Genomic DNA, 70,143 nt, shown 5'->3' with positions numbered 1-70,143 from the left:
ATCAGAGATCACTAAAAAAAAAAAAAAAAAAAAAAAAATTAATACATAAACTTTTTCAAAAAAGAAAGAAAATTTAGTATTTGAATTGAGATGAATCATACATACGAGATTTTGAAGACTTAGTATGGAAAGAAGAAAATAAAACATTTCAATAATAATTTTTATACTGAATATATATCGAAAGAATATTTTGGATCTATTGGGCTAGACTATAGCATTAAAATTATCCTCACCTATTTCTTTTTAGTCTTACTGTGGTTACTAAAAACGTAAAGTTCTGCATGTGGCTCCGGTTGTATTTCTAGCCCCCTTTCCCTCATGCCAGGGCCCTGTGGGAGAGGGGTTCAGTGGCCCTGCTGTCCTATTAAGTGTTCCACCTGCTAGACATGCCTGATTACTTCCTCAGCGTTTCATTGGATTACTTCTTTTAATCCTTTCACTTCCTGTGCACAGGCTAGATTGGATTCAGGTTCAAGGTGTGGGCGGCCTGGCTGTTTCCTCCATGAGGCATCACACCAGGAGGTACTAGAGTTCTGTCCTTCTGATGGTAATGTTAAGTAGGAGCTCCTAGATCCCTCCTCGTAAATTTGCATTTCCCCTTTCAGACAGCAAATAATCCCTGTAAAGATCCAGCTCCCATTTATCTACAGAATAGTTTTTAGCATTCCTTGCTGATTTTCGTCTGAAGCCGTCATTTCCCTAGGGATTGCAAACTGGTGTTCTTTTAATTCTACCTTTCTTCCAAATTTATTAGCTGAACTTACTCTGAGAAGAAGAGCTTTCCTTCTTCACTAGGACTATCTGAAATAGTTCATACAGGTAAATGCTTCTTTCCCTTTAATTACCAAAAGAGTTGGTGTACTAATTATGACAACGGAGTTTCAGGTTTTTATGTTGTTTGCTTTTTTTATTTCCTGTGCATTTTTTAAAGTTGTGGGGTTTTTTGTTTGTTTGTTTGTTTTTTACTGTTAAGTTTTTAAAAATAACTCTACTGGGATACTATTCACGCATCATGCAATTTCCCCCTTTAAAGTGTACAATTTGATGGTTTTTAGCACATTCTCAGAGCTGTACCAACCATCACCACAACCCATGTTGAAGCGTTTTCATCACCTGGCGGGAGACTGTGTACCCATGCCCCGTTCCTCACAGACACCCATGTATTTACTGTCTCACTGGATGTGCCCACTCTGGACATTTCGTATGAGTGGGATCATACTGCATGTGGTCCCGTGTGCCTGGCGTGTCCATAGCGTGGTGCTTGCAGGATGCATCCATGTGGTAGCATGTGCCAAGACTTCGTTTCTTTTTATTGCTGAATAATATTCCACTGTATGGTTATTCCACATTCTACTTATCTATTCGTCAGTTGATCCAACATTTGGGTTGTTTTCACTTTTTGGCTGTTATTTACAATGCTGCTATGAGCATTTGGATATAAGGGCTGTGTGAACATATGTTTTCAGTTCTCTTGGGTGTGGATCCGGGAGTGGGACTGCTGAGTCATGTGGCAGCTCTGTGTTTAGTCATTGGAAGAACTGCCAGGCTGTCTCCAGGGCTGTTGCTCCACTCAGTGAGGGGGCTTGTTCCTCTAGATCCTTACGGACACCTGGTGCTCCATTTGCTGCCCTTCTGTGGAGTGGGAAGCAGTGTGGCCTTGGCATTTCCCTCATGGCGGATAATGTTGAGCACCTTTTCATGAGCTTGTGGGCCGTTTGTGTATCTTCTTTGGAGAAATCTCTCTTCAGTCCTTTGCGTATTCTTTAAATGGGTTGTCTTTGTATTACCGGGTTGTAAGCATTCTTTTAATATCTTAGGTGCAAGTCCCATATCAGATATATGATTTGCAGAAATGTTCTCCCATTCTGTGGTCTTTCTTTACATCTTTTTGTTCTCCCTTGAGGATCATGGGTAAGAGGCATCTTCATTGCTTGTAGTCGCTGTTTTCTGCTACTGAAATTGTCCTGGGCTTAGTCAGGGGGAGCCCCTCCCCAAGGATTCTTTTTCCATCAACACGACCCCCCTCATTCTCACCAAGGCAGAATTTCAGCCAGTGTCAGGGCAGATCAGAGGGCTTTCCAGGCTTCTGCAGTCACAGCCCAAGGGCTCATCCCAGCTCCGTCCCGCTGCAGCGGAGAAAGCAGGCTGGCTCCCACCACGGGCTAAGTCTGTAGTCAGAGATGTGAGCTTCCATTTCTGTTGATGCCCTTGTAGCAGGGGCACAGGTAATGAATGAACAGAAGGCAAGCTGAGGACAAAGCAGAAGTTGACACCCTGCAACCCCACCACCCCATGGGATATATAAGACATTCCTCAGGCACTCCTGGCTGTCCTAAAGGAAAAACAAATAGTTAACCTATAGAGATCACAATCCTGCAAGACCTGTGTCTTCTTCCTCAGTTTACTTACAAAAGCCTTAGCAATAGCTTCCAGAAGGGAATGTAGATACAATTAAATGCCCTTATAACCTGCAGCCTGTCGACAGATAATTTAAGCAGGCCGAGAGTAATGTTCCTCCAGGAAGTTCCCAACTATCTTAATGTTAATGCCTTACTAGAGGGGTAAACAACCTTAAGTTGACAATGGCAAGACCTCTGGTATCCTGTGAGTCTTCTTTAGCATATGAAAGTTCTTTCTCAAAAACTCCCGTTTTCCTTACTTCCCCCAACCCACAGTACCTAATCAGCCACCCCTCACAACCCCGGTGCAGCAGCTCTTTTTGCCTTGCGGGTCTTGTCCCTGTGCTTTAATAAACCACCATTTTGCACCAAAGACATCTCAAGAATTCTTTCTTGGTCTTCGGCTCTGGACTCCACCCCACTAAAACTCACCTATATTCCAAAACCACATCACAGGGATGCACGAGCACTTGGCTCCAGGAGTCCCAAACACACTGGGTCTGCTGTTACTGCTGACAAAACCCAAAGCAGAGACACGAGTGGCTGTGAAAGAAGAAAGGGATTTATTTCAGTGAGGCCAACACTGGAAAGACAGCGAACTAGTGTCTCAAAGGCTATCTCCGAAGTGCCAAAAATATTTCCAGGTATATATAGGTAAACGTGGGGCAAAGATGGGTGGTTATGTGCAGGTGGGCAGTGAAGGTCTAACTGATCATTGTCTCAGAGTCAATCGCCGGTGGTGTCTTGCTGGCTCAGGGCAATCCTTGTTGCTGGAGGGGTAGTTTTGTTCCCTTGAGGAGATGCTTTGCCCATAGGGTCTTCCCCCTGAGCCAAGAGGCCAGATGGAAAGAAGAACCCAACCGGAGAGTTTGAGGTCAAAATGGAGGCAGCCCAAGTCCCCAGTCATATGCTCCCCCAGAGTGGTTTTCACCACACCCAGAACCAAACAATCATGTAGGAGAAGTTGAGATAAGGCCCTAGAGAGAGCTGGGGTACCTCTGACCTTTCTCCAAGGGCAGAGATGAACAGGATAACATCTCAGCCCTTCGTCCTCAGACAAGAGTAAATAATGCTTGGAAGATTAGAGGTGGAGCAATATTTACCCACTCTCCCTGATTAAAAAACAAACCATCTGAGCCTTAGCAAAGGGAAGAGGCTGGTGGGTAGGCCCGTGGGGGCATTCAAGCTGTGCTAACGTGGAATACAGGAAGAGGTCAACATTCACTGGGTCTGTGGTGGACACTGTGGACCTTGTCCACATGTTACTCCTGGCAATTCCCACAGAAACTCAACAACATGTATGGTGTGACATTTATTGTTTCCATTTTATAGATGAAAAAACTGAAGCCGAGGGGGTTTTAGAGACTTGCCAAATGCAGGCAGCTAGATAAAAGGGGGCAGCATGTATTCACCTGATTTGAAGGTCCAGTTTCTCCTGCGGGCACACCTTGGCTGGGAGGGCACACAGACACTGGAACCCCCGGACCACCAATCCTACACGATGCTCCTTCCGAAAAGGCCCATGGTTCAGGAGAGCTGGGAAATGCTACATGGGATAAGCTTCTTTTATGCTGTCACAGTTCAGGTGACTTAAGTAAAGGCTCTCAGAAGTGCAGCAGAAAAAAAATGAACCTTGTCAGATTCAAAGTTTCCTAAATACCTTGAACCAAGAAACACCCCCCCCCCCGAGGGTCCCAAGAACACAGCACTGGAGAAAGCTGTCTATACTCGTAATAAAGCGTGTTGGCCTGTTTTCCCCATAAACCAGCAGCGAGCAATCTGGGAGCGACAGTTTGCCTCCTGTGGTTTACCCAGTTCCCTCTCCCCTTTCAGTGGTTGGGTTTAGTGTCCTCTGAAGCTTGCGGCCTAAATCACTCATTTCAGTAGGGAATGCAAAATAGTGATGTCTCTGTTTCCTTTATCCTTCACCATTTATTCACTAGGAAATTCCTGAATTGCCAAGTGAAGATTCTTTGCCTGTGAAACCGTTTCTTCGTGACTTCTGTAGGAACACTATGGGAACAGTGAGTCTGCAAAAAAGTGGATGGGGACGGGCTGCTAATCCGGAAGCATTCACCAAGCTTTGGGGGCAGCACAATGGATTCATGACAGGTAGGACCCAAGAGATAAGGTGGCAAGACAGTACACATTCATATTCCAGATGGTGCCCAGGCCTCTGAGTGCAAGTGTCCCCAGTTCTCACTGAACTCCCGAGTTTCTCAGCTCACTTATTTACTACATTCTTTAAATTACTAAAGCCATCTTGGGGCGCCTGGGTGGCTCAGTCGTTAAGCGTCTGCCTTCGCTCAGGTCATGATCCCAGGGTCCTGGGATCGAGTCCCACATCGGGCTCCCTGCTCCACGGGAGGCCTGCTTCTCCCTCTCCCACTCCCCCTGCTTATGTTCTCTCTCTCGCCGTGTCTGTCAAATAAATAAATAAAATCTTTAAAAAAAAAAATTACTAAAGCCATCAAACTAATGTGTGCCTCCCTAACTGCCAAAGAAAGGCAGGTGTTGGGCTGGAATAAAAGTGGGCCGCTAGACAAAGCAACACGTCTATGTTTATAAAACACTTTCTCATCCACTAAGTATGCCTCAAAAGTTGCCTCTTGTCATCACAATAGCCCTCCCAGACAGACAAAATGATCATTATAACCCCTATTTCCAGAAGAAAACGTGTGAAATGAAGTGTGTTAGTTCATAAGCACATCTACTGTTTCCTCTTTTCCTTATTTTTTTGCTATTTTGAGAATTAGGTGAAAGAATGTAGCTAGTTTATTACCATGTGAGGCATCACAGAACTGCCTGCCATGAACCCCTGCATGGGACACCCAACTGGGGACCAGCAACCCTCCTACAAACACGAGCACTGCCCTGGACACACAGCGTGTGCAAGCTGCCTACACAACTCTGGCCCATACAGGTGCTCCGTAACAGGGCCAGCTTTCCCCCACTGCGACCAGCAATCTGTCTGAGCTCACAGATCCTCTTCCTAAGTCAACAGGGAAGCGCTGAGGACAGCCCTGTGTGTGATTGTCATTTCCAAACTTGGAGGGGCATGTGAGATTCTTCCACAAACCTGGGACTCAAAGTATTCAGCGATGTCTGCATTTTTACCTTCTATACTCTGTCCGTGTAGGGACCATGTAGGGTGGTTAGGCCTTTCTTAAGTTTTATGAAATAATGTAGCTGGATCTCTTGCCTACTGTTATGTTCTCTTATACATTAGACCATATAGCCTGCTCCATATTTAAAGGTTTTATCCATTTATTTGAGAGAAAGAGAGAGCACAAGCAGGGGCAGGGGCAGAGGCAGAGGGACAAGCAGACTCCCCGATGAGTGCGAAGCCCCATCGGGGCTTGATCCCAGGACCCCGAGATCATGACCTGAGCCGAAGTCAGGTGCTTAATGGAAAGAGCCACCCGGGCGCCCCTGCTCCATATTTATTTATTTATTTATTTATTTTTTAAGATTTTAGTTGTCAGAGAGAGAGTGAGAGCACAAGCAGTGGGGAGTGGTAGGCAGAGGGAGAAGCAGGCTCCCCCTCAAGCAGGGAGCCTGACATGGCGCTCAATCCCAGGACCCTGGGATCATGACCTGAGCGGAAGGCAGATGCTTAACGGACTGAGCCACCCAGGTGTCCCAATCCCTGCTCCATATTTAAAGTAGCAAAGACACATATGAACTTGGAAGAAAGTCCCTCTCATTGTGGCAACATGAAATCATGGGGAAAGCATGGCTCTCAGAGTAAAAACGAACCGGATTCAGATCCCAGGTTAGCTGCTCAGCAAGGCATTTTTCCCTTTATATATTCCTTTATTGAAATTCTCTAGCTCGTAGTCCTCCATGCAGTGGGAAACTAACAGAAGGCTCTAAAGAGCATATTTAAAAACAATGCTGTGCATCTGGAATTGCACAGGCTTTTGCTGGTCTGTCCTTTGTCAAGGTCAATCAGCCGCCCAGCGCCCCAGGCGGTTACATCCAACCTACGGTCCTGCCAGTGGTGCCCGACAGCCCGGTACGCTACACCTTCACCAAGGGCCTTTCACGGGACCCGACCGTCTTCACCTGGGGCCCGCAGAAGGCCGTGGAGACCCGAACCGAAGCCTCCCCCTCCCCTTCCCGATCCGACGCCGCGGGCTCCTGCGCCGCGGCCGCGCGTCCCCACCCCGGCCTGCTGCGGGCGGTGCACGCCGGCACTCCCGGCCAAGGTGCCCTTGCGAGGACGCGGGCATACCCCGTCTTGCGGACGCAGGACCCCGGCCCGTCGGCGTCGGGACGGTCACCATCGCGCCAGAAGCGACCGCCAGCCAATCCTCGGCGGGGCCCGGCCGTTTTACGGCAGCAGGCCCCGCCCCCGAGGGGCGGTGAGAAGGTGTGCGGCGCGCGCGAACCAATCCGCGTCGCCACGTCCAGCCCTGCGTCCTCCCATAGGCCGAGAGCCGGTTGGCGCGGCGCGGCCGTAAGGCGGAGCCGGCTGTCGTGAGGCGAGCCCGCGGGCGGGTGCGGTGTCAGCGCTGTCCGCTAGGCTGGGTGTCGTTGGGCTCCGAGGAGCGGAGGCGAGGGCAGTGTGGGCGGTCTGGTGTCGGGCACGGCCATGGCGGGCGCGCTGGTGCGGAAAGCGGCGGACTATGTCCGGAGCAAGGACTTTCGGGACTACCTCATGAGGTGACGAGACCCCCGGGCCGGACCCCCGGAACCACCAAGGTCTCCCGGAGGTCGGGTCCGCGCCGCCCGGGTCGCGGAGCCACAGGGGCGCGGTAGCCGGGCAGCGGGGCAGCGGGGCGGTGGTCGAGCGGCGGGGCGGCGACGCGGCAGGGGCCGGCCGGGCGGGGGACCGACGCGGCAGCGGGGCGGCGGCGGCCGGCCGGGCGGGGGACGGCGGGGCTGGTGGACCAGCGGGCAGCGAGAGAACCCTCGCCCCCGGCGCGGTTTCCTGGCTGGAAGTCGCCGAGTCCCCTTAGTGGGGCGGGGCCTGGTGCACCTGTCCGGCAGCTGCGCGCCCAGGTGTGCGGTGTCGGTGCCGGGATGCGGGGCTGGAAGGCGCCAGGGGGAGGCGCTGTGAGAGCGCAGGTGCGCGGCAGGTGCGCGAGGACTCCTCTCCTGCCCCCACGGAAATACAGATGCTGAATCCAGCTCGCCTTTCGGTTTTTTCGTTTGAAAGACTTTCAAAGCCGGGAGGGGAGTCAGATCTCACATGTTTGTGTGGGTTTTGTTTTTTTTTTTTTTTAAGCATTTTTTTATTTGACAGAGAGACAGCGGGAGAGGGAACACACGCAGGGGGAGCGGGAGAGGGAGAAGCAGGCTTCCCGCGGAGCAGGGAGCCCGGTGCGGGGCTCGATCCCAGGACCCTGGGACCATGACCTGAGCCGAAGGCAGACGCTTAACCACGGAGCCACGCAGGCGCCCCTCGCATGTTTTTATATACGAATATTCTGCCAACCAAAGTGGAGTGTCTCCAAGGACATACTTTCTCTTACTCGATTTCCTTTCCAGTTAGAATCAAAGGGCATTTGCGAGTAAAGGCCTGAAGACACACTTTCTGTATTTTATTTTCTCCTCGAATCTTGAGACGCCGGCTTTTATTTCAGAATATTTAGTATAACTTTGAAACAGTTTTAAATAGTGTTTTTTTTTTAGGGGTATACTCTTTCGTTTTCCTGGGTTGTGATTTTAAAACTTAGGTAGGTGTAGGGTCGCGTTTTGGGTTTGTTCTTTTTTTTTTTTTTTCTTTCAATAGTTAATAGTGTGGTAAAGAAGCAAAGTGATGACAGCTGAGGAGAAATAAGTCCTATAACTATCCAAAGGATGCAGTGTGAAGGCAACTGAATTTTTGCCAATATAAAAAGGATTAATTAAGCTTCTTACCCACAGCCCTGCTATGCTTTTGTAAAGAAGAACAAAACATAAGGAAGAAAACTTCATTGTGTCCCTCTTTCAGATCAGAAATGAGGTTCTTCTCACCTCCTCGAGAACTTGTTCTATCTACTTTGTACTCCCTACCATCTGAAGATCTGGATTCTTTTTACAGCCTACTGAAGGGATATAGAGATTTTTCTAAATTAAAGCTGTTCCAGAATTTTAAAAACTATTTTAATAACATAGTTGAGCGTTTCAGAAAAAAATTTAAAATCATATCTCATACAGATTTAAAGTTCTGTCAATCACATTTTATGAGTAAGATTGAAATGTCTTTCTTACTAAAGTGGATTTCCAAGTGTATTTTTTCTTTTTAAGATTTTATTTTTAAGTACTCTCTACACCCAACATGGGGCTCCAACTCATAATCCCGGGATCAAGTGTAGCATGCTGTATCGACTGAGACAGCCAGGCACCCCTCCGAGTTTATTTTGAGATGTTGATTTTTTTCACTGAGAAAGAGGAGTTAAGGAAACAGGCTCTAACCATAGGTAGTGTGTGGACTTTGATTGGATCCAGCATAGAAGAAAACAGCTGTAAAAGGCATTACCAGGACAACCAGGGACAATTCAGTAAGGTCTTAATATTAAATAATTCCTGACAATTTTTACTAGAAGTGATTTACAGTATTATTAAACCCAAATGACTGAGTTAGAACCCTAGCCCTGGTAATTTTTAGCTGTGTGGTCCTGGGCAATTACTTACCTTTTGTGCTTTGGTAGCTGTTTAACAATATAGCGTGGTGCTTGACGAGAGTAATATTCCATGTTTAGTTCCCTGGGTTCTGATACTCTCTTTTTGGTGCCTTCCATCTCTCATGATTTCTTACCTTAATGAGGATCTTGAATCAAGAACTTCCTGGACCTCTGTCATTATTACTTTTTAAGTAATCTCCACGCCCAGTGTGGGACTTGCACTCATGATCCTGAGATAAGAGTCATGTGCTCTACGGACTGAGCCAGCAGGCACCCCATCTTTTTTTTTTTTTTTTTAATTCTTCATATACCTTCTTGATGGGGTAAAAAAAAGATAGCTCTTTTTGCTTTTGCTGTTCCTGTCCTCATTCCTTGCTGTCTTTGCATTCCTTCCCTGTCCTGAATTTTGGTTAGGAAAAATAAATGAGATTGAACAAGTAAGTTGTGAGGTGTAGGACATAGGCTTTAATGATGGAGTCAGTCACAGTCTACAGATTTACCCCCCTTCCTGAGAGGTGAACGGGTATGTGTATATGCATGTATGTATTTGGATATATACGTGTAAAGGATGTTTTCTTAAGCAGAACCTAGGTCATGGAGTGTTTTTAAATTCGTTAGCCTGTTAGCACACTTACAAATCTGAAATTAATGGGGTGTTTGCCATGAATATTCTTTAGTTAATAAGGTATGCTATTCTAATTTTAACTCCTTGTTTTCTGGAAAGCTTTAAAGATTTCTCCTTACTACCCAGGTGAGAAGTTGCAGTAGAACAACAGGGACCCCTTCCCAAATGATAGAATAGCACAGCTGGAACAGACCTTAGGAGTCTGATAGTCCAACACCTCACTTGCCACATGGGAAACTGATATTTAGACCAAACTTGAGACCCTCTGGACACCAAGTTTGTGGAGCCACAGCGGGAATGTGGGGTTAGGAATTAGAGGAAAATAGTAATGCACAAAAATGGGTCAAAAAGAAGTAGGGTTGGGGCGCCTGGGTGGCTCAGTCAGTTAAGCGTCCAACTCTTGATTTCGGCTCAGGTTGTGATCTCAGAGTCCTGAGATCGAGTCCTCTGTGTCAGGCTGTGTGCTCAACGCAGAGTCTGCTTGTCTGTCTCCCTCTGCTCCCCACCCCTCGCTCGTTCTTTCTCTCTACCGTAAGTTAGTTAATTAAATCTTAAAAAAAAAGAAAAGGTGTAAGGTACTTTGTGCCTCTTCTCTCTGCCATGCTGCTTCTGGCACCCTGCCCCTGGTTTTCCTTCCCCGCCATATAACTGACCTTCAGACATTTCGTGAAGCGGATAGTGTTGAAGCAGGACTGGCCACAAGAGAGCCTTGTTGTCTGTACAGTCCGGTTTCCAGAGGTCTTTTCTATCATCCAGTTAGTTTGGACCAGCCAAATGGTCCAGTGGAACATCAACCCATTCTAGTTGTGAAAACGTCCTCATTTTAACTTGAATTAGAAAATCTGGTAAAACTTGGTGACAATAAATAAGATGTAGGTGAGCATTTTCAGGCTGCAGGAGAACTGCAGCTTAGAGCATCTCAGACTTTTACCTCACTTCACTGTAAGCAGTGGCTTAGAGACCCTGTGAGGCTGTTGCTTGGACCCCTTAGTACTATCTAAGCAAGTGACCAGTTCTGCGGACTAACAGTGCTTTCAGAGAAAGCTAACAGGTACTGTCTGCAGTGTTCAGGAGACATTATGAAAATAAAAATGAGCTTAGAGGAAATCTCAAACCTACCAATCACTTCCAAATTAAAGAGAAAAACAAGATAAGGTTTTTGGCATTTTGTTTTGTTTTTAAAAACCACATGGTGGTTGTCCTTCATCACCTCCACCATCATCCTCAGCCAGGAAGGTTGAGTTTCCCCCTGAGAGTTCAAGGTTGTAAGTCAACACAAGAAGAAAGACCCTTATACTTTTTTTTTTTTTTAAACTTCATGGAAATAAAGGCAGCATACCAAATAAAGAGAAAAATCAAGGGTATTTTTTTTTTTAAGATTTATTTATTTGAGAGCATGCGTGCACACTGGTGAAGGAGTTGGGGGTGTGGGATAAGGGAGAGAATCTCAAGCAGACTCTGCACTGAGCGTGTAACCCAACTCGGGGCTCCATCTCACGTCCCCAAGATCATGACCTGAGCCAAAATCAAGAATGGGACACTTAACTGACTGAGCCACCCAGGTGCCCCAAAACCAGGGGTATTTTTTTTTTTACATTTTTACATTACTCTCCCCAAATTGAAGTTTGTGTGTTGCTTATAAATTTATCATTCTTTGGAACAGATATTCATACACACTAAGAAGCTTTTCCTTTTTTCATTAGCATGGCTCTGCAAAAATAGGCATTCCAGGTTTTCTGACTTAGTAGTTGATTCATGCTTTGGACAACTGACATAGAATTAAGGGATGTTGAGTTGTGGATTTTTGTATTTACCAGTGTTGTTTAGAATTATTTTATTCTCTGATTGTTTTACAGTCATTAAATCACTAAGTAATCAACATTACGTTCTTTTAGAATTTTTATTCAACTTATTTAAACTCTAACAAAACAGCTCACCCATTTCTCACATCCCCCACCCCCTGCCTCTGCCAATCACCAATCTGTTTTCTGTATCTATTGAGCTTATTTTTTTGGTTTTGTTTTTTAAGATTACACATAGAGAGATCACACAGTATTTGTCTTTCTCTGACTTATTTCACTTAGCGTAATGCCCTTGAGGTCCATCCACGTTGTAGCAAATGGTAAAATTTATTCTTTGTTATGGCTGAGTAACATTCCATTGTATATGTACTACAGTTTCTTTATCCATTCGTCCATCAGGGGACACTTAGGTTGTTTTCATATCTTGGCTGTTGTAAATGCCGCAGTGAACATAGGGGTATACATGGCTTTTCAAATTAGTGTTTTTGTTTTCTTCAAATACCCAGAAGTGGAATTGCTGGGTCATATTTAATTTAGTTTTAATTTTTTGAGGGACCTCCATACTGTGTTCCACAGTGGTCACACCAGTTACATTCCCACCAACAGTGCACAACCAGTTTACATTCCCCACATCTTTGCCAACACTTACTTTTAATGTTTTTGATAGTAGTCATTGTAACAGGTGTGCAGTGATACCTCGTGGCTTTGATTTGCATTTTCCTGATGATTAGTGAATGTTGAGTATCTTTTCATGTACCTGTTGGCCATCTGTATGTCTTTTTTGGAAAAAAGTCTATTCAGATCTTCTGCCCATTTTTTAATCATGCTGGGTTTTTTTGCAATTGAGGTGTATGGGTTACTGTTTTGAATATTAGTCCTTTATCAGTTATATGATTTGCAAATGTTTTCTTCCATTCAATATGTTGCCTTTTCATTTTACTGATGGTTTCTTTTACTGTGCAGAAGCTTTTTAGTTTGTTGGGAGTCCCACTTACTTATTTTTGCTTTTGCTGTCAGATTCAGAAAATCATTGCCAAGACCAGTGTCAAGGAGCTTACTGCCTAGTTTTCTTCTAGGAGTTTTATGGTTTCAAGTCTTTAATCCATTTTTGTGTATAGTATAAGATAATGGTCCAATTTTCCCAATACCATTTATCGAAGAGACTGTCTTTTCCCCATTGTATGTTCTTGGCTCCTTTGTCATAATATATTGACCAAATATGTGTGGGTTTATTTCTGGGCTCTATTATGTTCTATTGATCTGTGTCTGTTTTTATGCCAATACTATACTGTTTTAATTACTACATCTTTGTAATATAGTTTGAAATCAGGGAACTTGATGCCTCCAGCTTTGTTCTTCCTTTTCAAGATTGCTTTGCCTATTCAAGGTCTTTTATGATTCCATGCAAATTTTAGGATTGTTCTATTTCTGTGGAAAATGCCATTGGAATTTTGAAAGGGATTTCATTGAATCTGTATATTGCTTTGGGTAGTATGAACATTTTAACAATATTAGTTCTTCCCATCCCTGAGCATGGAATAACTTTGTGTTTATTTGTGTCTTCTTTAGTTTCTTTCACTAGTATCTATAGTTTTCAACATACAGGTCTTTCACCTCCTTGATTAAATTTATTACTAGGTCTCTTATTCTTTTTGATGCAGTTGTAAATGGGATTATTAATTTCTTTCTGATAGTTTATTAGTGTAAAGAAACACAACAGATTTCTGTATACTGATTTTATGATCTGCAGCTCTACTGAATTTAACATTTTTTGGTGGAGTCTTCAGGGTTCTATTTTATATCATGTCAACTGCAAATACTAACAGGTTTTTTCCCTAAGATCTTTTGTTTTGTTTTGTTTTTAAGATTTATTTATTTGAGAAAGAGCACATGAGCTGGGTGAGGGCAGAGGGAGAGGGAGAGACAATCTCAAGCAGAGTCCCTGCTGAGTGTGGAGCCCTTCTCGGAGTTCAGTCTCACGACCCTGAGATCATGACCTGAGCCGAAATCAAGAGTCACTTGACGGACTGTGCACCCAGGTGCTCCTTAAAGATTTTATTTTTAAGTAATCTCTACATCCAACATGGGGCTTGAGCTCAGAACCTCAAGATCAGAAGTCATGTGCTCTACCAACTGAGCCAACCAGGGGCCCCACAAACAGTAACAGTTTTACTTTTTTCTTTCCAATTTCAATGCCCTTTCTTTTTCTTCCCTAATTGCTCTGGCTAGGACTTTCAATATTATGTTGAATAAAAGTGGCAAGAGTAGACATCCTTGTTTCCAATCTTAGAGGAAAAGCTTTTAGCTTTTTCACCATTGGGTGTGATGTTAGCTGTGTGCTTGTTTTATGTGGGCTTTATTATGTTCAGTTACTTTTTATCAATACAGTCTGTTTCTCGTTTGTCGAGAGTTATCATAAATGGGTGTTCAGTTTTGTCAAATTTTTTTTTCTGCATCTGTTGAGATGGCTCATATTTTTTGTATCCTTCATTTTGTTGATGTGGTATAGTGTGGTATATAGCACGTTGATTTGTGGATGTTGAACCATCCTTGACTCCCTAGAATAAATCTCACTCGATCATACTGTATGGTCCTTTTAATGTATTGTTGAGTTCAGTTTGCTAATATTTTATTGAGGATTTTTGCATCTCTGTTTATCAAGGATATTGGCCTGTAATTTTTCTTTTTGTATGGCATCCTTGTTTGGTTTTGGTATCAGGGCAATGCTAGCCTTGTAGAATGTTTTTTTATAAGAGTTCTCCAGTGAAGCTCTGTGGTCCTGGACTTCTCTTTGTTAGGAGGTTTTTGATTACTGATTCAATCTCTTCACTAATAATCAGTCTGTTCAGATTTTCTATTTTATCTTGATTCAGTCTTGGTAGGTTGTATGTTTCTAGGAATTTATCCATTTCTTCTAGGTTGTCCAGTTTTTGGTGTACAATTATTCATTGCTGCATCCCATAAATTTTGGTATGCTACATTTCCATGTTCGTTTGTCTCAAGGCATTTTTTTATTTCTTCTTTGACCTATCAGTTAGTAGCATGTTGTTTAATCTCCATATATTTATGAGTTTTCCAGTTTTCTTCATGTAATTTTTAGTTTCATATCCTTATGGTTGGAAAAGGTGCTTGATTTCAATCTTAAATGTATTAAGACTTGTTTGGTGGACTAACATATCTATCTTGGAAAATGTTCATGTGCACTTAAGAATATGTATTCTATTGCTTTTGGATGAAATGTTCTTTTCTGGTCTGTTAACTTCATCGGGTCTAACTTGCTAGTTAAGGCCAGTGTTGCCTTATCAATTTTATCTGGATGATTTAGCCATTGATGTAAGCAAGGTATTAAAGTCCTCTGCTATTATTAAATTGATGTCTGTTTCACCCTTTAGGTATGTTAATAGTCGCTTTATACATTTAGATGCTCCTATGTTGCAACTGTTATGTCTCCTTGTTGGATTAACCCCTTTACCATTATGTAAGACCCTTTTTTGTTTCTTATTACAGTCTTCGTTTTAAAGTCTATTTTGTCTGATATCAGTATAGGTAACTACATTCTTTTGTTTCCATTTGCATGGAATCTTTTTCTATCTTTTCATTTTAAGTTTGTGTGTTGTAGACAGTATATAGATGAATCTTTTTTTTTTTTAACCAATTCAGCTATTCTTTTGATTGAAGAATTTAGTCTATTTACATTTAAAGGAATTGTTAGGTGGGTATGTGCTTATTGCCATTTTGCTTATTTTCTGGATATTTTTGTAGTTCTCTGTTACATTGTTCTCTCACTCTATTCCTTTGTGGTTTGATGACCTTTATTTTTTGTCATTTACTCTAGGTTTTGCTCTGTGGTTACCATGAGGCTTATATATAACAACTCATATCTGTAACAGTCAGTTTTCAGTTGATAACAACTGTAAGTTTGATCTCATTCTAAAGCTCAACATCCCCCCCTTATTTTATGTTTTTGTAATATTTTACATATATCTTGTCTGTCCCTTAATTATTGTAATCATTGTTATTTTTACTATTTTTGTCTTTTAACCTTCATACTAGCTTTATAAGTAATTAATCCACTTACCTTTGCTATATATTTATTTTTCCAGTGAGATTTATTCTTTCATATGTGTTCTTGTTGCTAATTAACCCCATTTCTTGTAAGGCTAATTTAATGGTGATGAACTTCTTTAGCTTTTGCTTGTCTGGAAAATTCTTCTCCCTCCTTCAATTCTGCATGATAACTTTGCTGGGTAGGGTGCAGTTCAGGAAGAGTTCTGAATTGAAAACTAAATTATCTCCAAGTTGACATTTTAGGTTTTGAAAACTACATCTTTTAAAATATTTTTGTGGGAAAAAAATGTGCCACTGGTAATTTATGGCTAATTAAATATGGTTCTTTGTTCAGATCCTGAACAAAGATGGTTTAAGAATAATGACACTGCAAAAACCAAAATATACAGTCAAGAAATGGGCAGAAGACATGAACAGACACTTCTCCAAAGAAGACATACAAATGGCCAACAGACACATGAAAAAGTGCTCAACATCAGTATTAGGAAAATATAAATCAAAACCACAGTGAGATACCACCTCACACCAGAATGGCTAAAATGGACAAGTCAGGAAACAACAAATGTTGGCAAGGATGCGGAAAAAGGGGAACCCTCTTACACTGTTGGTGGGAATGCAAACTGGTGCAGCCACTCTGGAAAACAGTCTGGAGGTTCTCCAAAGAGTTGAAAATAGAGCTACCCCACGAGCCAGCAATTGTACTACTAGGTATTTATCCAAATGATACAAACATAGTGATCCGAAGGGGCACCCGCACCCCAATGTTTATAGCAGCAATGTCCACAATAGCCAAAATACAGGAAGAGCCCAGATGATGTCCATCGACAGATGAATGGGTAAAGAAGAGGCGGTGTGTGTATATATATACCATGGAATATTACTCAGCCATCAAAAAGAATGAAATCTTGCCATTTGCAACAGTGTGGTTGGAACTAGAGAGTATAATGCTAAGCAAAATAAGTCAGAGAAAGACAAAGACCATATGATTTCACTCATATGTGGAATTTAAGAAACAAAACAGATGAACATAGGGGAAGGGAAGGAAAAATTAATAAAAGATGAAAATAGAGAGGGAGACAAACCATAAGAGACTCATAACTCTAGGGAACAAACTGAGGGTTACCGGAGAGGAGGTAGTAGGGGGATGGGGTAACTGGGGGATGGACATGAAGGAGGACACGGGATGTGATGAGCACTGGGTGTTGTATGCAACTGATGAGTCACTAAATTCTACCTCTGAAACCAACAACAACAAAGAGTAGTGACACTGCAGGTGAGTGTAGTCCACAATCTACTAGATTACACCGTCTGATCTGGTAAGGCAATCCACCCCTTCTGCCACAAAGCACCCTGCTCAGTTTGGACTTCCTGTGACATAGACTTGGATAACACAATCTGTTACCACAGTTGAAACATAATTTGTTCTAACAATTCACTTAACTTTGAAAGGCTATTTCTAGGCTTCTTGTATTTCATAATAGAACCTATTTGAAGAATATTATTAGCACTGTCAACAAATATTTTCATGCTGGAAATTAGAACCTTCTCAACCTCTAAGTCAAAACAGTGAGAAGAGCCGTTTGGATGTGTGTTTATAAAGGATTTTATCATTTTACTTCATTAACTCTTTCAGTATATAAACTTTTAAGATTTTGCCTTCCAGAACAATTAAGCTATATCCTGCAAAAAGAATTGCCATTTCAGAAATAGAAGTAATTCATTACAAAACTTTTGATGTATTTTTAAATGGTTTAACATTCAGAAAAACACAATGTTGAAAGTTTTTACTATTCATTCATTCAACAAAGACTTTCTCAATGCTTGTAAGTGCCAGGCACTGTTTGAGGTTCCAGAGTTTTGAAGTGAGCAAAATGTATAATTACATGACTATTTTTAGGGGCTTTCGTTCTGGTGATAACCTGTTAGTAAAAATGGCGAGCTCACCGTTGCTAGAGTTCTGCAGCACTCTGTTCTCTTCTCGTCATTTCCAGAGAAATGCCATGTGCAACCCTGGGCCACAGAAGGCAGCAGAGCATCGTCCCCGTGGCCTGTCCAAATGACACGTGCCACGAATGTCAGCACACGCCAGAGCTCACTTAGTACAAAGAAAGAATGTAAAATATCTCATTGCTAAGTTTTTGTTGAGTGCATACTCAAATTAAAATATTTTTGATATGTTAGAATAAACTTAAAATTCTATAGTTTCTTTTTACGTCTAATGTGGCTTCTAGAAATTTTAAAATTACATACGTGGCTCCTAGTGGTGACTTGCATTATATTTCTATTGGACAGCTTCACTCTAAGGCTCATGTTTATTTTCATAAAATCGAGGTTTAATTTTGCTGTGTCCAAGTTGTTGGGAATGTGTGCTGCTCAGCTGGTCATTCTGCTGCTGAAACACACGTGTGAGGTTGAAGTAACCTCAGAACCGGAGTCTTTCAAAGCACCTGATCTTTTTTTTTTTTTTTTCCCCCTCCCACATCTCTCCTGTCTGAACCTTGGGGACTCTTCACAAAATAGTACGGTAAGAAAACTGTTCTATTTTTATTTTAGGCTCTTGTAGACTTTGTGCACTGCCAGACTTACAGACAGCAGGCCTGGCTTCCTTTGCGTGAGCTAGCAGATGCGGCTGCGGCTGCGGCTGCCGTGCCTTGTGGCCCTCCCAGTGGCCCCTCGGTGGTCCTCATCCACTCGAGGCGCTCACTCCTGGCAAGACCAGTGCATCACCTGCTGAGCTGGACCAAACACGTATTTCCAGACAGGGAAGTGGGAACTAGAAGCTTGCACTAGATAGAAAGGATGCATTCTTAACTTTCTAAGGTCGGATCTTTTAGTAAACTAGTGTGGAGATCATTTTTACCTTTCATGTTCTTTTTAAGAAACCTGTCTGAAGGGTCGCTCAATGTCCATCACCACAAGTGTGTATATCGCCCCTAACTTGCAGAACTCTGTTCATGTGTAACAGTCCTCACACTAAAACCTGTGACGCCACCATTTGAGCGCAAGCCCCCCAGGGCTACTTGAGGTGTCAGATCTACGCCATGGTCCTGCTCTTTGGCCCTGTCTGTGGGTGGAGACGCCTTTGTGCCTGGTGGTGGAGAACTCTCCAGGCTCTGTTCCAGCCCCAGCTCTATGCGTGAGAAGGTAGACATTGGGACCAACGCGCAGAGCAGAGCTATCTATGGAAAGAGATGAACTAGAAAAAGATGAAACTAGACCAAAGTGGAGAAAGGCCCGGTCAGCAGGGGAGGAAAGGGAGACACTGGCACAACAGGGAGCTGAGAAAGCAAGGGCCTCCCTGGAAAAGGACAGCTGGGGACAGAAGGCGGCTGGTAAGGGAAGGAGAGGCACGCTCCCTCTCCAGGCCTCTCCAGAGCTCCGGTGGGGAGGGGGGGGGAAATGGCCACCCCATGTCCAGGCGTAAGAAATAACAGTTCCAAAAGTGTGGGTCTTCCTCAGACAATATCCAGTCCGAAGACAAGAGGAGTCATTAGCCACCCCAGAACCTCCGAGATCCTTTACACCAGCTGCGTCTGATTTTCGGGGTCGTAACTCTGCTGTAGACGCTTCCCTGCTTAGCTTGCTGGCCCTGTGGGGGCTCTGGCGCTTTACAGCTCCTGGTGGCCTGGGCCTCCTGCTTACGTTGAAGTGTGTTATATGAGCGTTTTGGAATATTCTATCATGCCAGACATAATTCTCGTTTACTTTTCTTGTATTTCCCTGGTTTCCTACTTCTTATGGAAGTCCGGATTTTAATGACTCCTGGTCAATATTAGAAATGCATTCAGCAGCCTGAATTTATCTTAAATGCTCTGAGGGGAGAAGTGGATCGCTGATAATAGTCTGATAACTGAAAAGGGTGTTTAGCCAACAATGTGTGGTTTCTCTCATACTTTAAAGTATTGCAAATTGTACATTAATGAAAGAATTTTCAATTTAATGGGAGAAGCCACTGAACTTAGTTCAGCCTCAGAACCTCAGTCGATTGGATGTTGCTGCTGTTAAACACGGACGTCGTTTTGCTGTCCTGGGACGGCCGCCGTCACAGCCTGAAGAGCTGTTGAGCCTTTTCCAGGCGTAGGTTGCTGCTAGGACTTCAAAAGTATCTTCCAGTCTTAATTTCTTAGTATCTCTGGGGTTCTGAGTTATTTCCAGGCTCTCTGATCTAAATACATCTCATAGCTGAAAAACCGGTTCTCCCCTTTTAAGTTGCCTTCTTCAGAAACAATCTCCAACCTAGGATCGGCGTTGTAAGAGAGATTGACAAATATCTCAATGAAAATTTGAAAAAGAGATTTTGATAGTTTAAACATTACATTATCGAGAACAGTCATAAGGAGGTTTAAGTTGCGGCCGGCGGGAATTGGGTAAGGAGTTAATCTGATTTAAAGTTCGCTCAGTGGGACGGAGATTACCTAGCGGTAAGCTGGAAGTTGGTAGGGACTTTGGTGAAGCGCCAAGTCCTTTCTGACTCGGGGCTCACCCTGGAAGAGCCGCCAGTGGCCAGGCAAACCCTTGAACAGTCCGTGCCCAGACGTTAAGCGGCCATCTGTTAACCAGTAAACCTGCATGATGTAAACATGAAGAATCGTTTCTAACATCCCCATTATAGTTTAAAGGAAGAAAATGCAGTGTTCACACCCCACCTTACCCTTCTCCTCTCCTCTCCCCTCCTCTCATTTTGTAGCATTTCTGGGGCCCTGTAGCCAACTGGGGTCTTCCCATTGCTGCCATCAATGACATGAAAAAGTCTCCAGAGATTATCAGTGGGCGGATGACATTTGGTAAGGACACAGATTTGAATAATTGGGAGGACTTTAGGCTCCTGTTCACATTTCAGGTTTGTAGCTCCAGATACTACAGTCACTATTGGAACATACCGTACCGAATATGATGGCATGGAAGGGTGTTGCTTGTGCATGCGGAGGAAGAAAACAGTGTTGCTTTGAAATGTTTATCCAGGAAGTGTTAAGGTCCTGTGTGCCTTTCAGCTCTAGTACACACAACTGAAGAATGTGTCCTCTGGCACTTTCCTTGAAATCCTGGTATTTGACCATAAAAGCCTCGCGGGGATTAAGTGGCCATTCTTTGAGACAGCGGGTTGTGAACAATTCTAAGGGGACAGAAAAAGCAGCTAGAGCAAACGGCCCACTCTAGCAAACAGACACGTGCCTAAAACGTTTACTAAGTAAAATACCTCACAGTAGAGAAAATATAGGATGAGCTTCCCATTCTTGGGAGTGTTTAAGCAACAACTTTTATCGTGTGGAAAGTTTTAGCAGAAGCGATTCTTTTTCTGATGAAGGCGATTGAGCCACCGATCTGTGATCACACCGGCTCCAAGTCTGCTAGATTGTGAGTCTTTGCTTTGCTGTTTCTGGCAGCTCTCTGTTGTTACTCCTTGACATTCATGAGATTTGCCTACAAGGTACAGCCTCGAAACTGGCTTCTGTTTGCTTGCCACGCCACAAACGAAGTAGCCCAGCTCATTCAGGGAGGACGCCTTCTCAAACACGAGTAAGCAGATCCCGATTTAATCGTTTTTGTCTTGAGGACTGGGGAGAGTGAATGTGTGTGTACTCAAATCTCAAGGCCTTGGGGGACTGGGTGTGAATGTGTGTGTACAGAAGCAGGTGTTACCAGTTGGGGAAACTGGATTCGGAGCAAAAATGTGCTGTTGGGAGAGAAGAAATGTGCTGTTGAGTTAAAAACCTTGATTGGTCAGTGAACGCAACGCAAATTAACATTTTTATAAAATGATAAGTTGAAATTAATGTAAAGGTGTCTCTTAACGCCACTCAAGGTCTTTGGGCGGGCAGTGAAATTTGTTTCTCATTGAATTTTTCTTCATGTTTGTCTCCAGGATGAGTAAAAAGGCATCAGCATAACAGTGGAACTTGAGAAAGCAGGTCTGCCGAGGGACAGTGTCGCCCAGCGCTGCTGAGTCATGGAGCCCATCCTCAGAATAGTCTTGCTAAGGAAAATAAGCTGAATGCTATTTTTACTAACCACAATTTTTCTAGAAATAGCTGAGAGTCCCTAAACCAACTCTCTGCTGCCTTACACATACCAGATGTTTTACTTCTCTTCATAAAGAGTAGCTCAAAATATGCAATCAATTTCATAACTCCCAGTGATGGTTTTATCTGCAGTAATATGTATATTACCTGGTAGAATTTACTAATGAAAAACTGAAGAGAGAAAATTTGCAATTCTTAGCACTAAAGTACTCAGAATCCTTAACTCTTTACTGACCACGAGACCACCGAGGGTTGGCCACATGCGCTGTCCTCGCCAGCGACAGAGAACGTGTCTGTGCTTCCGCGCGGCGTGTATATTCAAGTGCTGTAACCTAATGGCAATAAATGATTTAAATATTTGTCAAACGAGTATGATTAAGCATCTTGCTGTGCTAGACTATCCCTGAAAAGACCGGGTAAGAGTGGAGCTCCTGGGAAGGTGTCCCCGCGGCTGGAGGGTGGCGGGCTGGTGCCGGGTCTGCGGGCGCCTGGCGGGAGGGGGGCCCCGCAGCGGCCACGGCCCTCGCCTGTCTGCTCCCATTGCGCAGTGAAGGCAGGGCTGTAACAGCTTCGCCGGGAGGCTCGCCCGGCCTTGTGTCCCCCGTGGCAACGGCGGGCGCGAGCGGCAGACGGAAGGCGGCCGCGGGCAGCCTGGGCGCCCCCGGCGTCGGTTCTCTGCTGCCGCTTTTTCTTCGCGGCTGGAGGCCGTTCGCGAAGCGTTGCCTCTGTGTTCGGGCGCGCGAGCCGCACACGGGCCGGGGGGCAGACGGCACTGGCGCCGCTTCTCCTTTGTGGGTGAGGGGCCGCCGGCCGCACCGGGGCTCCGCCGGCCCAGGGCCCCGCAGTTGACCCGGGGTGGGGTGCGTGAGACGCTGGACCGGCTTCGTGAAGTTCGCACAACGCCTTCTGCTCGAATGCCAGTAACGCAAACTGCAGGGGCGCCGAAAGGATCAGCCGAAGCCTTCCTGGCCCTTGCTCTCGTCCCCTCTCCCACGCCAGCCAGCGCTGCTTTTGCGGTTTGGGGTCTTCCTCTTCTGGCCCTTGGAAGAACTCCCGTCTGCCCGGCTTGTGTGCTGGCGAGAGCAGAGGCCTCTCCCCACCCCTCTGGAGCCCCTGGAGCCCCCGGAGCCCCCGGGACCGCGGTGCAGAGAGCAGGAAAGGCCGCCGTGCCGAGTCTGCGGGCTGCTTCGGTGGACCTTGCCCCTACCGCTCCGAGAGGCCAGCAAGGTCACTTCTCTCCAACAGGTGCTTCTGACGCGAGCGGGAAACCTGCAGAGGGACCCAGACGAGCCCTCTGGAGGAGAGTACGTGCAGATGCAGAAGTCGCACGAGGAACCAGAGCCCCGTGCCCCGCGGGAGCCGAGAGACGCCGTCCCATGGAAAGGAGCGAGGGGCCCCCACCGGACTCCGGTCTTGTCCCTGGCTCCCTCAGAGCGCCCGAAGTTCCTGAGTGTCCGCCTCCTCGGCCCAGAGCCAAGTGCTTGCAGGGACAAGGCGGGGGAATGGGTGAGCGGAGAGACGGTGAGAACGGGCGCGAAGGGTTTACGGAGGGAGACAAGCCCGGCGAAGGTGGGAAGCGCTCCGCTGCTGGGGCCGGCTGCCTGATCTCACCCGGCATCAACACCTGTGAGAGTGTCCGGAGCAGGCTTCTTTTGTGTTATTTTAACTCTTCTTGGTTGCTTTACAATTGCCAATGTCGCTCATTAGCAAAAAGGACACTTCTAACAACAGGGTTTCAGGCCAGGTAATAGCCTTGTCCCGAGAAGCCTGCGGGCCAGCTGCGCGCCCCTCCCTGCCTTCGGGAGGCGGGCGCCGTGCTCCCACCAGGGACCCGGAGGCCTGGGCCAGCTCCAGCTCTCCTGCCTTTATCCCGGGACCGGCGGGGCTTGGTCTCCCAGGGACGTTTGCGGTGTGTGATCACAAAAGGTGGTGTTTGCTCTGCCCTCAGGGCAGTGTGCTCTGTGGTGGTCATCAGCTCCGGTCCCTTCCCACATCCTCAGCAGGTGCGCGGTGAGTGGGCGACAAGCCTGCTTGGGTCCAGGACGCAGGAGCCCTGGCCCCACCACTGAAATGCAAAGACAGGATTGGGTTGAGGCAGACCTGGATTTACCTTAAGAAGCCCAGTAGGACATATTCCAGATGTTCCATTACTGCCGATAATGTTCTCCCCAGAAATAATACACAAGGATTCAAAGTCTTTTTCCTTTCCAATAATAAAATAAAGGTGGTGAGGACACAAACACGCTGTGTCAAGCTTCCAAGGTGAGGTTGGCACGAGCTGGCGTGGCTAACGTGCTGTGGTTTTGGCTACACAGGAGTCTCTTTTCTTGTTGTGATAGCTTCGTGGGGTAGAGGTGACCATCGACCAGTGCTTCCTGCACAATGTGTCCTGGCACGGGCTGCACTTGGCGCTTGTGGCTGGTGTGAGGAAACCAGAGAATCAACTGCCTTTTGTTTCCTAACCCCCCCTCGGCCTGGCTCAGCGCTGCACCGGGTCCCAGGCGCCCGGCAGGGGGTAGGTCCTTGCCCCGCCTGCCCACTGCAGGCTGCGCTGTCACTCCTGGACCTTTTACACCGGCAGCTTGGCTCCACAGGGGCTTTCCGGATCCTTCTGTACGGGGCCTTTACAGACTAGTGAGGTAGGAAGCGTGAGTCCTTACATCGGAGGTCCCCACACGTCCATGTGAGGTCACATTACTTAGAAGTCACTTGATGGCCTCAAAGGTGAGCTCCCTTTGCAGGTCTGGAGGGGTAGCAAGCCTCGAGACCACGAGACCACGTGATCTAAAGCCAAGCCCCGGTGAGGAGAGCAGAAGGCGGGGGTCTGTGCGGAAAGCGCCATCCTCATTCCCCCATCAGCCGCTCAAATCTTCACCTCCAGGCGCAGCAAGCGTGTTCATCGGCCAACAGGCCCAGGGCGCCCTCGGGGAACCTGGCCCTAACTGCTTTCCTAACTCTGGAAGCTCGCCCGTCTGCGGCAGATGGGGCCATTCTGCGGCCCTGACGGGCCCTTCCCGCCTGAACTAGCTGTTGGGGGGGGCGGCCTTGTCTGTTTCCCAGCCCCGCCCCCCGCTAGAAGGTGGCCCCCCCTCACTCATCAGGGCTGCTCGCGTCTCACAGACGCAGCCCCACGGGGAAGGCGGGACACACCTGCTCAGTTCTCTTCCACCCGACCGCACAAGAAAGGGATTGCTTTAAAAGCTGTTTCACGTGTAACACATTACTGTGGGTTGTGTTTTCTTTTCTGGCCTTTTCTTTGTTGAGCATAAATATAGACTCATGAATTTTCAAAGATTTAATGCGGTTTTATCAACTTGGGTTATTCTGCTTTTTGTGTTTTTGTAGTTGTTTTTTCATAGCTCATTCTTCCCTCTCCCCAGCCCTAGCTAGAGAAAAATTTTTTAATTATATATATGTATTTTAAGATTTTATTTATTTGACAGAGCGAGCACAAGCAGGGGGAGTGGCAGGAGAAACAGACCCCCCCCCCCCCCCCCCCGCAGGGACCTGGGGGCATGACCCGCGCCGAAGGCAAAGGCTTAAAGGACTGAGCCACCCAGGTGCCCCTTAATTATATTTTTTAAGTTGTTTTTAAAGTGAGCTTTATGTCCATTGTGGGGCTTGAACTCACGACCCTGAGATCAAGAGTCACACGCTCCACCAACTGAGCCAGCCAGGTGCCCCTTAAAGAAAATATGTTTAACCGCATTGGCTGGTGGCATGAAAAACTGTGGAAGTAAAACACATTTGCCAAAACAGGAATAATTAATGTAACTCATTCAATAAACATTATTGGATAAAGACTTCATCCTGTTTAAATCAAAATATAAACAGATACATAGTGAAGGAGACAGGACTAGAAAGGTGTTTACTGAAATAACATTGGTTTGGGTCCTCTGTTTAAGGTGACTTTTACAACTGGAATGAACTTATCTTGAAAGGAAAACAACCTGGGGCTCTTGGGTGGCTCAGCTGGTTGGGCGTCTGACTCTTGGTTTCAGCTCAGGTCATGATCTTGGGGTTGTGGGATTAAGTAAGGCCCCTGTTGGGCTCTGCACTCAGCAAGGAGTCTGCTTGGGATGCTCTCTCTCTCTGCCTTTGCCCTTCCCATCCGTGCTCTCTCTCTCAAATAAATTAATTAAATATTTCTTAAAAATAAAGGAAAACAATCTTGTCATGCATTCTGCATTGTTTTAGATATCGGGAGAGTATTAATAAAAGAAAAATGTCTGAAACAGCTACCCGCCTCAAGCAGAATGGGAAGTGCAATATCGGAGAGTGAAGTCTACCCAATAAAGTTGCAATTAACTTAACGATTATAAATTTGTGACTAATAACTATAATCAGAGTTTACAGAAGAGAAAAAGTGAGCAGAGTCTGGGGAGCAGGCGTTCATGCAGAAAATGGGGTTTTCTCAGGATCCTGGATCTTATGACCCAATGTGAACATGCAGATGTCAAAAGGCTAAGTAGTAGGATTTGTGACGGATTTAATTTGGGTCAAGTCTGAGGTTAAGTGGTAAATCTTATTTTTTATTGTGTAACTGACATGAGTTTCAGGTGTACGACATACTGATTTGACGTTCATATGTGTGCAAAGTGATCACCGCGAGTAGGTTAACATCCATCGCCACAGTTAAAAAACGTTTTTTCTTGTGATAAGGATTTTAAGATCTAGTCTCTTGGGGTACCTGAGTGGCTCAGTTGGTTAAGCGTCTGCCTTCGGTTCAGGCCATGATCTCAGGGTCCTGGGATTGAGCCCCGCATCGGGCTCCCTGCTCAGCGGGGAGCCTGCTTCTCCATCTGCCCCTCCCCTCCACTCATGCTCTCTCTCGCAAATAAATAAAATCTTTAAAGAAAAAGATCTAGGGGTGCCTGAGTGGCTCAGTCATTAAGCGTCTTCCTTCGGCTCGGGTCATGGTCCCAGGGTCCTGGGATCGAGCCCCGCATCGGGCTCCCTGCTCGGCGGGGAGCCTGCTTCTCCCTCTCCCACTGCCCCTGCTCGTGTTCCTGCTCCCGCTGTGTCTCTCTGTCAAATAAATAAAATCTTTAAAAAAAAAAAAAAGATCTACTCTCTTAGCAACTTTTTTTTAAAAAAGATTTTATTTATTTATTTGACAAAGAGAGACACAGCGAGAGCAGGAACACGAGCAGGGGCAGTGGGAGAGGGAGAAGCAGGCTCCCCGCCGAGCAGGGAGCCCGATGCGGGGCTCGATCCCAGGACCCTGGGACCATGACCCGAGCCGAAGGCAGACGCTTAACGACTGAGCCAGCCAGGCAACCGTCTTAGCAACTTTCAAATACTCAACACACTGTTATTAACTAGTCACCATGCTGTCCATCACATCCCATGGCTTGCTTATTTTATAACTGGAAGCTCATACTTTTTGGTTCCCCTCACCCGTTATTCTTTTTGGCTCGAATATCATTTCTTTGGCCACTAGTGGCCCCTTTAAAGGTATCTTCAGAGATGATCCCACTGATTTCTTACAGCAGAAATGATCTGGCACATGGCACCTCCTATCCTCAGCAAGGAGACCCCTCCTTCCCGGGGCGCGCCGTCCCCGTCTCCGTGCGCGGGGAATGGAGTGCACCCACCCTCGGGGCTCCTGCAGGCTCTCGCTGCTGGCAGGACAGCCCCTTCTGGCCGTGTAGGCGCCCAGCACTAAAAGAGAGGTTTCTAAAACATCATGAGTCCGTACTGATATTTCTACTATTGTATATAATACAGTATTTCTTTGATTTTCTCGATTGAATCCTTTGTACTGAACAGCACCATTTCTAACAACTCGGACACTTCATTACCCAACTAAACAAAAATGATTTCACAATCGCACCTTTATTATCATAAACGATGAAACTGAAATAAAAGTTCAAAATTTTCCTTATAGTTTGTCCTCAGAGTGCATGTCCTCAGTATGTAAGTTCCGGGTAATAGTTGTAAATTCACATGAAATAATCTCTCACTATGTGTTGCCCAGGCACATACTCTGCGGCGTTCCCCATGATTGTGCAAGTTTGTTCTCAGGCGAAGATGTGTGCCTTCTGGCAGCCGATTGTTCCCAGGAGGACAGGGAGGACGCAGGAGCTCTGGGCCAGTTTTCCTAGTGCAGGAAATCGGGGGGCGGGTGAGCCCGTGTGTTTCGAGGTGACTGGCCCATCTGAGCAATCTCTGTGAGTGCTTCAGGCCAGAACTGATGAGTTCTGGCTCAACAAGCCAATTCTGCCTTTTCCTATTTCATTTCTCGTACCGTCACCTCCCTCCCCAGTTTGACTTTTTAATCTTGTCCTGATGTGAAAGTTCTCTTGTGCCCTGACTTTTCTCTGTAAGTAAAAACGGCACCCCGAAGTTCCCACAGACCGTGCTGTGTATTTCCATACCAAGGCTTACCCTGCATAAATTCAAACAATTCTCTCAGTGAACATGCTCCTGATTGTGAGTCCCTGTTTAACTTTCCTCTGGGAGATTCTAGGGAGATGTGCCTTCAGATCCCACAGGGAAACAAAGGCGACTTAGGTAAAAGCAAGCTCTAGGGTTTTGTCTGAAATTTTCCCTTTACTCGGAAGTCAAAATGCTTTATTTATATCTTTTCTAGCACAATTAAATACCTTCGAGTATAGTGACCATAGTTATGTATTTGCCACCTTTTAGTGACTATAACTGTTTAAAAATACAAACGAAGTGGAGGGGGGTGGGAGGGACGGGGTGGCTGGGTGATGGGCATTGGGGAGGGTATGTGCTATGGTGAGCGCTGTGAATTGTGCAAGACTGATGAATCACAGACTCGTACCCCTGAAACAAATAATACAGTATATGTTAATAAAAGAAAAGAGAAGAAAAACGAAGAAACCCGAGACCAAACGTGCTTTGTTTGGCTCAGCAACAGTACTTTGGGCCCGACTGAGCTGTAAGTCAGGGAAGGGTGAGCAGTGGGCAGCTGGAAGGCTCGTGTGGGCAGCAGTGAGCCTCACCGCAATATCTCTGCTGCTGGCCAAGAGAGAAATAAGAACACAGGGCAGAACACGTCAGAGCAGGCTCCGGGAGCACGCCCCGGGCATGCCCGGGCCCCTTCCCGGCCACGAGTCTACTGCGCTTTGATTTTAACCTAGAAAGTGGAGTACCTCACACACAGTAACAGAGTGCTCAGCAGATCTTTAAGTTTTACCACATTTAAATTCAACCCACTCCACTTCCTTCTAAAAGCCTTTTTTTAAAAAAAGTTCTTATTTATTTAAAGTAATCTCTACACCCAACGTGGGGCTCGAACCCCGAGGTCAAGAGTCACACGCTCCCCCGACTAAGGCAGTCAGGCGCCCCTAGAAGCCTTTCTCATGAAGAATTACAACTTCATAATTTGTTGTAGTGTCCAGAAGTTGCTTCAAGTCTTTAAAGACACTTGGGGTAGGTGAGCCAACTGAGGGACGGGGAAGGTATCTCAGTAGTAAGTATACTTTTTCTAGACCGATGCTCCCAAAGCCCTCTGGATCAATGAGCGAATGTCTCCGCTGAATAGAGGAGCTTAACGGTGTTTGTAAAATAGCCTGAAAAATTCTGGACACATGAGGGAGAACTCGGCAAATTTCATTTAAAACATAAAAGTCTCCCTTTTCTTCTAGAAAGAGAGTCAGACAAGCCCTCAAAGGAAGTGTCCGGTTTTCCGTGTTGGCGTCAGCTGTCTCAGGTTAGAGGTGACATCGTGGGTAGATCGGGGTCACTCGGCCAACAGGCAGTTCCGAAAACTGCGGAGACTGCAGGCTCCCCAGGGCATCTGCAGGGAGGCAAGGTGTGTCCTAAACCCAGCCCACATGATTTAAACAGCCTTTATGGATTTTAGGAAGTTCCCGAACTCCATTTGTTTTTCTTTTTTAATTTAAATTCAAGTGAGTTAGCATATAGTGTAGTCTTGGTTTCAGGGGTATCAGGCTCCCTGTTGATCAGCTCTGGCTCCTGGTGCACCCCCCCCCCCCCCCCCGCCGGGCCAGTCGGGCTTCCCTGTGGAAGTGTCCCAGGAGGCAGGCTCTGGCAGAACAGCCAACTGGGGACCAGGGCGGCTCCCACCGCGGAGAACCATGCGCCTGTGGCAGTGGGAGCCCAGGCAGTGAGCCAGGGGTGCGGTGCTGGCAGCTTGCTCCTCCGCCCTGGCCCGCTGGGGGTTGGGTACTGGTCCTGGAAGCACGTCTTGGAGATCTTCCCGTTCTGCCGTGACCTCGTAGGCTGCAGTAAATTCTTCTTCTGCTCACACTGGTCAGAGCACATTCTGTTGGCAGTTCAGGACTCCAACCGACCCTCACACAGGAACACGACTTCTAAGTCCTCGTGTCCACGGTTCCTGATGAGAAATCAGTAGAGGGAACGTAGATGTGGGCGGCGGGGCGGAGAGAGAAGGTGGGAGGGAGAGCAGTGGTTCAGGCATAAAGAATTCACAGAGGGCCAAGCAGGGACAAAGGAAAACCAGGTGCAGGAGCACTACAGCGGAGCCCAAGAATATCAACTGCAGAAAGAAAATTCTAAAAGATTCCAGAGCAAAAGAATAAATCACCTATAAATAGGTTGACCAAACAACCTATAAATAAATAAACCATGTGGCTTAGTTCAGCTATGACCTTGCTGGTTTACACCTACTGTCCAAGCTTAATCATTAGCAGTGTCCCCTCCACTCTCAAAAGTCTCCTGGCTGAACGATAAATTATTTCTTCACCTACCTACCAAGGAATAAAAGACAGATAGAAGACTTCCCAATAGCAAAACGATATGTGAGATTAATGGTGTAATGTTTTTAATGTAGTAAAAGAAAAGAACTCTGGATGTTAAAATTGTATTCAAATTGTCATTCAAGTGTGAGTGTAATATAAATATTCTCACTCGTATAAAGCCCCAAAAGTTTGCCATGCATCGGAAATGCTCTTGAAGGAAGAACTGGGGTAAGAAACAAATCTGGGAGATTGTTATAAGAGATGTGGAATTCAGGGAGATCAAATACCTATGGAAAGTCCATTATAGGAGGGGGGGGGGCAGCTTCCGTCCAACCTGGTAGCCTAACAACCCATGAGGGATAGCCTCTGGCCAGCAGTGCAAGGGAGCTTGCGAGGGGTCCTCCGTCAGCCCAGCCTTCAGCTGAGACGGCAGCCCTGCCCTCCAGCCTGACGGCAGCCTAAGCACACCCTTGCAGGGACCCTGAGCCGATGACCCAGCCAAGCTGCTCACAGACTCCGACCCCACAGATGTTTGCCGTTTGAAGCTATTACACTCGGGGGCAGTTTGTGACACGGCAGTACACAACTCATAATTCCAACAATTAAAAAATTATGTATGTGTGTGCATTAGGTTACTTATTGCAACATTGTGTTTTAATGAAAAATTAAGTAGTCATTGAGAAAACTATGGAACGCAACGTAGCATTATGCCCTTGTAACAGAGAGAGACAGAGAGATCTAAGAACTGATATGGACTGATTTCAGAATATATTAAGTGAAAAAAGCACACATGCCAGCCTCATGTAGGAAAGAAGGGGTGAGGCAAGTACATGTGTCTGATCTTTTGTGCAAAATCAGCACAGGAAGCACAAACCAGGAATTAATGAGCTACCTGCCTGCAAGGGGTGGGCGGGAATGGGGGGCAGGAGGAGGGGGAGGGAATGGAGGAAAAGTCTCTGCGGGTGTCTGGGTATGGTTCTTTTAGAACAATTCCGCCAAAAATAAATTCTTAGAATGAGCCGGGCTGTTGGGGGATCCCAAATGGAATGTAGCAGCAGGAAATGCCCCTACTGGGTTATGAATGAAGACAGAACCACAGCAGGGTGGGGGAGAAAAGAACTAACCTGTACCGGTCTGGAGAACAGTGTATCGACTGCACATGGAAAGCGTGAGAGGAAGAGACCTACACACAAATGTTATACTCTCATCAGGAAATGTGTTTTCCACAACAGTGTGGGCAAGAAGTTCTGAAACTATGTTACATTTCATCCAGGACCCAGCAAATACGTGAATACACTGTGGATGACCAGAGCCAGATTTCTGGCTCTCCAAAAAAGACGAAGGCAAAGAAAGTGGGCGTCTAAGACTGAACTCATGATGTGTTATGTATAAAACTGCCCCCAGCTCTACCTGCTCAGGTGACCTGGAGGCGATGGTACACAGGAGCAACATACACACCTGGGGCTAGGCCAGATCCCCATTTATAGACATCCATTTCCCATGAAAGGAACCGGGGTTCCCTGGGAAACGGTGGGGTGGGGGAAACACACTGCATCGTGCCAGAAGCTAAGGAAGTCGCAAGAAATGAAAAGGGCATATTGAAAGAACACAAGAGCCAGCTTGCAGAGCTCCCCGTCAGGGACAAATTTAAGCAACAAAACAAATAATGGTAGCAATTACGAACTCACAGAGTAAAATAAATACCCAGAAGTCCATAGTCCTACAACTGAATAATTAGATGAATGAGTAAATGAATACACACACGCATGCACACATGTACATACGTGCGTTCATGCGGAAGGTGGGGAGAGCTCCGCCTTATGATAGAACGCGACGAGATAAATATTGAATGGGTGATGAAAATTCCCGTTCGGCCACCACCACGGGAATACTGGGTGCAGGCCAGATTCATTGTTGATGCTGAACTCGGTGGAAGCATAAGGAGAAATGACAGTTGCAGTGTCAACATATCTCCTCCCAGGTGATATGACATTAATGACACTGGAAAACAGCAATTCTACAGTGAAGGAATCTGGCCACCAGCACCCTGCCCAAGGGATCAAAGTTAGGAGTATCGGCAATAAGATACAGACACACCATGCCCTTCCTGATAGGATGCTCTAAGAATTCTCACAGCCTCAGGGCGCCTGGGGGGCTCCGTGGGTGAAGCATCCGCCTTCGCCTTCGGCTCAGGTCATGATCCTGGGGTCCTGGGATAAGAGCTGTATGGGGGGGCCTGCTGAGCGGGGAGTCTGCTTCTCCCTCTCTGCCTGCCCCCCCCCACTCCTGCATGCACATGCACGCGCTCTCTCTCTCTGATAAATAAAAAGCTAAAAAGAAAAAAAAAGAATTCTCACAACCTCAGTCTAATCATGAGGAAATATCAGACTAACCCCAGAGCCAGGGACATGTACAAAATGACCACTAATCTTCAGAAGTGTTAAGGTTATGAAAAATAAAGGCAGTAGAGCTGCCGCAGGCTGGAGACACGGCAACCGAACGCGAGGCGGGAGGGATTCTGCCCCAGAAAGCAGCGTGTTGGCAGGACAGGTGGAGGGACCGAATGAGGTCTGTCCGTTGGCGCGTAATACTATTGCACCAGCACCAACTTCCTGGTTTCGATCCCGGTGGTCTGGTTATGTAAGATGTTAACATTAGCAAATTAGGGGAAGGGTAGAAGCAAACTCTACTTACATCTGCAACGATTTTGAGAGTCTACAATTATTTTGAAAGGAGACATCTCGCAGGACAAAGACGAGCTGCTACAAACACGACGTTGTACTAATGTATACGGCGGGGGCCTCAAGATGCACCGAGCACGTCACACGTCAAGAGCCTGGATGCAAAGAGCTGAACTAGCACGTCAGACCAATCATGCAGTACGGGTTGAGAGCCTGAATCCAGCTCTTTAGGACCAGAACCCACCACCTAACCCCGGAGCACTGCCGTGGGTCTCATTCCCAGTCACCCTGGACTGTTCACCTAGAAGCACAAATTCGGATGTGGTCATTGCCACAGCCACGCTAGCTGAGACGCTTGTCTCATTCCGTGAGAAAGATGCAAGCACTGGCTGTCCAGCTGGTGTTCCTAAGCAGAACTCGGAGGACCCACAGCCAGTCTGGGCACACACGTGTCCTCCTGCGGACCGCCGGGACCGAGAAGTCCTTCCAGAACGCCCTGGACACAGAGCTCATTTCCCAGGGGTGGCCCTCGACCCTTTGCTCTTTTTCCTGTTACAGAGACACGTGCGGGCTGCTCCACAGGCAGAAATGCAAAGGTCAAGGCCAAAAGTAAGAAAGGCCATGGAGGCTCCTGAAAATGGGAGGAAGAGAGGAAGGGGGAGGGGGGAAGGGAGGGGGGGAGGGGGGAAAGGGAAGGAGGGGGAGAGAGAGAGGGAGGGAGGGAGGAAGAGAAAGAGGGAGAGAGGAACAAAGAGAGGGAGGGAGGGGGGAGGGGAGAGAGCAAAGGGGGGAGAGGGAGAGAGGAAGAAAGAGAGAGGGGGGAGGGAGGGAGGGAGGGAGAGAGAGGGAGGGAGGGAGGGAGGGAGGGGGTGAGGGCGAGAGGGGGAGGGATGAGGCAGAGAAGCAGAAAATGTTCATCTTCAGCCCAGAAGGCTGACCTGTAACCTGCGCAGTTCTTATAAGGATCAAATACCCGCTGGCTGCTACCTTCTTAAAGGGTCTCATGACTGCCTGTAAATCTCACCAACAGTTAATAGCCAACCGAACAAGAGGCACCAGAGAAATCTTGTGAAAGTTGTTTTACAAATAGAAATTTGAAGACACTCATGATCTACCACGCCCTGCACGTCCCCTCCTGCTTGAGCGCTAAGCAGATAACCACCAGCTTCATACAGCAAAAGTGCAACTCATTCTGCCCACGGGTCCTGTCCTCACGCCACTCAAGTGAACTTACTACGCCGCACTGCAAAAGGTCTCAAGAACTCTGTCCTGACCGTCGGGCTGGGCGACCGCCTCGGAAGGAAGGGAGGGAGATAATGAAATCCCCTGTGCCATCCACCCATCGGCAGAGCTCACTTTCCCTCCCCCTCGGTCAGCTGAGGTCTCTTGGGGACACGGTCACTGGGCCGTGCGGGAAGGGACTTCCCTGGACTCCAGGGCAGTAGGCAGCACGTGAACGGGAACCAGGAAACAGGCAAACACTTGCCTCCAGAATGCCAGCAAGGCCCAAAAGGGAGAGATTACCAACCCCCGCCGCCCCATCTGAGACTATTTTTGTGGCAAAATTACGCCACCTTGTGGACCCACAAGGCCTGAACACAGAGGTCATGAGTGATACATCGGGTTTCACATTCAGCTGGTATTTGTTGTAAGAAATATAAAAACACCTTTCCAAATACATACAACCACCTTATTGGAATACCCCTTTCGTCTGCTGAGGCACACGTGCAAACCCAGGACAAAGAGCGTGCAGACTGGCGGGTGGGCGTCTGGGCCAAGTGCGGCAGGGGCGAAGTCACACAGACTGGGATTGGATCGTACCACCTGCACGTTTTGTTTGTACCCAGGCCCTCTGCAAGTGACCCTGGTACCAACACACAAGTCTACCCCTGACTGACTTCCGCCTCCATAAATATATCCGCATGGGAGAGGCAGCTGGTGAACACAGGCGGCTTTCCCCGCCGGGGAGGACGCCGGAGAGCCCATCCTCACCATCTCCCACCCAGCCCACCGAGATGAGTTCTGGTCACCAAGTTTCTTAATTTGGGTGTCATTTGCTGCACCCTTAACCAGCTAAAGGACGGCTAAAAAAAAAAAAAACGAAACAAAACAAAATAAAACAGAAGGGGCGCCTGGGTGGCTCAGTCGGTTAAGCGTCTGCCTTCGGCTCAGGTCGTGATCCCGGGGTCCTGGGATGGAGCCCCGCATCGGGCTCCCTGCTCCACGGGGGGGGCATGCTTCACCCTCTGCCTCCCCCCGCAACTTGGCTCTCCCCTCCCCCACCCCATCAAATAAGTATAATCTTTAAAAAAACAAAACAGAAGAGGAAAGACAGCATAATTTCTAAATGAACTTTTATTTTTTAAATATTGTATTTATTTGAGAGAGAGAGAGAGAGCGCAAGCATGAGCGAGGAATAGAGGGAGAGGGGGAAGCAGGCTCCCCGCCAAGCAGGGAGCCCGATGCGGGGCTCGATCCCAGGACCCCGGGATCACGACCTGAGCTGAAGGCAGATGCCCAACTGAGCCACCCAGGCGCCCCCCTAAGTGAACTTTTTTCTTTTTCATAAGAGACTTTTCTTTTTTTTTTGGATTTTATTTATTTGACAGAGAGAGACACAGCGAGAGAGGGAGCACAAGCAGGGGGAGTGGGAGAGGGGGAAGCAGGCTTCCCACAGAGCAGGGAGCCCGATGCGGGGCTCGATCCCAGGACCCCGGGATCACGACCTGAGCCAAAGGCAGACGCTTAACGACGGAGCCACCCAGGCGCCCCTAAGTGAACGTTTAAATATGTTGGGCTGTTTTGTTTTGTTTTGTTTTTTAGAGACAGAGAGAAAGAAGGGGCAAAGGGAGGGGAAGAAAAAGAATCTTAAGTAGGCGCCATGCCCAGCACAAAACTGCAGTTCATTTTCTTATCCAGAGAATAGAATTGCCAGAGAGGCAATCAACAAAAAACTGCTGTAACAATTTTTCCCCCTAAGGAGACACATGAAGTTAAAACACAAACAAACAAAATCATCTGCACAAGATCATACCCAATAAGTGACCAAACTGGAATACAAGTAATGGTTTATCCAAACAAACAATGCCAAAATCCATCATTCTTTGATGGAGCTCATGATATGTAGCAGGGGCTGTTCTAAGACCCCCACTTGTATAATCTCATTTAATCCTTATAACAGCCCTATTATTTAATTCTATTATGATTCCCAGTTTATAGAGAAGAAAACAGAAAAACATGAAGTGAACTAGGCATGCTGAGAGTCAGGATTCAAATACAGACAGCCCCCAACGTTGAGAAAAGCTATTGCCAAACTGTCCTGATCATCAGCCAAGTCAGTCTCAGGAAAGTGCAGGTTGCTAAGCCTTTCTGGCTGCACACACGGGGCTCTCCCCCCGCCCCACCCCGAGTCGTGGCTGTTGCTGACCTTGCCTTAGCTCCCAATACTGGCCTTGCGGTGGGCTGCACAATGGTGCTCACCTGTCCTCGGTCACTAGGCTGACCCCTCTCACAGGTAACCTTGGATGAGCCACCTGAGTGCTGGGATGTTAACAAATAGATCAGGAGACATAAATGATCAAAATGCTAAGTTTACTTTCGCTTTTAAGCAATCAACACCCAAAAGTTGTTTACTGCTGGCTCATTAATTCCAAGCGTCAGTCATGGAAGGACTTGTCTTCATGGACTAGCAAAGGAGTTTCGGGAAAGTAATCCTGACTTTCAGGAGTTTCGGAAGGACATGAACACGCAGCGACTGGGGCTCCACTCCAACACAGCTGTGACCGCAGCAGGGGCACTGCGGTCGGCGTCACCAGATGTTGTCGGAAAGACCCAGCAAAGAGGAGAGCTCTGTCCTCAGGCTACCAGGGTCCCCCTGCTGCCTGTCCGGAGACAGGATCTGGGGAAGGAAGTTTCTCTCCTGGGGGATCGAGGTATAAAAACTTCTCTCTTGGAAAGACACAATGCCCGATAGCCATGAAAAGTCACCTTTGTGTCTTTTTTTTTTTTTATAATAACACATATGGGCAAAATTTAGAAACAGAATATTTTCTACAAAGTGCAGGTCCCTGGGGAAAATATTTCACTCACTCACCATTTGGTGACTTACATGGCTCAGCAAATGTGAACCTGAGTGTCAAGGTGAATCGGGCTTCGCTGGACATACTCAATGCGCAAGCAGCAAAGATTCTGGATCTTTTCTTCGGTAATGGGGTGATGTTCCATGAGCAACCATGGCAGAGAAAATGCCTGCTTTAGTCGGGTCATTCGAATACTCATTAGTCCTCTGAAAGGAGAGCTACAGAAGTGCGCAGGCGCTGTGGTGGCCGATGTTGAGTCCAGCCACCTTGCTTATTTTAGACACTGCACCACTTCCCCACCCTCCGCTCACTGCTCCTCTCCTTTGTGCACACGTCTCTTCCGCCCACACACTTCCTGGGGGGTTTTCTGCACCACTAGGGCTCTACCCAGATGTCCCCCAAATTTCCATCTCCAGTCCATCTGCGCACCATGCTCCGTGCCCGCCCCGGGAGCCCCCCTCCACTGCTACCCTCTCTGCGAGCCATCAAGGCCTGCGGATCCCATCGTTAGTCTGGTGACTGTTCGCTCTGCCCATTTCCACGCCGTCCCTGTCTAAGGCACGGTGCCCCTCCCTCCTCTGGCCTACCATACAAACCCTAAGAGATGGTGCACATCCACGCCCACCCTCTGAGACCCACTTTCCAAGCATGAGTGAATGAGCTTTCTTTCTTTTTTTTTTTTTTTAAAGATTTTATTTATCTGTCAGAGAGAGAGAGAGCGAGAGCACAGGTGAGAGGAGCAGAGGGAGGAGAAGCAGGCTTCCCACTGAGCAGGGAGGCCAACTTGGGGCTCGATCCCAGACCTGAGCCAAAGACAGGTGCTTAACTGACTGAGCCACCCAGGTGTCCTGAGTGAGCGAGCTTTCTAAAAACCACAAATCTGATGTGTCCCATTCGCATCTGATGTGACAAATTCAATGGCCTCCCATCTTTCAGAGGTGACAATTCCAGATCCTTAACAAGCTTGCTATGGGCTGAATGTTTATGTCCCTCCAAACTTCCTATGTCGAAGCCCTAATCCCCAAGGCGATAGTATTTGGAGGGAGCCTCCGGGGGAGATCAGGGTAGATTAGGCCACAAGAGTGGTGCTCCCATGATGGAATTAACGCCTTTATAAAAAGAGGGAGACATCAGAGCTTCCTTTCTGTCCAGCCTGTGAGGACACCGGGAGAAGTTGACCGTCCACAAGCCAAGAACTGGGCCCTCACCTGACACCGAATCAGCTAGCACCTTGGTCTTGGACTTCCAACCTGCAGAGCTGTGGGACAGAAATTTCCCTAAGCTGCACAGTCTGGTATCTGTTGTGATGGCCCAAACCGACCAAGACAACGGTCTGCAAGGCTCCCCCAGTCAGCTCCTTCCCACCTCCCCTAACTCGCTTCTCCCTGTTGTGCTGCTCATACCAGCCAAACAACGTACACTCACAACTTTCTTCCTGTTTCAAATACGCTAAGTTCCCTCCCAGCTCGAGGCCTCGCATGAGCATTGCCCTCCTCCTGGAGCCCCTCTCCGCGGTCTGTGCCCACTCGTTCCTGAGGTCTCAGTGGCCTCTCCTGCTTGCGGAGACCAGCAGAGGTCCCAGGCACAGCTCTTGCGGAAACCTGCATGTCCTTACAGAGCCACGCTCACAAATACAACTCACTCAGTGGTATATTATTATTTTTTAAATTAATACATTTTTGGAGCAGTTTTAGGTTTCCTGGATAAAGGGCAGAAAGTAGAGAGTTCCCATATATTGCCTCCCCGGTACCTGTTTCCCCCACTATTAACATTTTGCATTAGGGCTTGTTAGTGTTTGTTAAAACTGATGAGCCAACTGATACATTGTTACTGAGATCCGTCTTCTACACCAGGGTTTTTTCCTTGTGTTGTACATTCTATGGGTTTTGATAAAAGTGTGACAACATGTATCCCCCACGACAGTGTCATACAGAACAGTTTCACTGCCCTAAAGGCCCCTTGTGCTCTGCCTGTTCACCCCTCTCCCCAGGCCCTGGCAAACACTGATCTTTCCACTGTCTATAGTTTTGCCTTCTTCAGAATGTCATGTGGTTGGAATCATACAGGATGTAGCCTTTTCAGATTGGCTTCTTTCACTTAGTAATGTGCATTTAAGGTTCCTCCATGCCTTTTCATGACTTGATAGCTTCTTTCTTTTTAGGGATGAGTAATATTCCATGGCTTGGCTGAACCACAGTTTGCCCATTATAATGACTTCTTACAGCCTCTTCTCTTCTAGCCAGCTCCATCACCGGGTGGGACAGGGCTTCTGTCACTCGTCCGTGGACATATGCTGCCGACCCAGGCAGCAATGCCACACAGGACGTACTCAAGAAATAACTGTTCGTTAATTAACATCTGGATTTATTTTCTCCTCTATAGTCAACCCTAGATGTCATACAGAAGCAATTTATACCTCAGATTCTTTAACATGCTCTAGTTATTGTTACTCATTCATTAGAGGAACCCATGCTGAGCTTCCATCCAGCGCCGGGCTCTCGGCCCCGGGATGGGGCCAGGACACGAACCAGGTGGTCTCAGGGGGCAGCTGACTGGGGACAGACATCAGCCGAGCGATTGGTGAGTCTGTAGGGGGTGGACAGAGCAGCTAGGAGGGCACGGGGAGGGGCACCTGGCCGTATCTTGGGAGGTCCGGGAAGGCTCTCCAAGGAGACCCACAGGTCAAGTGAGAACTGGCCAAGAAAAGAAGTTTGTAGGCATTAGGGGTGGGGTACAAGGCGTTTTGGGGAAGTAAGATTTCAAGCAACGAGAACTGAGTAGAGAAAGGCTTTTGGGTGGGGCACAGATTTCACAGACTTTGAGCAGGGTGGTCTGGCTAATCATGTGAGTTTCTGAGTGTTTATACAGTGTGTGTATGCATGTACCCATGTGTGCACATGCATGGGTTGTGCAAAGAATGTGGTAATGCATGAGGCTGGAAAGAAGACTGACCAGTTCTCTACATTATGCTAACTTACTCTGTCCTTTACGACTATCGCTGTGGTCTTTATTCTAAAAACATGGGGGGAGTGGAAAGTTTTTAAACAGAAGAATGAGTGGAACAGATTAAAAAGGACCTCCTCCACACCAAAAAATTAAGAAATAAATAAAAAAATTAAAGGGCCTCCCCAGCCAGCGCATGGAGAGTGGCTGCAGGTGGGGCCAGACTGGACCTACCAGCCAGAGGTGATGGTGACCACCTGCACACCTTGTATCTCCTGGGATCGCTGGCCTTCTCAAACCCTGGGACTTACTGGCCTCCACATGTGCCCTCCCTTCGGGCGGGAGTGCCTCTGGATCAGCTCAGGATCCCTGCTGCCTCAGCGGAAGTGTGGGGATGGGGCTGGCGCTCTGTTGTAATTGGCCACCTCCCTCCTGTCGCCTTCCTGGCAGTGGTGGCCAGAGCAGCTCACTCTGTTTCTGGGGGGATGTCAGGAACAGAACAAGGAAATGTGACAGGGAGAATTAAGGTCTCTTTGGAAAAATAGGAAGCATGATTAAAACTTAGGCTGTTTTTCCCGAGGCCTGTCTCGTCTCTTCTCAGCTCAGTTCTACAACTTCTAAGCAACTACAGGAACGTCCGCTTTCCACCCACACCTTCGCAAGCAGTCCCGTTCCTCTGCTCAGGCCCAACTTGTTCCCCTCTGACCCAGACCCCTTCTGCTGTGAAGCACTTGGGTAACTCTGGCCACAGACCTGCTCACTGGTTACTGATTTGTTCCTTCACAAAGCGGGGGGGGGGGGGGGGGGGGGGGGCTTAGTCCTGAAGGAGGATCCGATGTTACTACTTGTATCAGGATTTGCTACCATGTTCAGAGGAGTGGTTGAGACAAGCTCATGAGAGACAGTAAAAGACCAATGATTAAACATTACTCCATCTATCCAAACTTGGGGGTTCTGCACTCTTTCCAAGATACTTCTAATTCGATTTCAAGTGTCATTTCCTACCTGAATGCTTAAGAGTATTGGATACATTTGATACTTCCTACCAAGGGCTACATGAGATCTTAGAGGAGGGAACAGGACATTTCAAAAGTTCTACAGTAGCTTCTTTCAAAATGCTGGAAATGGGTGACTGGCAAGGTGGCGGAGGAGCAGGAGACCCGGATTTCGTCTGGTCTCAGGAATTCATTCTGAACACCTACGAACTCAACAGGAGATCAAAGAGAAGAATAGCAACAACTCTCTGAACAGAAAAGCCACCACTTACTGGAAGGTATGACGTGCGGAGACGTGAATCGGAGGCGATATTCGGGAGGATAGACGGCGGGGGAGGGGGCCTCCGTCGGCCGCTTCTGGCAAGTGCTAGAGCCGCGGAGCACAAAATCGGACCGTTTAGAAGTCGGCTCCGCGGAGGGACGTCGCTGCAGTGGCTAAGCGGGGGGTGGAACCCTCGCGGGACAGTGTGGTCTCAGGACCCTCGGGGTCACAGAAAGACCGGGGGTGCCTGAGTGCGGCAGAGCTCCCGGGTATCGGGGCGGGGAAGCCGGCTGCAGGGACGGAGCCGAGGCGGGGGCTCTCAGTTTGGGGTGGCCATAGACTGTGATCCGCGGCCCAGTTGGGCCACTGCTCCTCCAGCAGGGACCCAACAAGCGGCAGATCCGGGGAGACTCCCCTTCCTCCCCCGGGAGGAGCGGCGCGGGAGCGCACTGCAGGGATCTGCTGGGTTTGGAGACTCCACACGGGGTCGGGTGCCAGAGATAGCAACGCTCGGTCACAGGCCGGGTGAGCACGGAGTGCGGCCGGAGACCAGGGAGATGAGAGTGACTGCTTTTCTCTGGGGGCGCACTGAGGAGCGGGGCCCCGAGTTCTCGGCTCCTCCAGGCAGAGATTGGGAAGCCACCATTTTCACTCTCGTCCTCCAAGGCTGTACCGAGAGCTTGCAGGGAACAAAAGCTCCCGAGAGCAAACCCAAGCAGCTTGCTTAGCCCAGACTCACAAGGGCGGGGCAATTCCGCCTCCGGCAAAGACATTTGGGAACCACGGCAGCAGGCCCCTCCCCCAGAAGATCAGCACGAACAGCCAGCAAGCCAAGACCAAGTTTACCGATCAAGGAGAACGGGAGAACTCCAGCGCTAGGGGAATACTGCACATAGAATTCATGGCTTTTTTACCATGATTCATTAGTCTTTCAAAGTTAATTTTTTAACTGTTTTTTTTTGAATTTTTCTTTTTCCCTTTTTCAACCAACATCTTATCAATCCTTTTTTTAAAGAAACATTTTTATTTTTCATTTTTAGAGTCATATTCTACCCCTTCATAGTAGTTACCCTTATTTTTGGCATGTATAGATAAGTTGTTCTCTCTCTAAAATCTTGAGATACAGTTTCTTCTAAGAGATCAAAATATACCCTAAATCACTAGTGTATGGCTTTGTTCTAGTCTCCTGCCTGATCACATTCTCTCCCCCCTTTTTTTAAAATCTTCTTTCTTTTTTCAAACAACTTATCAATTCCTTTTATAAAATCTTTTATAATTTTCATCTTTACAGTCATCTTCCATCCCTTCATTATATCAACCCTTATTTTGTACATACATAAGTCTTTCTTTCCTTAAAATTTTAGGAGGCACTTTCTCCTAACAGACCAAAATACACCCAAAATCTAGTGTGTGGCACTGATCTACGCACTAGCCTGATCATATTTGATCATATTCTGGTTTTTTTTTGTTTTGTTCTGTTTTTGTTTGTTTCTCTTTTTCTTTTTTTTTCTCTTTCTTTTTTCTTTCTTTCCCTTTCTTTTCCCCTGGTTTCACGTCTTTTCTGATTTGTGTAGAGTATATTTGCTGCGGACATTGTAAATCTGTTAGCATTTTGTTCTCTCATTCATCTGTTCTCCTCTGGACAAAATGACAAGACGAAAAAAATCACCTCAGCAAAAAGAACAAGGGGTAGTACCATCAGCCAGGGACCTACTCAATACGGACATTAGTACGATGTCGGACCTAGGGTTCAGAATCATGACTTTAAAGATACTAGCTGGGCTTGAAAAAAGCATGGAAGTTATTCGAGAAAACGTTCCTGGAGAAATAAAAGAACTAAAATCTAACCAAGTTGAAATCAAAAGGCTATTAATGATGTGCAATCAAAAATGGGGGCACTAACTGCTAGGATAAATGAGGCAGAAGAGAGAATCAGTGATATAGAAGACCAAATGATGGAAAATAAAGAAGCTGAGAAAAAGAGAGATAAACAACTACTGGATCACGGGGGCAGAATGTGACAGATAAACAATATGATAACATGAAACAACATTAGAATAATTGGGATCCCAGAAGAAGAAGAAAGAGAGAGAGGGGCAGTAGGTATATTGGAGCAAATTATAGCAGAGAACTTCCCTAATGTGGGGAAGGAAACAGGCATCAAAATCCAGGAGGCACAGAGAACCCTCTCAAAATCAATAAAAATAGGTCAACACCCGGACATCTAATAGTAAAACTTACAAGTCTCAGAGACAAAGAGAAAATCTTGAAAGCAGCTCGGGAGAAGAGATATGTAACCTATAAAGGTAGAAACATTAGATTGGCAACAGACCTATCCACAGAGACCTGGCAGGCCAGAAAGGACTGGCCTGATAGCTTCAGAACACTAAACGAGAAAAATATGCAACCAAGAATACTATATCCAGCTAGGCTGTCATTGAAAATAGGAGGAGAGATAAAAAGCTTCCAGGACAAACAAACACTAAAAGAATTTGCAAACACGAAACCAGCCCTCCAAGAAATATTGAAAGGGGTCCTCTAAGCAAAGAGAGAGCCTAAAAGCAGCACAGGCCAGAAAGGAACACAGACAATACACAGTAACAGTCATCTTACAGGCAATACAATGGCACTAAATTCATACCTTTCAATAGTTACCCTGAATGTAAATGGGCTCAATGCCCCAATCATAAGACACAGGCTATCAGATTGGATTAAAAAACAAGACCCATCAATATGCTGTCTGCAAGAGACTCATTTTAGACCCAAAGACACCCCCACACTGAAAGTGAGGGGGTGGAAAACCATTTACCATGCTAATGGACACCAAAAGAAAGCTGGGGTGGCAATCCTTATATCAGACAAATTAGATTTTAAAACAAAGACTGTACTAAGAGAGGAGGAAGGACACTATATCCGACTTAAAGGGTCTATCCAACAAGAAGATCTAACAATTGTAAATATCTATGCCCCTAACATGGGAGGAGCCAATTACATAAGGCAATTAATAACAAAAGCAAAGAAACACATTGACAACAATACAATAATAGTGGGGGACTTTAACACCCCCCTGACTGAAATGGACAGATCATCTAAGCAAAAGATCAACAAGCAAATAAAGACTTTAAATGACACACTGGACCAAATGGACTTCACAGACATATTCGGAACATTCCATCCCAAAGCAAGGGAATACACATTCTTCTCTAGTGCCCATGGAACATTCTCCAGAATAGATCACATCCTAGGTCACAAATCAGGTCTCAACCGGTACCAAAAGATTGGAATTATTCCCTGCATATTTTCAGACCACAATGCTTTGAACCTAGAACTCAATCACAAGACAAAAGTCGGAAAGAACTCAAATACATGGAGGCTAAAGAGCATCCTACTAAAGAATGGGTCAACCAGGAATTTAAAGAAGAATTAAAAAAATTCATGGAAACCAATGAAAATGAAAACACAACTGTTCAAAATCTTTGGGATACAGCGAAGGCAGTCCTAAGAGGAAAGTATATAGCAATACAAGCCTTTCTCAAGAAACAAGAAAGGTCTCAAATACACAACCTAACCCTACACCTAAAGGAGCTGGAGAAAGAACAGCAAATAAAGCCTAAACCCAGCAGGAAAAGAGAAATAATAAAGATCAGAGCAGAAATCAATGAAAGAGAAACCAAAAGAACAGTAGAACAGATCAACGAAACTAGGAGCTGGTTCTTTGAAAGAATTAACAAGATTGATAAACCCCTAGCCAGACTTATCAAAAAGAAAAGAGAAATGACCCAAATCAACAAAATCATGAATGAAAGAGGAGAGATCACAACCAACACCAAAGACATACAATTATAAGAACATATTATGAGCAACTATAAGCCAGCAAATTAGATAACCTGGAAGAAATGGATGCATTCCTAGAGACATATCAACTACCAAAAGTGAACCAGGAAGAAATAGAAAACCTGAACAGACCTATTACCACAAAGGAAATTGAAGCAGTCATCAAAAATCTCCCAACAAACAAAAGCCCAGGGCCAGATGGCTTCCCAGGGTAATTCTACCAAACATTTAAAGAAAAATTAATACCTATTCTCCTGAAACTGTTCCAAAAAATAGAAATGGAAGGAAAACTTCCAAACTCATTTTATGAGGCCACCATTACCTTGATCCCAAAACCAGACAAAGACCCCATCAAAAAGGAGAATTACAGACCAATATCCTTGATGAACATGGATGCAAAAATTCTCACCAAAATACTAGCCAATAGGATCCAACAGTACATTAAAAGGATTATTCACCACGACCAAGTGGGATTTATCCCTGGGCTGCAAGGTTGGTTCAACATCTGCAAATCAATCAACGTGATACAATACATTAACAAAAAAAAGAACAAGAATCATATGATCCTCTCAATAGAAGCAGAAAAAGCATTTGACAAAGTACAGCATCCTTTCTTGATCAAAACTCTTCAGAGTACAGGGATAGAGGGTACATACCTCAATATCATAAAAGCCATCTATGAAAAACCTACAGCGAATATCATTCTCAATGGGGAAAAGCTGAGAGCTTTCCCCCTAAGGTCAGGAATGCGGCAGGGATGTCCACTATCACCACTGCTATTCAACATAGTATTAGAAGTCCTAGCCACAGCAATCAGACAACAAAAAGAAATCAAAGGCATCCAAATCGGCAAGGAAGAAGTCAAACTCTCACTCTTTGCAGATGATATGATACTGTATGTGGAAAACCCAAAAGACTCCACCCCAAAACTGCTAGAACTCATACAGGAATTCAGTAAAGTGGCAGGATATAAAATCAATGCACAAAAATCAGTGGCATTCCCATACACCAACAACAAAACAGGAGAGAGACAAATTAAGGCGTCGATCCCATTTACAATTGCACCCAAAACCATAAGATACCTAGGAATAAATCTAACCAAAGAGGCAAAGGATCTGTACTCAGAAAACTATAAAATACTCATGAAAGAAATTGAGGAAGACACAAAGAAATAGAAAAACGTTCCATGCTCATGGATTGGAAGAACAAACATTGTGAAGATGTCAATGCTACCTAGAGCAATCTACACATTCAATGCAATCCCCCTCAAAATACCATCCACTTTTTTCAAAGAAATGGAACAAATAATCCTAAAATTTGTATGGAACCAGAAGAGACCCCGAATAGCCAGAGGAATGTTGAAAAAGAAAAGCAAAGCTGGCGGCATCACAATTCCAGACTTCCAGCTCTATTACAAAGCTGTCATCATCAAGACAGTATGGTACTAGAACAAAAACAGACACAGAGATCAATGGAACAGAATCGAGAGCCCAGAAATGTACCCTCAACTCTATGGTCAACTCATCTTTGACAAAGCAGGAAAGAATGTCCAATGGAAAAAAGACAGTCTCTTCAACAAATGGTGTTGGGAAAATTGGACAGCCACATGCAGAAGAATGAAACTGGACCATTTCCTTACACCACACACAAAAATAGACTCCAAATGGTTGAAAGACCTCAATGTGAGACAGGAGTCCATCCAAATCATAAAGGAGAACACAGGCAGCAACCTCTTTGACCTCAGCCGCAGCAACTTCTTCCTAGAAACATCACCAAAGGCAAGGGAAGCAAGGGCAAAAATGAACTATTGGGATTTCATCAAGATAAAAAGTTTTTGCACAGCAAAAGAAACAGTCCACAAAACCAAAAGACAACCGACAGAATGGGAGAAAATATTTGCAAATGACATAGAAGATAAAGGGCCAATATCCAAAATCTATAAAGAACTTATCAAACTCAACACCCAAAGAACAAATAATCCAATCAAGAAATAGGCAGAAGACACAAACAGACATTTTCCCAAAGAAGACATCCAAATGGCCAACAGACACATGAAAAAGTGCTCAACATCGCTCGGCATCAGGGAAATCCAAATCAAAACCTCAATGAGATACCACCTCTCACCAATGAGAATGGCTAAAATTAACAAGTCAGGAAACGACAGATGTTGGCGGGGCTGTGGAGAAAGGGGAACCCTCCGACACTGTTGGTGGGAATGCAAGCTGGTGCAACCACTCTGGAAAACAGTATGGAGGTTCCTCAAACAGTTGAAATTAGAGCTACCATACGATCCAGCAATTGCACTACTGGGTATTTACCCCAAAGATACAAATGTAGGGACCCGAAGGGGTACGTGCACCCCAATGTTTATAGCAGCAATGTCCACAATAGCCAAACTGTGGAAAGAGCCAAGATGTCCATCGACAGATGAATGGATAAAGAAGAGGTGGTATATATACACAATGGAATATTATGCAGCCGTCAAAAGGAATGCGATCTTGCTATTTGCAACGACGTGGATGGAACTGGAGGGTGTTATGCTGAGTGAAATAAGTCAATCAGAGAAACACATGTATCAGATGACCTCACTGATAAGAGGAATTCTTAATCTCAGGAAACAAACTGAGGGTTGCTGGAGTGATGGGGGGTGGGAGGGATGGGGTGGCTGGGTGATAGACATTGGGGAGGGTGTGTGCTACGGTGAGTGCTGTGAATTGTGCAAGACTGTTGAATCACAGATCTGTACCTCTGAAATAAATAATGAAATATATGTTAAGAAAAAAAAAGAAGATAGCAGGAGGGGAAGAATGAAGGGGAGTAAGTTGTAGGGGGAGACGAACCATGAGAGACGATGGACTCTGAAAAACAAACTGAGGGTTCTAGAGGGGAGGGGGGTGGGGGATGGGTTAGCCCGGTGATGGGTATTAAAGAGGGCACATTCTGCGTGGAGCACTGGGTGTTATGCACAGACAATGAATCATGGAACACTACATCAAAAACTAATGATGTACTGTACGGTGATTAACATAACAATAAAAAAAATTTAAAGAAAAAAAATGCTGGAAATGCTGGACAAGGGAAGGGCTCCCACATCCCTGTATGATGTTCCTCTCCTAAGCAGCCCTCTGTGGGAATAAGGGGTGGTGGTTTGTGCAGAGTTCCTGACACAGGATGGAGGCTCCCATCTGGAGTGTGGGCTGGGCCTGCAGGAAGGACTAGTCTCCAGCTCCCACGGCCCACTCCCCCAGCGGGGAAACCTCTGTCTCCCTGACCCAGGCTCTCCTCTCTGGCCTGGTCTTTGCCTCGTTTACTCTTGCTTTCCTGCGATCAGGGGAAGTGAGGGAGGCAGGGGGAGGGGGCAGGGGCTGATTTCAGGTGTGGAGACCACGGTCCCAGGGGAAGCAGCCTGGGAGCCAAGGCCTCCTCCTGAGCAGGAACACTAGATAGCCCTTAGCACTAGGTTTGGGGACCATTTAAAACAGTGAAATCATCAACAAAAGGTGCGCCTGGGTGGCTCAGTTGGTTGAATGTCCAACTCTTTGGGGAGTCTGCTTGAGATTCTCTCTCCCTCTGTCCCTCCCCCACTCATGCTCTCTCTCTGTCTCTCTCTCTCTCAAATAAATAAATACATAAAATCTTTAAAAAAAAGAAGTCTTAAAAAAAGAAATCAACAAAAAGCACAAAGATGTGAAAAACATGGCACTAAATAGACCACAAAAATGGGACTTGTTTATGGTATGAACTAAAATGAGAAGGCAGAGCATCACCTTGCTCCCTCTTAGCAGGGACCATGTGCCCCAGATGATTCAAATTTTATGCTGTTCTGCACCTGTCCTTCAGTGACCATGAACACACTTGCAAGTACTGATTTAGAGGTTACAAATAAACTTTGGCAATTAGGTGAATTTGCAAATATAGAACCCATGAAAAATGAGGATCCACTGCAGTATTTTTTTTAATTCAATCCTTATAACAACCCTGCAAGGTAGGAACTGTTATCACCTTGATTTTCACACATGAGAAAGTGAAATAGTGTGAGTTGCCTGCTCAAAATCCCAGAGTTACAAAGTGGGCGAGCCAGGACTCTAACTCAGGCAGTCTGGCTTCAGAGCCTAGATTCCACCATTTTAGTGTTTGCATTGGGGGGGTCACACCCTCAATACACTTTGTGCAGTATTTTTCAGGAAACTAAGCCTGGCTCTGGAGGTACAAGAAGTGAAAAAACCCAAACCACATTCTTAAAGGTTCAGTATTATTTTCCAAGTAAAATGTCTTATACCCAAGTACAGGTTGAAACATAGGAAATTGTTCTTTTTAGGTTAAAAGTAGTTAGACATTGTCAGTTTTACATGGTTCAATCTCATATATCCTTGGAAAGCTTTCTGTCCATTACCAGAGACATCCGTTTGTTTCCTTTTTGCATATGGGAGGCTAAAGTTACTAAACTTCAAAAGGAAGCCTTTACAGAAGGTATAGATGTACTCTTTTATTAGAAGCATAGAGATTTATTTTATAGCAGATGTTTATCATCTATTTGATCTTTTAAAATTAAGGACAAAAAGATCTCACTCTTTAGTATAAATAGGCCAAATACAAGTATTTTCTGCCCAAAAGATGCTGAACATTGGACTGCTTTATTTGAGCAAGTGTATGATCTGCTTTTTTAGAGTCTTTATAATATCTATTTATCTGAAATGAGATAAAATCTCTACTGAAGGCATTATGATGGATAATAAAAGTCCTTGGGGATCACCTTTTAATTGTCAGATTTTAGGAATCTGGGTGATGTAACAAAACAAAATAATAGACATTTTCATTATGATCTTACCAAACTCAAAAGCAAAACCTATCACTTGATGACCTTAGGGTAGTATATTTATGGAAAGCTCCAAGATACTCTGAAATTCATATTGTATTTTTAATCTCTCTTTAAAATATCCATGGTGGGTAATTAAGAAAAAAGATGCTTCTTCCCCATGGGCTTCATTCACCCCGGAGCAACCAGAGAACAGTAAACAGTTGTTTGAAGGTTTGCAGTGTTTATGCAAAACTGGAAAGATGGGTTGGATTAGTTATTCCTCTAGTAAGCAGGCTTTCACTCTTTCAAATTCAGTGAGTACACTCACAAGTAAAACAGACTAAGGCAGCCTCCTGCTATTTCGCCTGAGATCAGGTGCAGTACATCTATTCTCATTTAACCACTGAAGTAGGTGTTATGTCTTGAGGAGATTAGGCTGGGAAGAGCTGGTTCCCAGCGCCACGTGGTGAGCGGCAGGACTGAAATCAGAACACAGAACCATCTGCCCCAAAGTCTGCCCTTCCCCCGCTGACTCCTTGCAAATGAAGATATTTTGAAAACTTCACTTGTAGTAAGGAGATGTCCAATTTAGAACCGAAACCCTACCTGTCAGTATTCCCAAACTGGCCCCAGTATTCTTCCGGTGTCAGGCCTGCACATCGCATTTGCTGCCCTGCATGTCGGGGCGGCCGGACTAGAGGCCGGGGCTGCGGTACTGGGCGTCGGGCCTGCAGCCCTGGCCGCCGGGGCTGCAGCGTGGGGCTCAGGTCTGGAGCCCTGGCCCTGGATCTGCGGCACCGAGCGTGGAGCACACGCGTGAGGACCTGCGTTCATCCCACGGCCACAGCTGCGCGTCTCAACTGCAGGTGATGGGAGGCGGCGACTGCAGCGGGCGGAGCTCTAGCCCCAGCGCCCGCAAGCGCAGCGCCGTCTGGCGCAGACTCCCGGCCCGGCCCGGCCCGCGGGACCCCGGCGCGCAGGCGCGCGCTGCTGGGAAGCGCCGGAAACGGCGGCCCGGATGTCCGGTCACGTGGGGGCTCCGGGTTCCGGGTTCCCGGAGGGCGTGGGGGTGCGGCGAGCGGGCCCGCCAGTGCGGCGGCGAGTAGGGCCATGGAGAAGCTGCGGCGGGTTCTGAGCGGCCAGGACGACGAGGAGCAGGGCCTGACCGCGCAGGTAGCGGGCCGCGGCGGGGACGGGCGGGGCGGGGCGGGGGCCGGTCGGCCCGCCTCCCGGGAAGAATCTGGGGAGCCTTGCGGGGTTTCGTGGGGTCTGCAGAAGCCTTAAGTCCCACCCCACGCCCCGCTTTGGCCTCTGACTCTCGGGGACCCCTGTGCCGCCCCGCGCCGCCCTCCCCGGGGCTCCCCCGGGTGTTGTGCGCTGCGCTGGGCTCTGCAGCCGGGCTGGGCAGCGCCGGCAGGTGGGCAGCTGCTTTGTCCTGCGAGCTGCGGGAAGCCGAGGTCTGAGCTTCGTTGCGTGGCTTTGCCCCTGGAGGAGAATGAGGGGCCGCGAGTGCGTGTGTGTCTTTTGGAAATAGGGCCACCGGAGTGGGGGGAAGGTCATTGAAAAGTGAAATAAACTGAATTAAACGTTGTTTGGTAAAGCATTGAGCCCCTGGTAAAAGATTCCGAGCCAAACAAAACCATCTTTTGCGTCTGTGCTTCTACCCCAGAGGCTCGATGAAGGTTACTTCCTCTGGTGGAAGAATTAAAAATAGCCGAGGACCAGGAACTGCTCTCTGTCTCTGGCGTGTGCATGCTGACAAGTTCTTTTCTGCCTGCCACAGAAGTGGCACGCTTGGAACCGAATATGCTGCAGAAGGGTCTTTTGTTTGTCCCTCTCCTTGCCTGACTCCCTCCGCCGTTCTATTTATTCAGCCCTTCTTGCGGCCAAGACGCTAGGCTAGTCTGTGAGGGTCCAGAGCCTACAGGACAGCGTCTGCCTCCATTGGACCCGTAACCGGTTAGGCAGATGATGATGGTCACACGGGAACCCACTAATAGGACTGTGAGAGGTGTCAGTGGGCAGTAATGGCCCCCCGACTGACTCACTGTGTTGCGCTGCACTTTGTGCCCCAGCGCTGTGTGCTGGACGATGCAGTATCCATAGCTGCGTGTGGCTACTTACGTTTAAACTAGTAAAACTTGAAGAAGATTTAACATTCTTTTCTCAGCCACGCCCCCCACATTTCGGGTGTTCGGCAGACACGTGTGTTAGTGGTTGCTGCACGGGATGGTACGTGAGTGGGGCATTTCATTACAGAAAGTTCTGTTGTACGGAGCTGCTCTGAACCTTGGGAACATGAAGGTGATAGTGTCGCTTTTCTTGAGCCTGCAGTCTAGAGGGGAGAAAGATGTTGGGAGTATTTGCGTGGGCATGTGGGTGGCCAGCTCCTGCGGGCTGATGGGAGGAGGGGGGAGAGAGCATGCAGCACAGCTCCCCACATGCTGAGTTTGGAGCACTAGAGGATTCTGTCCTCACTGAAATAGGAAGTAGGGTTGCCAGTTGGAAGTTTGGGGGGCGGTGAGTGTTGAGGTTCAGGAAGAAGGTACGAATAGGCAAATGAATGGACAGGGAGCAAAGGTGGGACTGTCAGCGGCACAAAGGCCCCCCTTGTGGGTAACGGTCCTGACGCTGAGGTGGGAGTCAGATTCAGCAGCGGGAGTGTAGGGCAGGGCTGGCAGAGTTGGATTTAACCAGGGTTTGGATGCTGCCCAATGAACGCATCAGAGGCACAGAGGGCAAAGAAGTTGAGGATGTGTGTAGGAGTGATTATAGGAGCAGGGGTGGGGGGTGCGAAGGGGGAGTGAGTGGTGACAGCGGTGGGCTGGGTAACTAGGGATGCTGGAGGGTAGGAGGTGGTGGTTGGAAAGGGGGATACTTGAAATTGAGACCATGGAGAGATTTGAGATGATGGCGCATTTATTACTGTAGATAAGGGGCTTGGTGGTTGACGTAAGGTGCAGAGATTATTGGAGGAGAGAGGGCGAGGAACCAGGAGTCCTAAGAGAGTTTTGGAAGGCTTGCTTACTCCAGTGATGGAATCACCAACAGTTAAGACAGGAGTGGAGGGATGATAGTGAGCCCCATGCAAAATCCTTAGAAGAGCAAGAGGTGTGGTGTGGGGGTGACCCCGGGATGGTTGTGACAGCAGTGAGGAGGACTTTCACCTAGCCCACTTCCCGTCCCCAGTGGTCAGGATGCGTGGGCCTGAGGAGATAGGCCCCGCTTGGAGAGTGCAGGGGAGACCGGAGTGCAGAGGGCGGGAGGCAGGGACCTGGCGGGGCAGAGGGTGAGGGTGTGGGGGGCTTGCTGATGGCGTCTAGGGGGATGTCCTGGGAGTGTGGCAGGACGCACGGGGGGTGCGGGTTGGAGGACTGGATGGGATTGGCTCAGGGTAGACTGGGGAGGTGGCGAGATGGGGGGGTGCCCCTGAGATCTTGGACTGCCCCACCATCCTGCTGAGGGGATTTAGAGGCCAGGCCAGAGGCAGAGTAGCCAGAGTTGTAGGGTCCCTCCTTGTGACATGTCTGGGAAGATGGAGGGAGGGCGAGATGGAGCCAGGTGTGAGAGGGTCCAGACCAACCATACGGTTTCCTGTAGCACTCAGTATAAGGTCTAAACTCTGCTCGAGGCACCTCAGCCCTCTGCAAAACCTCCCCACCTCCCCCCGCAGCCCCCCAGGACGACTGTGCTTGCTCAGCTGCCTGATGGATGCTGGGATGCCCCAGCCCGGCTCCTGGGGCTGGCCTACTGGGCCTTAACCTGTGTGGGCTTTTTCTCGCGGGGATCCGACAAGGGTGACAAGGCAGTTTCTGGTGCCTTGGAGATGAGGACCCGGATCTGGGGGGAGGTTGGTGTCACAGGGAGGAGAGGACTCTTCCCTCTGATGTTGTCCCCACTTCGGTCAGCTCTTGTTCGATGCACCCTCCCCAGAGGCCTGTAGCAAGACTCCTGATGCCGCTGAAGTAGCGCAGCCCGCCCTGCCCTCCACTCGTGGACCTGCTTAATTCCTCCCTACGGCACACACGGCACCTGACGTTCTAGTATGTGGGCGTTTGCTGGTATGAAGACAGCCACTTACCACGTTCACAGCTTTGTCACCAGCGTCGGGCTCAGCTGCTGGGCAGTCGGGGTCAGAGTAGCTGATTAAAGACATGGGCCGGGGCGCCTGGGTGGCTCAGTCTGTTAAGCGTCTGACTTCGGCTCAGGTCATGATCCTGGGATCCTGAGTTCGAGCCCCACATTGGGCCCCCTGCTCAGCAAGATTCTGCTTGGGATTTTCCCTCTGCCTGCCGCTCCCCCTGCTTGTGTGCTCACTTGTGTTCTCTTTCTCTCAAATAAATAAATAGATAGATAGATAAATAAATAAAATAAAATAATTAAAAAATAAAAATATAAAAATATAAATAAATACAAAAATACAAAAATATAAAATAAATATAAAATAAATAAATAAATAAAAATAATAAATAAAAATAAATAAAAAATAAAAAATAAATCAATCTTAAAAGAAAGCAGTAGGCTAAAATGGCAGAGCGAATTGTGCCTCAGATCGCGTTCTGTGACAGTAGTAGCAAGAGGCTGGAAGCAAGGGGGGGCTGGCTTCCCTGTGCCATTTCCCCCGTGGTCTGGGCACCGGGCAGCGGTATGCTCCCCGTCAGGGGAGCCCCAAACACGAGGAGCTGACGTCAGGGAGGAGGGTGTGTGGAGGGCCAGCCCTCAGCAAGGAGGACAAGCACCTGGGGGCGCTCAGTAGTATCTGCTGAGGGAATGAATGAGCAGACGCTGGAGAGTGAAATCAAGTAAGTTTTTTCTTTAAGCTGGAAGAGGCCTAATCATGCGTACAGGTTGGTAGGAAGGGTCTCAGGGAGAGCACAGGAGTCACCCTCGAGAGCGGGGAGGAGCCGATACTGCACGTTCCCTGAGAAGGTCGAGGGCTTGGGCTCCAAAGCAGGTGGATTGGCCTCAGCCACTCTGCGGTCATCCGCGGAAAGGAGGAGAAGGTGTTATTGAGGGGGCTCAGTGGTTTGGTGGAAGCAAGCAGTGGAGGCCGGGCACATTGGCGGTTTGTGTTTTCTGTGTGAAGGAGGGGAAGCTGTCTGCACAGGAGGAGTGTCAGGGCCACACCCGGAGGTTTGAAGTAGCCTGTGGGCAGTGGAGTGAGAAGGTGGGCTGTCTTCACGGCGCCCGTCAGTCCTCCACGTCAGGTTGTCAGGCAGGCGGCGGCAGGGCCCGTGGGAAGGTGGTGATGACCCGGTTATGACCCCCCTCCCCGCCCCCGGTTCTGCTACATGACTGGCCACCAGAGGAAGAGGAAGCAGGCTTGAGTCATGGTGGCATTTTGCCGGATGGATGCAGCAGAAGGGGAATTTTAAATGTCTTACTGAGCTGATGGAGCATGTCCTTTCTACAGAGAGAGAAGGACCAGTGGGCTGGATGGGGGACCCAGAGGCTGCAGGGCAGTCCAGGCACAAGCAGTTGGAGCTGCGTGCCACCAGGACAACATCGGGGCCTAAGAGCAGCGGCTTGAAGTTTGGATGTGGAGTGATTTTGGGTGGTTAAGAGTGTTCTGGGTCACTGAGTGGAGTGGAGGGCAAAGGCCATGGAGATGAGGGGGCGAGGAGCAGAGAGGGTGGGCTGCCCATGTGGATGTTGGGATCATCCAAGATTCTGCCACGATCCAGGGTAGAACCTGTGAGCGGGGGTCCCGAGTGAGAGAGCATGACAGGGAGAGCAGTAGGTGACGGAGGGAGGAGGGCCTGCTAGTCACGGAGGAGGCTGAGTAAGGAGCAGGGCACCTGAGACAGTGTGGCCACCATCCCACTTGAGAGCGCTTATGCACACCTGTTCCTTGAGCTCACTGTCGGCTCACCTTTACCTCTCTATGCGCCACTGTCGTTTTGAACAAGGACTTATAGGAGTACTGCATTTGTGGTGTGCATTCGCTGAAAGCCCACCGCATTCCCACTGTTCAGGTGCTGGTAGCCCCGGAGCAAGGCTCAGGTCGAGACAGCTGCCCTTTTGTGATCAGGGGGCTCTCTCCTGGCTTCTCCATCGCTAGGAGAGAAGCAAGGGTCCGCTGGGCCGCGGGTTCATTCTCTCATCTCTGATGTTGCTGCTGCTGGGAACATGTTTTCCAACTATTTTTTTTCAATCAGTTGCGTTCTAGTTCCTGGTGGTGCTGTTTCACTGCAGCAGGAGTGGACCAGAGAAAAGGGGAGTCTCTCCTGCTGACGAGAGGCTTTCTCTTTGCTTCCTCTTCTTTTGTTTTTGTAATTATTTTTATTTATTTATTTTTTAAGATTTTATTTATTTATTTAGAGAGCGTGAGAGAGAGAGCACAAGCAGGGAGAGTGACAGGCAGAGGGAGAAGCAGGCTCCCCACTGAGCAAGGAGCCCACCTTGGGGCTCGATCCCACAACCCTGAGATCATGACCTGAGCCAAAACCAAGAGCTGGATGCTTAATCGATGGAGCCAGCCAGGCGCCCCACTTCCTCTGCCTTTGATAACAAATAAGTAAAGTAACTGTGCCAGTGTCCATGCGTATTTGTTTTCTGAGACAACCTTTAAGAAATCAGCACAGTTGCTGGCTTTGCTGGGCTTATTCCTGATCATGCTTGGACCAGAAAGTCGCACCTGAATGTTTCTGCTGCACCGGGGCTGGAGGGTCCGGGCTCCTTCTGGCTCCTTTGTGGAGAATGTAGTGCCAGGTGTTCTTGCGTGTTTTCCCACTTAGGCGTCAGGGAATCTGTGATTTGTTTCGGTGTCCTGGACAGTAGGCGAAGCCCAAGGCAAGTCATTTGCTTGTGGGTTGAATATTCCATATTTACAAATGGAAATAACTTGTTTCCTTTTCAAGTTCATCACTTGGAAGATGGTAATAAGGGGGAAATACCTACAATTATATAAATGACCAGGTTGAGAGAAGAATGAACTGGCTCTTGAAAGCCAGCGGCTGAACTTAGGAATGGGGGGGGGGCGGGGTGATGTAAATTTGTAAACCCGTCCCCACGTTACTGCACTCTCCCTGCCCGGTTCCCAGTCCGGCTCCCGTGGGACACTGCTCTGTGTGCACTGGCCACAGGCTGCTTTGCGGTGAGTGGTCTTCGGATTCGTGATGCTCTGCGGAGTGGAAACACTGCAGCGGCCTCTTCCTAGTCAGGAAGCATGACATTTGGACGTTTTCATAGGCAGGTCCATTCTTTGTTTAATGTGGAACAATAGTTTTGCTCTGAACAGGTGACATTGCTGGAAACAAGAATGTGAGTTAAAGCAAATTTTACAAACCATTTAAAATGTGTTAAGTGATATATGTTGCACTTACAATCTTTATTTAGTTATTTTTATCTACTTTTCATGCTGCAAAAGGATTCCCAGGTTAATGGGTTGAGGTAAGGAATGTAGCGAAAGGTATTTTCTGTTTTTGCTTCATTCTTGAAAATACATTATAAGCCTATGATCTTATTTTTAAGTATCTATGGTAATATAAGTTAGACATCAAGTTTTGATATAAAATTCTTAATACGTATTTCTAGTTTCCTGAAATAGCCATTGCTGATACTTTTTCAGCGTCATTGGAAAGTAAGTTCTGAGTGTACTTAGAAATCGGAACGTGTCTGCAGCTGCGTCTGGATTACTGTAGAAGGATCGCCTGGTGATTTCCACTCTACCCACGTGACTTGGTTGCAGTTTGCATGTAGGAATGCTGTTGCTCTAGCATAAATGATCATTTAAAAAATGGGTTTTTAGTAATGGTTGAGGAGGTACCTAGGGCTCTCCTGAGTTGGTTTTGAATGGACTTTTTATAATAAGTGGAAGTTATAGTGGCAGACACAATGGACGGCTGCCAGGTCCCCCTTGTGAGACAGGTGTATGCATCCCCCAGGGGCTCACAGCTGTGCCCTCCTGCACACCCTGGGGGTCCCGCAGGTGTCCCCCTCTGCTGACAGCCCATGGCCAGCTGGCCCCTGCGTCAGGGCGGGACCCACACTGAGGTGCAGTTGACGGCCCAGGCCCAAGCTGAACTCCAGCTGAAACCACGTGATCCCCCCCTTCCCTGTCAGCTCCTCTCACTTCCCTCGGGGTTTCTGCTGAGAGCAGTTCATGCAGTGGGACCCCTGTCTCAGGCTCTGCACTTGGGGGGCCTCTGCTGCCTCAGGCAGGGACTGAGGGAGGCATGGTGAGCCCTGTGTGCCCGGGACCCAGCCTCAGCAGTGCTCCACATTTTCTGGTCTCATTTCATTTTCCCCTATTTTTTTAGTCATTGAGTATTTTATAATACGTATCATACATTCTGTCGTTTCATGCGTGTCGGGGTGCATCTGCTGTCCTGCAGGCAAGGGCTGTTAAAACCAGGGGCACAGTGCCGCGGGCATACCTGTGCTCCCGCCGGCAGAGGGAACAGCGGGGCCCCAAGACCGCCCGAGCCCCACGTCGTGCCCACATTTCCCTGCCCAGCCTGGGGCGGGGGGGGGGGGGGGTCTTACCCTTCTCACGTGACCAGATTCAGGGGAAGCTTTGCCCTCCTGCCGTGGGGAGTCAGATTGCTCAAGGCAGCTGGGGGACGTGTTCTGACTCCCCTTCCTTCCTAAGGTCCTGGAGGCCTCGTCCCTCAGCTACAACACCAGGCTGAAGTGGTTCGTCATCTGCTTCGTGTGCGGCATTTTCTTCTCTGTCCTTGTGAGTTACAGCCTTCTGTTGCCCTCGTGACTTATATTTTAGGCCAGACTAACCCCATTTAGTTCCAGCAAGCAGCCCGCAGTCTGTTTCCAGGGGACATAGTCAGTCACCTGAAATAAAGGGCTAGAGATCAATACAGAGATGCAGAAATTAGTATTTGGGGGGTGGTTTATAGGTTGTGAAAATAATTCTTTTTAAGAAAAATCCATGTGTGTAGAAAGCTGTAGAGTCAGGAATCGAGATGTGTAAACTATTTAACTTGCCGCTTATAAAGAATATTAATTTAAGTAGAGTGAGATTTACGCACATGTGTAGGGAAGGTGTATTACAGTTAAGTTATACATACTTATATGCAAAATAGGCGGAAGAGTCCAGTTAGCAAATAACAATGAAAATTAACTGTCTTTTTAAAACGACGTAGAGACTATACGAGCACATTTATACTTAAACTGTACATTATTATATAATCATTCCTCTTGTAGCACGTTTATATTTTACGCTATTACAACGGTAAAATGATTTCAAAATATATCTGAACTCAGGGGACCGGATTGCTGTGGCTTCCTGGTGGCATAAAGCTGTTTGCAGTGTTTTATACCTTTGGAAATCTCGCTGCGCTAGCCAGGTGCGTATGGAAGTCGGGCTCCTCCACGTTTGGTTTGCTGGCACCATCACCAGCCTTCCTTTCCTGGAGGCACTTCCCAAATAGTATGGCTTCTGGAGCCACAAGATTTATGTTCGTCCAATAAGTGTTTATTGACCCCCTGCTATGTGCCCGGGGCATCACGGTGTGGGAACGGTAGGAATGGCCAGCCTTTGGGGCACTTGCTAAGTGTTTCTGTCTGTTACCGCAGTGTCTGAGGTGGGCACTGTTATCGCCCCCACCTTATGGCCGGGGATTGTAGCACAGAGAGGGTGAGTCAGTATCCCATGATGTGCCCAATAGGGTGACCGACAGGCTTTCTAGCTTACCGTCCTCCAGAGCCCTGGCTCATGGTGCCGTGCTTGGCTCCCTGCTTGGGAAGCCCTGTCTCAGTGAGGGCAAGGACCGGACTGCCTCCCAACCAGCCAGGAGATCCTCCGGTAGTGCTGAGCAGATAGAGGGTGAGGACCGCCAGCCCAGGAGCATTTTGGATTGGGGCGCAGGAATCCCTTTCTGAGGATCTTGGTGCCCATTTGGGTGTGTTGATGTCTGTTGGAGTAGTTGTCAGGTGTATGCGTTTTGCATTTGTGTACATTGAGCTTTCAGAGGTCACCTTCTGTCTCCTCAGGAATATTCTGGATCAGAGGTAGTCAAGTGAACCTGTGTGGCCGAGGCCAAGCTCAATGGGCTTTCCTGGGCTCGTGCCCACAGAGCTGTTCCTTCAGGCTGGAACAGAGCCCAGCTCAGCAGGTTTAGGTCATGTCACTGTGGGGGGCTTTGCGGTGACCGAGCGTTGTTCTGGTCTGTAGCGTGCAGGGGTGAGGGGTAGCAGTGTGTGAATTGGCTCAGATTGGGAACACGTGACCTGAGAGTTCAGGACTGCTCCGGCCATCACGTTCACCGGGAGCTGTGAAACAACACCGCGAATACCTTGTGAGAAGGCATTGGTGTGTCCTAGAACACCAGATTCACGGTTCCTTTTGGGGCGCCTGGCTGGCTCAGTTGGTAGAGCATGCAGTTCTTGATCTTGGGGTTGTGAGTTCAAGCCCACGTTGGGCCTAGAGCTTAGTTAAAGAAAATAAAGTATTAAAGTTTTAGAAAAAGTTTGCTTTTAATGTTAAGGAAAAATATAACTGATTTAGTGAGAGATTTTTATGAGTAAACCAACATAAGATATCTTTTCTTTAAAGCATTTATGTTTATATAGCCAAAGTAGCAGACCCATCTCTTCGTTCTCCTGTTTGTTTCATATAGTACGTACTTTTTTTTTCTTTTTTTAAGTACATGCTTTCTAATGGGACCCGTGAAGCAACTGAAGAAAATGTTTGAAACAACAAGACTGCTTGCAACAATTATTATGCTTGTAAGTAAATAATGAAAATTAAAACTTAGAGAAGTGTTTTTTGCATGATTATCTTACAGATAATTGCCCGCTTTTATATATATACTATTATATTTCTCTTGCTGCATGTAATAGTCCTATCCTTAAGGCTTTGTGTTTAGAGAATTTAGATGATATGGCATTACTTAAATTGACTGACTTGCTCAATCCTGCTTTCTGTTGCATATACCTACCACTGGAGCTCTGAGTATTAACGTGGAGATTAGAGGTGGATGTGTGTCATTTCCCAGCCCCATAGAGCACCTCAGAACGGGTGGCTGTGTGTGCTCTTTGGAGGGTGGGGCTGGAACACAGGTCTCTTCTGAGGCCATTCACCTCTTTTCTCAGGGACGCTTGGCTTCCTTCACGTAGCCTGTCGTCAGGCTTCTGTCCCTTCCCTGTGTGACTGTTTTGTTTGTACTCCCAGCAGCATGGCTTCTGAGCCGTGCCTTTCAGGATGCCATTCATCACTTGATGGGTTTTGTGCATGGCTGTCAGGTCATCACTCTTAAATGTAGGATCTTTGAATCGGGGCAGGAGTGGGCTTGTGGTTAGAAAGTTTGCACATCATGCATTTTGGGTTCTTGGCTGATGTTTTGGGTGCCATGGGCCAAGGAACTGAAGTGCCCCTCTCTCCACTGAGCCCCTTCTTCCCAATTGGCTTGTCTGTGTCTCTTGCAGATTTCTCTTTAAGCACGTTGTTGAACTTAAGGATCAGCATCAGCTAGTATGTCCTTGTAACACTAGGAAGCTTTTAAACACAGCTGAATTGGTTAGATGTGTAGTCAGGAAATGTTCTCAACCATAATGTGTGTGAATCTCCTCCCACCTCTTTACCAGAGGAAAAAACCCTCTTTAGCCTAACTTTTTATTTATGTCCTTATTCAACTTCATCATATTTTATTACCATTTTTCTAATTTTTCCGGTTATTTTGGAATTTCCTATATTAACATGTATAGCAGTATATTAATGTTCAACTTTGTGTGGGTTACCTAAGCTTATGCAACAGCATAAGCTTCTCATACTGTGAGAAGTTTATGTTTTACTAAGATTTTATGTAGCTTGGCTTTCTTTAGGATATCCTGGAACCCATCTTAGTGATGTACTCTACACAAATAAGCATAAAGTCAAGAAGGCTGTTCAAACATTTAGAAATACATACTGTTTCCCAAGAGAGACCATTAAGTATTTAGAGGACGTAACTTTGGTGATGACCTGAGTTGTGGCGTTTCCAGTTGAGTGTCCCGTGTGCTCAGATTTGCTGCTGACATAATTTGTGCTTAATCATGACAGTGAAGCGGTGATTGCCACTTACGCAGCATCCTGTCAGTGCCGGCCCCTAGCCCAGGCCGTGACGGGTTCTGATCCACTACCACCATTGTCCTCTAGAGCAGCTCTGTAGACACCGTCCTCATTTTAAAGAGGAGAAAACTGAAGGCGAGAGCAGACGACTGATTGAACACTCTCGGTGTCAGAGCTGGGATCTCACACAGGGCTCTGCCTGCCAGCCTCCTGCTTTGTCACTGTTGCTGTCGCCCGCCCCTCACCTTCACTCCCCTGCCTCCTTGGGACACAGGGACATGAGTGATGATGTCCTCTTCGGTGTGCAAATCATTGCAGTAGATTCCTTATGTCAAGTTAAGTAAAGTAGCGTGTCCCGGGTGTTCCCCGGCGGCGCTAAGCGTCTGTTGCAGTGTTCTGTTACTGAACATTCACGTAGGCACTTCTCAGCACGGCGGCCGTCGGGGTGAAGAGCACAGCTATCGCGGTGAGCACTGAGTTGTGGATGCGGGTGTTGAACCCCTGTCCCGTACACCCGAAACTGATGTAACACGGGACAGTAGTTATACAAGACCTAAGAAAAAAATGAAAAACAAGACAGCTGATATCCTTCCTCAGGCATCCTTTCTGTTGGTTTATTGAGTGGATTATTTACTAGGTGCTTGTGGTTTGCCAAGGAACAATGCGGTCCTAGACTTTGAGGTGGAGCCCACTTGGCACAGGGTAAGAAAGTACAATCAGTGTGGCTGTGTCCTTGATTCGGTCCTAGAGCTCGATTACGCGCCAGGGAGTGCAGGTTGGCTAATGAATCCTTTTAAGCTTTTAGAAGGACTCACATTTGCGATTTTTTTCTTTCCTTTCCCATAGTTGTGTTTCATACTTACCTTGTGTGCTGCTCTTTGGGTAAGTTATGTGCCTGCCTCCTACTAACCGTGGCCCCTCACCCGTGTCGTCACACCACCCCAAAGGAGCTCAGAGTCTGGCGTCTAAAACCCCCCAAGGTTGGGTGTCCCTAAGATTGTGTACAGTAACATGAGGTTCGTGGTTAGACTTGTGACAGACTCTGCCCTCCAGAACAGACAGGGGAGTTCAGACTCGCTTTTAGGGCAGAAGCACCAGCTCCTCTAACAACTCCTGGGCTCCGAGAGGCTCTTGCTGGGGGTGTTTGTCTGCTGTGCTCGCTGGCTGGCCACGCTGGCCCCTCAGGCAGGGGGATGCTGCAGATGCCGGAGTACATTTTGAGTCACAAGATGTTGAAACTAATAAGGAGAAAGGGCAAGAAAACAAACCAAAACAAATGACCCAAAAGAGACAAAAGGGGGGGCTCGGCTCGCTCAGTTGGATGATCTCGGGGTCATGAGTTGGAGCCCCATGTTGGGTGTAGAGGTTACTTAATTTTTAAAAAGATGTAAAATCACTTAAAAAAAAAAAGGCAAAACAACTTAAATTAATCTTGTAGCTCTTAAGGTATGGTGAACAGCTCCGCGTTAGCCTCTGGGGGGAAATGACACTATTCCAGTTCAGCTGACTTCTCAGTGTTCCTGAGTCTTCATTATATGTGTTTATTGCACCCCCGTCTGCTTCCCAAAGGGATTTGAGGTGGTTCTCGAGCTATCAAGAAAACTGCACATTTAAAAAAAGAAAGAGTAGTGTATAATATATTTTAGGAATATTCTATCAAAAATGTTCTGATTTTCTTTTTAATTTTGATGATGTAAGGACTGAGCTTGAATTATGTGACAATGCTCACACCTCATTTCTCAATGATAACTCAAAAGCATATTCTTAAGCCGTACTTGTATGTCTGTGTGGGGCATTGATTCCCGGCTCTTGGATGGCCTAACCACCTATTTATTTGTAGGCAGTATAAACTAAAAATGGTAAGTGAACAAATATAAATAAAAATGGACAAGGAATCCAAAAAATAGGCCATTTTAACACAGAAACTGTTCATTTTATGTTATTCTAGGAGATTATAATAAAATGCAGTTTTCCTTCAAAAACTAACAACCAGGAGCAAGAGAGGAGTGAAGTTATGTAAGCACCGGAGGACAGAGACCTGACAGCTCAGTGTGGTTTGAGTGTTAATGGTGGTGGAGGTGCCTCTGACCTGGACACGTGGCTTTAATGAGCCTCTGCACAGTTACCTTGGGGGCTCTGAGCCGGTGCCAGACATTTAGCAGTATTTAAATTGAGGTGCAGAATTTTAGAAAGGAAATGTGCAGATTGAAACTTCACATCTACTGAATCTTAAATCTGTCATCCTAGGGGCGCCTGGGTGGTTCAGTCGGTGAAGCGTCTGCCTTCGGCTCAGGTCATGATCCCAGGCTCCTGGAATCGAGCCCCACGTCGTCGGGCTCCCTGCTTTGCGGGGAGTCTGCTTCTCGCTCTGACCCTCTCATGCTCTCTCTCTCTGCCATTCTCTCTTACTTATTTACTTAAGAGAGAGAGAGAGCATGAGCAAGGGGAGGGGCAGAGGGAGGAGCAGACTCCCCGCTGAGCAGGGAGCCCGATGCAGGACTCCATCCCAGGACTCCAGGATCATGACCTGAGCCGAAGGCAGACGCTTCACCGACCGAACTGCCCAGGTGCCCAAATAAAAAAATCTTTTTTTAAAAAAAACCTGTGGTACTAAGAGTAAGCGAAGCCGTCTTCTGCATTTTGAAGGGCAGGAATTGAACTTGCTTGTGAAAAATATTTTTAAAAATCCTTAACTTATCATTTCTCTGTTTTTGCTGTTGTTATAGTGGCACAAGAAGGGCCTGGCCTTACTATTCTGCATATTGCAGTTCTTGTCCATGACCTGGTAAGTCTCACGTGGGTTAGACAGTTAACATCCCCTGAGCAGTGAGAGCATTTTGTTGCGAGCCTTTGAGCCTGGGAACGTGATGAAGGCTGTGCCCGGAGGCCGGACCTCCCGAGAGGTCAGATGAGTGAGATCTGCCAAGTGTCCCGTGAGACTCGGCGTCGCTCGGTGGTGACCGGAGGGCGGGCCGTGGAGAGAGAGGTGGGGGTCACCGCCTGGAGCGTGGGCTGCTGGGCCGGCTTGCTTACACCATGACGCATTTACTGCTTTCCGAGTACGTGAAAGAGAAATGATAAGGAATGTAGGTGATACCATGTGAATCCAAAGAAGTGAGGCCATGTCACGGGAGAAGCCCCAGATAATGTTGGTTTACCGTTCCCTTTGCGCTGTAGGGGTGAGTAATTACAGAGTCGATGTCGTTCTGTGGAGTGTGGCCCTGTCACACCTGGCGCTGTCCCATCGGAATCGTCAGTGAATATGGTTGACCGTTGAGCAGCTGTGGGGTGAGGGGCACCAAGCCCCACCTGGTTCAACACCTGTGTAACATTTGACTGCCCAGAGCTCACCCACTAAGAGTCTACTGTGACTGAAACTGATCAGTACATGTTTTCTCTTATGTCTTAGATGCCGTATTCTTACAGTAATACCTATTTCTTAATTCTTTTTGGTATTCCTAGGCTATGTGGTTCATCTGCGAGTTTTTTCAAATTGTTGCAAATCTCCAACAAAAAAATTTCCCAAAGTATTGATTGAAAAGAAAATCCACATTTAAGTAGACCCGAGAAGTCAGCTGCACGTAGTCGTAGATACTGCTCCCCTGGCCCTCCCACTGCCCGCACGTCCCTGTCCCTCCTTCCGAATGTTCTGTTCTGCCCCTTCTTCCTGATCACACGTTCCCCTCCAGGAAGTCTTGTCACGTTTGGATCGCATGCAATCTGACTGCATAAAAGGCCCAGTGCGTATGTGATTCAATTGGATGAGCTCCACCCCACACACTTCCATGTTTTTCCCAACACAAGAGTTTCTGGAGTGTTTCCCTTTCTCTTTAGAGCTCAGTTAGTCAGTCCCCCCCCCGAGTGGCTGTTTCCCGTCTCCCTGATGGTGCCCCTCTGAGATCACTCTTTGCTTTGGCCCCGGGTCTCTCCCCCCTGATGGCTGGAGCACGCACAGATGCTGCGTGCGCTTCTCCACCTGCTGTTCCGCTCTGTTTCAGTGAACGGTGGCAAGGTTTCAATCAAATTCCTTGGCCTTTTTCTATAATGTGTTGCTTTTTCTATTGTGTCATCTGTACTTAATGATGGGCTTACTCCCTAAAGGAGAATGCAGCTTATTCTCAGTTATTTTATAGTTTTTATTAAAAAACAGGGTCTAGTATCTCCAGCTCAGACTTCAGCAGCAGTTGTCAGGGTCACGTAGAGAGTTTGTTCAGGAGGTGGGGGGTGGGGCACAAAAATTTGTATTTTTAATCAGTTCCTTGCTGATGCTGTTCATTACTGGTCTGGGGCCATATTTTGAGGATTGCCGTACAATATGCTGCCATATTTTCTGGGGTGTTCGAGTAAGGCCACTTGGCGTGAGGAAGAACGGTATTTAGATGGTCTCAACATCTGTGAACTTTTCTTGCAGGTACAGCCTGTCATACATCCCATATGCAAGGTGAGGCTGTTGTTTCTGGTCCTCTAACGATCTTTAATACAAATATGTGAATTTTAGCATATGTACGTTAAAATGTGATATAAAAGGCTGTTTTTTTTTGTTTTTTGTCTTTTGTTTTTGGTGGACTTTGACTTTCTCCCCCCAAAGAAATTATTTTTTAAATAAGATGAGTAGAAGTCTGCCATATAAAGTGAAACCATTTTGAATGTATGTAGCAGTTAGGTTGGGAATGTGCTGCTTTTGCCACCTGGACACTTGCAGGTAGGAAATTCCTGATCCTTCCATGACTGCACATACTCAGGACATGGGACATAGAGACACCAGCAAAACAAATTCTACATTAAAGATAAAGCAAGTTAGTGAAAAAATGACGTGTGATATGTAAGTGTTTGTTTTAAGCCGGCAGAAACATATTTACATGTCAAGAGTAACTGCCGTCTTCTTATATTTTTCCCGAGAAATGTATTCATTTAGTTGTGGAGGGAAAAGGAAAACTCACTGTAATCTTAAACCTGACCAGTTCAGAAGAATACTCTGTTGAGGCACAGCTTTGTTTCTTTGTAAAATCTGGAAACATAGGTTACCTATGAAACACGGCAAAATTGTATGCCTAACATGAACAAGGAAGGAGATTGTAGAAATTCTATTTTTGTTGCATTTCAAATGGCCGATTCTTTTTGATGGGTGCTTACAAGGAGGACAGGCAGACCAGGGTCAACTCCAGGTGGGCACGCTGTGGGACCGGAGACTGCAGGTGGTTCTCCAGTCCTCAGGACCTCTGCTGGGAGATCTGGTGCCGTTTCTCAGCTCGGGGAAAGGTCACCTAGAAATGATGTCCAGCCCTGTGAGTCTGAGCTCGAAGCCACAGCAATTCCAAGCCAGGCCCAACCCCTGCATTTGAGGACCAGGCACAGAATCTGCTCAGACATCTCCAGTTCATTGGTGCATCCATATACAAAGAGTAACTTTAAATGAATGAAAATGTTAAGTAACAGTTGAAACAAATTGTTTTCGAAAGAAAATGTGAAAGGCGAGGGAAGTGAACGTGAATATTTCTTTGGAATTCCGAGGATGTCATTATAAACATTTTCCTTTCTAAAATCCAGTTCATTATTTCTCTTTAAAAAGTATTCTTTTGTTAGGTTATTTTTGATGTTTACATTTATTTCTTTATATTAAGATTAGCATATGTGCTAGAAAAGAGTGCCTAAAATAATGTCATTTCAGACATTAAAACGTTATTTTCAAGTTTCAGTTCTTGATGTTAGGTGATATTCAGCAAAGTTTTTGTTAGGGAATGCTTCGGAGGCTCCACCTGAATTCTGATGTAGAGAGGTGATCCTGCGTTTGTCTCTTGGCAGGAATGTTTTCTCCAACATCATTATATATGAGGCAGATTATTACATTGTGTTTTTTCTCTCCCCCCCACCACCAGGGATGCGGTAATTAAATGCTGTTCTTCTCTCTTAAGCTGAAAATCAGAAACTCTTTGAAAAGAGCCTTGGAAAGTCGATATTCTGTTCACTCCCCAAACAGCTGCTGTGACAGGTTATTAAGACCATTTTGTGTACTGGTGGAAACTACATGCTCGATTCAACTGTTAAACACTTGTAATGTGAAATTCATTATGTCTCATTAACATGTTCTTCCCCAAACAAGGCGTTTTTAATCATTGCCAATTGGAAATGATTTTTAGCTCGTTTTTTAATCCTTTCTAAATAGCATTTAAGATGTGAATATTGAAGGATAAACCTATGCTGCAAGCTTTTTTGGCTCTTTAAAAATGCCTACGTTTTTCTTTTTTCTTTTTTTTAAATTTTAAATGTGAAGGTTTTTACTTTAAGCTAAAAACTGCTTATTATATGTAATAAAAATAATATATAAATCTTTACAATTTTGAAATAAACCCACACTTGGAAAAATACTTTTCTGGGTCAAATGTATAATGTGTTGGGTGGGGGACACACTGACTCAGTCCCGGCACTGTGCACTCTTTCTGTAGAAGAATGAGTAGGCTACAGTCTGCCCTCCTGAGTACACGTTTGCAGATCACCGTGTCATGGTGAAAGTAGTGATAGGGTGTCACTCAGGGTGTAGGGGGCAGCATGCTCCAGGCGCGCCTCCACAGCCCGGGCCTGGGTTGCCCGGTCGTTTAGGGTTAGGCAGGCCGAGGCGCCTGCCCAGAGTGGCGGGGCAGCATGGCCGAGGCCTGGGTGGACAGGCTTGTCTTCATCCAGAGGCCAGGCCCCCGACAGCCCTGGCTTTCTGTTCCGTGTTTGTCAGCACGCCTCAGAAGCCTCAAGATCAAGGAGGGTGAAATGCCTCTTCCGTTTCACTGCTACCAGCGGGGACTTTGTTTTCGGAACCAGAGTGGTGTGACCTTTCATCCTGCGTCGCTGGTAGGTGTAGGGTTCAGCCAGACCAAAGTGAGGGGTCCTCCCAGAGTCAGAGAAGTGGGTCCGTCCAGGTGGCCCGCTGGGGCAGCACCACCGTGCGAGTCCTGAGCACGAAGAGCCGGGCCAGGGACCCGACCCGATGCTTAGCGGGGGCGGACGTAGCCAGGCTGGAAGGTGCCCTAGTCCTGCAGGCGGAGGCCGCTGTTGGAGTGCCAGAGTGGAACCGTGAGTACGCAGAGCTCCCTGGAAGCCCGTTGCCTCCCCACCAGCGCAGGGGGTCCCAGAGCCGAGTGCAGAGCTCTGGTCAAGAGGTCTGTCGGGGGAAGGGGGCGCCCTGGGACAGAGAAGAAAGCCCGCAGCCCTCCGCTGGCCCTCCGTCCCAGCCCAGGCGGCGGCAGAGGCCCGTGTGCGTGGGAGCTGGTGGGGGCGCGGGGGGACTCATGACTGACGAGCTCGGGTTCCCTGCCAGGCGTGGTGTTTGTGCGCCTAGTTACGTCTCCTGCTCGCCAACCCCGCGATGCCCGTTGACGAGGAGCAAGTTCCCTCTTGAGGGGACCAGCCTGGTCCTGGCACCACCACCACCCCCGCACCAGCAAGGGGAGGACGGACGGACGTGGCGGTGGGTTTCAGAGCCTGTGGGGTGAGGGGGACCGGTCTGCCGCAGTGCGGGCCAGGCCCTGGCTGGGGTGTGCTTATGGGGGAGTCTCACTAATCACATGAGAGAGTTCAGGCCGGACTGTTCCCTGCACACTTGCATCTTCAGGAGGGGGTGTGGGGGAGGGGCCCTGTCCCGTTGGCCTGCCCCACCCTGCTTCCCCTCTTGTCACAGTGCGAGCCTCCGCCCGCCCCGGCAGGTCCGCAGCTGGTCCGCGGCACCAGCACATCACACCCGGCGGGCGTGTGTCTGGGCCGGCCCACTCAGCGTCCCTGAGAGCAGTTTGGGCCAAGGTTCACAGCCGGGCCCACAGATGAGCCCTGGAGGCTTCACGACTCCCTGGCTCCCCACGTTGTATGCAAAATGTAGCGTTTCTCTGTTCCCATTGCTTTTGCCTGCTCCTCGTAGGGATCCTCAAAACATGAAAATCTATTGACTAACAGTGGAGGGCCTTCCTGTTGAAGGCCAAGGGCAGGTGTCGGAGGAGGGGAACAGGCTAGTGTGGGTCACCCTGGCTGGGATTGTCAGCAGCTCCATCGCCGAATAGAGCTTGGGGGAAAGAGTGGGCTCCACACCCGTGTCGCTGTGCACACGTGGGCTAGGTCCTTAGCTCTGCAAGCTTCCACCTTCTGGCCTAAGAGTAAAGCTGAGGGTCTGCTTTGCCCGAGAGGACTTCCCCGGGGGGAGTGGGGAGCAGTGCCGGGCCCGGGGCACAGGCTCCGGACTGAGAAGAGGCCATGGGCGTCTGTGTGGAAGGTCGCTTTTAACACACACGTCTGCGAGACCTTGGATGTGATGACGTCCTACCTGAGTGCCCCCAGAGGTCCCGCT

The 70,143-nt window shown here is 47.4% G+C and overlaps 2 protein-coding genes and 2 long non-coding RNA genes across 7 annotated transcripts; 2 read left to right on the top strand and 2 right to left on the bottom strand.

The window, feature by feature from the left end:
• Positions 1-194: 194 nt before the first annotated feature.
• On the bottom strand, positions 195-4,080 carry LOC112819539 (uncharacterized). The gene is made up of 3 exons (XR_003206894.2): positions 3,812-4,080; positions 2,832-2,942; positions 195-2,332 (listed from the first exon to the last, which is right to left on the bottom strand). It is a non-coding gene; the product is annotated as an uncharacterized lncRNA (long non-coding RNA).
• Positions 4,081-6,888: 2,808 nt separating this feature from the next.
• Positions 6,889-21,894, top strand: MPC1 (mitochondrial pyruvate carrier 1). Its single transcript, XM_073894219.1, has 5 exons — positions 6,889-7,067; positions 17,014-17,017; positions 20,196-20,292; positions 20,893-21,025; positions 21,372-21,894. Exons 1-5 carry the CDS (start codon positions 6,997-6,999, stop codon positions 21,394-21,396), a joined length of 330 nt encoding a protein of 109 aa, XP_073750320.1. The 5' UTR covers positions 6,889-6,996; the 3' UTR covers positions 21,397-21,894.
• A 5,453-nt stretch (positions 21,895-27,347) lies between these two features.
• On the bottom strand, positions 27,348-50,778 carry LOC141373022 (uncharacterized). The gene is made up of 2 exons (XR_012378651.1): positions 50,420-50,778; positions 27,348-29,857 (listed from the first exon to the last, which is right to left on the bottom strand). It is a non-coding gene; the product is annotated as an uncharacterized lncRNA (long non-coding RNA).
• A 52-nt stretch (positions 50,779-50,830) lies between these two features.
• SFT2D1 (SFT2 domain containing 1) lies at positions 50,831-68,185 on the top strand. 4 transcript variants are annotated; one of them, XM_025866540.2, is made up of 8 exons: positions 50,831-50,986; positions 58,407-58,493; positions 59,036-59,118; positions 60,418-60,499; positions 62,667-62,702; positions 64,547-64,605; positions 66,232-66,261; positions 67,697-68,185. In XM_025866540.2, exons 1-8 carry the CDS (start codon positions 50,924-50,926, stop codon positions 67,734-67,736), a joined length of 480 nt encoding a protein of 159 aa, XP_025722325.1. In that variant the 5' UTR covers positions 50,831-50,923; the 3' UTR covers positions 67,737-68,185. The 4 variants fall into 4 exon arrangements, with proteins under 4 accessions (XP_025722325.1, XP_025722326.1, XP_073750325.1 ...); XM_025866541.2 differs by lacking the exon at positions 62,667-62,702; XM_073894224.1 differs by lacking the exon at positions 66,232-66,261.
• The last annotated feature ends 1,958 nt before the right edge of the window (positions 68,186-70,143 follow it).

This window comes from Callorhinus ursinus, unplaced genomic scaffold (genome assembly GCF_003265705.2).
Source record: "Callorhinus ursinus isolate GAN/ISIS: 27379988/994484 unplaced genomic scaffold, GSC_fseal_2.0 scaffold6, whole genome shotgun sequence".
NCBI classification, from domain to species: domain Eukaryota; kingdom Metazoa; phylum Chordata; class Mammalia; order Carnivora; family Otariidae; genus Callorhinus; species Callorhinus ursinus.
This window is presented reverse-complemented; position numbering and strand designations above follow the sequence as displayed.

Bases quoted from the DNA above. Each gene is read 5' to 3' on its own strand.
- MPC1 (XM_073894219.1), top strand. From the start codon at position 6,997: ATGGCGGGCGCGCTGGTGCGGAAAGCGGCGGACTATGTCCGGAGCAAG. The intron at 20,293-20,892 runs GTAAGGACACAG...TGTTTCTGGCAG, and splicing joins CAGTGGGCGGATGACATTTG to CTCTCTGTTGTTACTCCTTG. The intron at 21,026-21,371 runs GTAAGCAGATCC...GTTTGTCTCCAG, and splicing joins GGACGCCTTCTCAAACACGA to GATGAGTAAAAAGGCATCAG.
- SFT2D1 (XM_025866540.2), top strand. From the start codon at position 50,924: ATGGAGAAGCTGCGGCGGGTTCTGAGCGGCCAGGACGACGAGGAGCAG. The intron at 58,494-59,035 runs GTGAGTTACAGC...ATCTGAACTCAG, and splicing joins GCATTTTCTTCTCTGTCCTT to GGGACCGGATTGCTGTGGCT. The intron at 59,119-60,417 runs GTGCGTATGGAA...TCTTTTTTTAAG, and splicing joins AATCTCGCTGCGCTAGCCAG to TACATGCTTTCTAATGGGAC.